Source organism: Grus americana, chromosome 9 (assembly GCF_028858705.1).
Source record: "Grus americana isolate bGruAme1 chromosome 9, bGruAme1.mat, whole genome shotgun sequence".
Taxonomy (NCBI): domain Eukaryota; kingdom Metazoa; phylum Chordata; class Aves; order Gruiformes; family Gruidae; genus Grus; species Grus americana.
Window position 1 is genome coordinate 24,628,589 of NC_072860.1, and position 72,089 is coordinate 24,700,677.

A 72,089-nucleotide genomic window follows, 5' to 3' on the forward strand; every position below is an offset into this window, starting at 1 on the left:
ATTCATGCACACTGTGACTTGATATCTAATTCTTTCTTCTGTCAGCTTGCTGGAATTGGAAGAAAATGTCTGATCTTATTCCTCTGCTGGAAATTTTTACATGAATTTTCTACCACTGAGATCTTCACTTGTATTTACTTGCAGGACTAATGTTTTAGTCCGTAACTCTTGCATGTCAGCAGAGATGATTAATTTCTATTGCTTTTTGGTACAAAAAAGTACTCCAGTGAAGCTCTTCTACAGTAAAGCTTCCCCCCCCCCCTTTTATCTTCTTTTTTCTTAATGCAACAGCTGTTCTGTGCTTGCTTGTATATTTGCTGATTTTTTTTAGACACAACTTGAATCTTTTTTTCTTTATTTGTGGTATTGTCAGCAATTTCCTGACAGATATTCCGTCTTGTCTTTTCTCAGTAATGATCCAATAACTAGACTACAAAATTTACACTGTAAAGACATCTTTGTTTATAGCCAAATATCTAACGTATGCTAATTGCTTCGTCTAAAATTCTGGTGAAGAAGCCACGACCAAGGTTGTAATTTTAACACAGATGTAGTTAGCAGCCACCCCCTGATGTAGTTATGAGGTAGTAAGTACTTGTTTGTGGGCTCTGCTAGGCTTTTACTTGGGGAAAGGGCTCATTGGTAGGGTACCAGCGTTTACAATGATTATATTCAACGATGACATTTTGTAAACAGTTTTCTGTGAAAAGCACAGCAAGAAATCCATCTAGTAAGGACCTCTGGCATCTCTAGCAGTATTCAGGCAGAACTGAGATACCTAAATCCAAAATAATAATGTAAAAATGTGGAAAATAGATCACAGATATCGATACTAAAGCTCCCTAACCATCACAGTTCAATTTCTGATCAGAGCTATCCCAGTTTGATTAGCTTGCTGTTCACAATCGCCTAAGTGGGATCCAAACCCCATCTCTTTTTGAACTTCATAGGCTTAATCTCTTATTCATTATCAAAGCAGGCACAATTAGGAAAAAAAAAAATAAAATGAAGGTGGTCACTTGAAAAGAGGCCAATGATGACAGTTCAGAAGGTGGCACAGAAACAGAGCCTGAAGGAGACGGAAAAACCCACTCGCTAATAGGAGAGCAAGGATGTCTCTATCCAAATCGCTGATGATGGAAAGGAGGGTTTGCTGGGAGGTGACAAGTGTTCATTGGTGACCTCTCTGGTTGAGATGATAAGGGATGAGGTCTTCCCCTTCCTTGGAGGGATATGGAGCAGATTATTTTGGAGGTGGGTATGTTTACAATTGTAGTTCCTAAAATGAGAACAAGAAAGAAATTCTCGCATAGAATGAAGGAATTTGGACAATCGTTGCTGTAGATCAGCTTCCTGAGATGCCTTCCTCTCCGTTGTGCACTGCATTTGGATAGCTTATCCAGAGGTAGAGATACGACGCTGGGAGCTATGTGCTTAGAGGGAGCTGAGCATTTCTCTTATTGAATTGTTGGAGGGGAGAAATCTTTTCCAAGTTTACACCTTGCAAACTTTGTACAGAACTGGTAAAAGTCATTTCTCTACACTTTCTGAATTTTGAAGGCCTGCTGCAAACAACTCAAGAATTAATTACAGAACTGGAAAAGTTGCAAAGATCTTTTATAATGGAAATTTTCCCAGCAACTTAAACACAGGAATCAGGCGAGTTCTTTTTTTAACATAACAAAGACTTTGACAATGCACAAATCAGTTTTGCTCCATCACCTTTTTCTGACCCACCTAGCACCGATTTCAGTGTCAATGACTCCAGTAACATTTGTCTGTTGATCACAGTACCTTCTGTACAGCTTGTTAAAAGTTATTCAGAAGTTAGAAATTATAGCAATGCATCATGTGCTTCCAAGAGGTGATATCTCTAGAAGTCCAGAAAAACAGGATCTGAGCTTGTGATTTTTCCTTATTTCAATATGCCATTGCAGTGGTTTAGCAACAGAAGGATTTTAATACAAACCAAACCGTCCTTATCACATTTTGCACATAGGAGCTGGAACAAATGAATGGTAAAAGTCTAGCAAAAGTTGGCAAGACTGCAGTCTTGCAAAGCAAGAAAAAGCAAAACGGCAAACTTTGTCTAGATGGAATATTAAAAATCTTCTTCCTAGAGAAGCATCTCTAACTTTCCCCTACAGACCTGCTAAAGAAGCCATAATTCCTCATATTTGTAAGCAATTCCAGTGAAATTTCTTTAAAGGTGCTATGTCGGTGTTCTGGCTGTAAAATTTGACTGTGATCTGCATTCCTTTTTGTGTCTTATTCTTTCATTTCTTTCATCTATGTGAAATAGTTGAACTATTTCTACTAGGGCTTTGGGAAATTATTTGGTATTGCTGTTAAAGCTAATCATTCTTCATGTATAAACTGCCCATTTACAGTTCTTCATATCCAGTATTTGAAGAAAATATTCATGATGACATAGAAATATCTTGGCAAGGCTTTGAAGAAGCTCTACGAAGCTACTACAGAAATAAATTGCAAAACTGAGGTGCGCTGTCTAACCATGTCAAGTGAATGTCAATATATAAAGTTCAGTTGAGAATTCCTTAGTTCCAGTCTTTCTAGAAGTTCATGTATGTTACTGTAAACAAAAAGAATCTTAGACACACTATCTCCTGATTCCTGTTTTTTCTCATTCCAGAAAGGAGAGAAACTGAGACACTGCCGTTGTGGAATGTGAAGAAGAAGGTTATTCCCCACTTCAAACATCCGAATTGTTCAGTTCTGTACAGGTAAATCCTGCCCTAAACCAGCAAAGACCTATACGAGACCTGTATTAACAGCACGACATGGAAAGGCAGCAACAGCCTTACAAATGGGTGAATGAAAAGCAGCATTGAGAGACTTGAGATGCCAGGTGAGAAAAGTAGTGCTGTGAGTCTGAGGAAGCGAGGAATGGAGGCAAGGCGAGTTTAGGCTGACATCTGTATAACCTTGGGCATTTCAAGGTGAGTTTAGGCTGACATCTGTATAACCTTGGGCATTTCAAAATGTGTTATCATAGATCAGTAACTGGGGAGGAGAAGGGGCAAACCAAATTCAGCCCATCCTTCCGTAAAAACCCAACTGCCAGTTCCCTGACTACGCAGAAAGAATTCACTGTCCATCTGTTGGCGTACGGAACTGACGTGGTAACCTTCAGGCTTCATGGCTCCATCTCATGTGCATACGCCTGGGAAAAGCCGTTGTTGGTACTAAATATGATAGCAAACCCCTGTCAACAGCGGGGATTGCTGTGCTTATCTTGCCATCCTGCTCTTCATACCAATTCTCTACTGAAATCCTTCAAGAAAAGGCCTTTCATGTCCAAACTCCTTGCAGTTTGGGGTGTAAGAGACCATTTTCACTTATGATGGTGAAACTTTTGAGCAAAAGGGAAGGATGACCCTGGGCAGAGGTGGAAATTTCAGCGGGCTAAAACCTGGCTTCACCCGGTGATCGGCGAGTAACTCTTTTGCATCTTCCACTGTAATAGCTGCATGCAAACAAGAAGTTATGTTTTCTCTTTCCTACAGTTTGGGAAAAAGTGCCATTTCTCTTTTTAATGCTTGAATACTCCTGAATGCTTTAACACTCTTTTATATGAAAAAGTGAAGACTGTCTAACCACCCAGACAAACAAATGATTAGACAAAGGAAAATGGTTGTGTTGTCTTTGGCTATGAAACAGCAACTGAACAGTTAAGTCGTTATAATTTCTTAAGCCATTCTAGTACATCTATAACTTAATTTGCCTTGTACAGACACTAGCAAAGGCTCCTGTTTTCCTTCTGATCTTTTATTTTCTTTTATTTTCTTAGGGCTTTGCCATGAAAGCTACTTTGATCTTTGTAGATAAATCTTCAGGTTTTCAATTTTTTTTTTTCCTCTTAAGACTTCAGCTGTCTTAAGTCTTTCCATTTCATCATGTTAAAATATTTTAGACAATTTGAAGCTCTATTTATAAATGGATATGATTAAGATTAGGCTCTAATAAGTGCTAATCTTTCCCTCCAACCAGGGAGATAAAAACTGTCTTAAGCCTGAATGGCTTAAGACAAGTTCATTTTTTTTTATCCTTACAAAGTGAACAAATAAAACACTATCCAGCAGCTGTACTCACTGGAAGCACTGAAGATAATCCCTTCCATTTATTACTGCAAAGTGCTTTTCTTTGTAGGTATCAGCCTGCTTTACCTTCAGATGCGTAGGCTGCAGATTCTAGAGCTGCCTGAAACTTGGTAATGAAACCTGAAACTCACGTGGTCTCACAACAAACCCAAAACTTGGCTCCGTTTTTTCATACTTTTGATTGAATTGTGGGTGAAGCAGGGCCAATAAAGGCACTGGTGTTTTTTCTTCAAGGCATCTGTAATCACAAATTAATTACCTAGTCTTCGCACAGCTCCTCAAGGTGAAAAGTATCTCTTTTTGTCAGGTAAACTCAGACGCTTTGATGTGCGTTCCTCTGTGCAGTTTTGAGTTCGTTTCTGCGTGTGCTTAGCTGAGCCCAAGGTTGAGGCCAAGGTTCACAATCAAACAAGGAGCTCTGGCTGAGCAACGCAATCCCTTTTTATGAAGAACGCTAAAAAATTATTGAACATGGCCATGTAGCCCTGGAGTTCTGGGAAGTGTGAAGGACAGTTTTGACAGTAAACCAAAGATGTCATAGACACTTTGATCTCTGGGTTTTTACGGAGTGACAGGCTGAAAAGCTGGAGTATTTTATGACACGGAGCGTGAGCTTCAGCTCATTGACCACAAGGGTCAAGTAAGCTCCTCAGATAACTGGCGTGTTTCCACCACCGCCTTGCTTGACCGTGCGCTCTGCTTGCGTTTGTCTTCCCGGCAGACTTAATTCTCCTATCAAGCAAAGGGGATTATGTTGTCCAGGGTTTGGCCTGCATTTAAATAGCTTTAATACTCCAGACCATCTTAAATGGGATCTGATGTGACTAGAAGTATAACTTGTTTCACAGCTGATTGACTGGTAGCTTTCATTCCATCTATGTATCTGCAGCCAGAAATGGTGGAGGAAGAGGGAGAACAAGGTTCTTGCTGTATGACGAAATGGAGCAGATAAGTCACGACAATAGCTAACATGGTCTCCTCTTGAAGACTAAAAATAATCTGCTTTTATCGAAAGTGTATTAATAGTGCATGGGCAGGTAAGTAAAATGATGTTATTTCCATTTCTTGCCTGGCCATAAGAACAAGCTGTTCCACAGCAAATATGAAGTTCATTTCATGCAAATACTCGTTTATGAGATTTTAAAGCTCGCTTTTGGCAAATGTTCATGAAAGTGGAATTTGAACGACATGAATGTTTGTGGAAAGTGAACGAAGCGAGCTTGAGAAAAACCAAAATCATATTTTCTATTCCTTCTTCCTTTTCAGTCCTAACCTAATTCAAAGCTTGAAATTCTGGGCTGGGATGTCACGTCCAGAGGCGGCGGTGTGTCCTTATCAGTTTATCGGTCTCTGCTGTAGGCAGATTGTGCTCCAGCCCAGATGCAGGAAGGATGGGGAGAGTAACTTCCTCTCCTCCTTTGGCAGCTTTCCCTAAAGCCAGCCCCTCCGCACTGGCACGCAGCTGCACTCCACAACTCACCTCCTCTGGAATGGCAGGAGGCTGGATGGAAGTAAAATTGGTCAAATCAAGCCTGAGGGGAAAACCACGGTAACATTTGTCCGTCTCAAGATATGGCCAGGGAGTGCCACGGAGGGAGTTGACTAGGAAGGCCCTGTGTTGGGTTTGCGTGGCAAGGTTTTGGTAGCCCAAGTGACCGATCTTCATCAGTCTGTAAACTGCCCAGTACTGAACTCAACAGAGCCCCTTCTTTTCCTGTGCGTCTTTCAGCTCTGCAATGAGGGGGCTAAGTCCTACGTACGTTACCTAAAGTTACAGAGGGAATCCATTTAAAAACTTTGTAGAGTTTCAGAGTTCCTTGGTCCTGATCCAGTAAAAGCTGCTTCCAATTATTCCACAACAGGAATAAACAGCCTTTTATTTTGTTTGAAACTGAAGCTTGGAACAAATTTAAGGGACTGCAAATCAAAATAGGAATGTGGCTCGGTACAAAACCCTGACAGTCAGTCTTGGTATGGTTCTTGCCTCTGTGTTCAGGTGTTCTTTCTAACTGTAGCTTTCAAAAACAGTTTTAAAATATGTTAACATGGACTGAATAGACAAAACTCACAAAGTTAACAAATCTGTTTTCCCTTGTTGTTGAGAACAGTATGAGAACAAAGGTAGACAATGGCAACAGGAATAGCCTTAAGAAACACAGAAGGTTTATAACTTATAGCACAACTCCACCAGATGGATTTTAGTTGAATTTCAGTTGCTTTTTTCCTTATAAACTTTACATTTACTTTCAAGAAAAGTGACTCCGTGAGAAATTAGGCATGTACTCCTTTATTTTGTGTGATCTACGTTTGTGAAAGTTGATTGCAAAATACAAAATGATGTTTGGTTATGAAAATCAGATTTAAGTAAATGAAATGAAAAATAGAACTGAATGCCAGAGAAGACACATAAAATGGCTGAAACTTAAATAATCTAATTATAAATATGGTGATGTATAAAATGCCAGCATCAAATTCTGCATTACTTCATCTCCCATGTATGTAAATCTAATAGTCCAAACCTCATACAAAACAGGCTATTGATACTCTTCCAGCTAAAGTACTTGATCCAAAGCTCACAAAGTCAGTATGAATCATTTAAGTTTTGGAAGCCGAATGCCAATTTTTCTGCAGAAAATTACCTTACCTAAAAACTAAAAGGAAAGCCTTGCATTTTTCCTACCGGACACTTTGTAATTAGAAGTAGTCTTGAGTATTGTAACAATGATTGGGACATAATTTATCTAGAATAATGTATTATTTTTAAATTCTGTAGAGATAGTACATATCTCATGTCTGATGCCTTTCAGTAAGACATTATTATAGAACATGTGATATGAAGAACTGTATTTATGTGGCTACTGACATGGTTTCCCTACAGGAAAGAACATGTTTATATGGTACAAAACAATGCTCCAAATAAGGTCCTGAATACACATCAGCAATTGCTGATGGCAGAGTTACACTGTGGATGCCGCTCTGCTCCATCACAAGAAAGACAGGACAGGAGGTTGCAGACACAGTGGTTTAGGATGGTATAGCCTCCCCTGTATTCAGCTACATGTTGCTTTTAAAGGTGAGGTTTGTGTAAACATCTCCTAAAAAGAATATTTTTTTTTTCCTGATGCTGATGTCACTTTTTATTCTGAAGTGCTCGATTACTGCCAGGTAAGAGAGCCTAAGCCGGCTCCAGTTCTCATGGTCTTTGGAATTATTGCGTTAAAACAGATAGTAATTTATTTCTGCTTCTTCACCAAAACATTTTTTGGTCAAACAGAAAAGAACTCCAAATTTATTTCAAAAAAGAGACTATCAGGACATATTTTTAGATTGATACACATTATGCAAACTACGGTTCCTTCTCAAGATCAAAAAACCCATATGTGTTTTCACAGGCTCTCAACACAAATTGCCTGTCAGGGTAAAACCTTGAAAACTGTACTGTAACCAGGATGATGAAGGAAAATTACTGCCAGACAGATTATACAGTCAAGAAAAACCGTGCAAGTTATTTTGTGCCTCCTAGCTTGAATACATATGGGACAAATGCAAATTTTCCAAATGAAATACAGCTTACGAGTGCATAAATTTCAAACTGATAATAGTTTGCACTTATTAAAGCTTGTCTTGGATCATAAACAGAGTGCTTTTTCCTGAAATGCCAGTCTTCTGTAAAGAGTGTTTTTTCTCCCCTAAAGGAGCATCAATTATAAATAATGGTCTAGCCACCAAAATTGGAAGGACTAGATAGACTCGAAGCAAATAAACTGAAAAAACATGATTGATTAAAAAATTATTATCTTGCCATGCACTCTAGGCATCCGTTGAGGGAACGGCACGGGAGTTATTGCTTACTGGCAGATACATAAATACCTGGTCTGGAACAGCCAAGAAGTGGTGCACAGATCTACAATTGCACATATACACAGGGTGGGCATAGATACAGCTTTTCTGAAAAATTAACTGTCACAGGGAAGCCCTATAGCTCTCTGCATCCCGAGCGCTAATTAAAGGTTAGTGTTAGCAGTGGATAATGGGGTAACTTGTATGAAAAGTGATTTGAAGCCTCCTCGCACTCAGCTAGGTTGATTTAGATTTAGCTGCTTAAAGCACGGCACTAAATCAGCAGGAAGAGTATATTGGTTCTTCCAGAGATGAAGTTCTAAATAAATGATGAGTTACAGTGAAAACACAGAAGAGCTCAAATACAAAGATAAACAGAGGCATGTTCTGCAGTGGTTTTGGGAATAAAGGTTGAAATGTGACGGGAAGACTTGCAGTGGCCGCAGTAAGGGCGCTGGGGAGAGGACGTGGCTTCCTTTCGCAGCACTGCCGTGTACCCGCTGGGTTTACCCCCTGCAAGGGGATCCAAGGCCGCTCTAACTCAGCTGCTATGACAGCACAGTCAGCACAGTCAGGGCATTCCCCGCCACTGCTGCCGGGAGCAGCGCGGCTCACACGAGCCTTAGCCTTACCCCACGCAGTACCGTGAAAACACCAGCCACGTCTTTTTGGTTCAGCCGTAGAAAAGCCTTCGCACTCTCAGTGGGGAAAAAAGCGTGAAGAAATACATCCTGAAAACTTACAGGCCAGGGGGTGGAAGTGCTGTGAATGTGTTATTGTATGTCAAGGATTTTGGAGGGCCTCGCTCCTGCCTTGTGGGCCCGGTGCCTGTCGATGGTGCGTGTGGTGGCAGCAGCACCAGGTCTACGTGACGCAAAGGGACGTTGAGGGTCAGGTTTAAAGCCAGTGAGTACGAAGCGGAGAGGCTGGGCCAGGCGGAGGCGGCCGGGAGGGACGAGGGCCTGGCTCTGCGGCTCTCAGCCACGGCTGCAGCGCGGCGCTGCCGGGGCCCTCACGGCAATGTCTGCCCGCCCGGCCCCCTGACGGGGACGTAGCGCGCCGCCGCTGCCATGGCAACGACGCGCGGCTGTAGCTGATGCGCGCGGGGCGGGGCGGGTAGCGGCGGCAGCAGCGCTGACAGGAACCGGGGCAGGGGCGATGCCCCGCGGGGGTGAGCCGGAGAGCGAGCCCGCGGCGGCGGCCGAGGGGACGTTGGGTCCGGCGGGAGCCGGGAGCTGAGGCCCAAGCCTGTGTCGGGGCGGGGATTCCCCTCAGGGACGAAGGCTCCCACCCGAGCAAGCGCGTCCCGCCCCGGGAGCTGCCGCCCGCCACAAGGCCGGTGCCGAAGGGCCGAGAGAATATTTGGGGGCAGGTGCAGGTGCCCCCTGGTTCTGCCTGGGAATACCCTCCTCACCTGCCCTTCCATTTGGAATTTGTATTCTTCCTCCACACTTTTCTCCTTATTCCCCCCTTACGGCTTTCGGGTTTTAGATTACAGTTCTAGGCAGTTTCCTTCCTCCTGCCCTTCCTACCTTTCATCAGTCTTCTTGAAAAACAGAGCCACCGGTAACAAACGAAAAAAAGCCCACTGCTCTGACAGCGGGGGTTTTCTTGTACTGTTTTTTGTCTGCCCTTGTGCATTGTTCTGTGTTTTTCTAGAGCTGTCGTCCGGACTGATTGAAATCTGTGAGCCTTGCCTAGCAGAGACTAGAGTTTGATAGAAGCATTAAAGGCAAGTACTGGATTTGCTCCATTTATTCACTTATCCCCACCTGTTTCTTCATTTACTCAGTTTACTTCTGGGTAATGCTTCTGCAGGAGCTCCCAGAGCAATGTTACTGTAGCCACGTAGCTGGATGAGAAGGCATTTATCTCATGAAACGTACTTAATAATGTGTAGGGTTTGTTTTGGTTGGTTGGGTTTTGTTTGTTTGCTTTTGTAGACCGCAAGGAGAGACAGAGACCATTTTGCTAGGGTCTTTCATGTTTGAGTTACTTAAAATATAGTTAAAAATCATAGTTCTTGGTTAAACAGTGAAGATGCACAACCGGTAGGAATAGGTTTTGACTTGTCAGAGTCATTGAGACAATGCATCTTTCCAATGTGATAAAATTACTAAGTATAGGAAAATAATTTAGGGAAAGTATCATTTAGTTGTTTTAACTGGTTTTCATGATCTTACTTTGTGCATGTTGTACAGCATTAAACATAGAAATGGATAATTTGTTTAAAAATAGAAAGTGAAGTTTGAAATGGATGATATCACAGATGTTTGGGCATGGAGAATATAAACTTATCCCAAGAGACTGAGATGACATCAGCATACCTGACTGCTGGATTTAAACTAACTGTTAGAAGAAGATTTACAAGGCAATCAAAGTCTGTGTGATTTTTTTTTTTTTTTTACTTTTTTAATGTAACTTTTTTCCTTCCCCCCCCAATTAGTGAAACATTAAACAGCATTGTTTGGCAGGACCAGAAGTCTCAGTTGATATAATTAACAGCAAATGGGTGGAAATACTAGACAAATTCTTCCTTACACTAAGAGTTCTTCAAAGGAAATAGTTTGGTTTGAATTATTGGGAAGTGGATAGGACTCAGTCTAGTATGAAATCCATCTTCATGGTTATGATAATTGGATGTGAGCTATTACATATACAGTAGTATCCCTTTGGATTTTATGGGTTTATTAATGTGAGAAAGCTGTTGGAATTTAGTCTGCTCTAGTTAAACTCCTGTAGTTTGAAGTAAACTGCAGCCATCTTCAGCTGTCTTTACGCTATAAAGCTGTCTTTAAATTGATTAGGAAGAACTTTGAGCTAAGCTGAGATATAGGGTATATGGGATTTGTGTTCATTTAGCTATGCAGACTTTAAAATTAAATTAACTTAAATTTTATTTATTTTTTGCTTTGTTCAGTTGCACTGTATATCCATTAGCAGCACAGAGGAATCTGCTAGAATGATGAAATCTGAGTACTAGTGTGTGTAGAAGAGCAGGCAGAAAGGATGTGGATAATTAATGCTTGATTTATTTATGTATGTTGATGAGTTGCTTTACTCTGCCTCACTGAAAATTTGTCTTACATATTAGAAAGAAAAAAGGATTCACAGGTAAATGGAAAGCACACAGAAAAAGGGAACTCTAGCCTATATTTAAATTACAAGTCTGTTTCAAAGTATGGAGTTTGTTTCTGAGGAGTTTGGGTTTGCTGTGTTAGTACTTGCCTTTGGTGGACTTCCCTGGCAGTCCTGACAGCCCATCCATCGGTACTTAAGGATGTCGTACAATCTAAGGGTGCATATTTCCCCAAATGGTGTATGTTTAACTTTGAATGTTACAGTCTTACAGTTTAACAGCTGTTCTTATAAAAATAGAATTATGCTCTCACAGCTATTAAATGAATTCATGTATTTTTGCAGAATAATTCAGGTTTTTGATTATCTATCTATCTATCTATCTATCTATCTATCTATCTATCTATCTCCTCTGTTATCTACAGCTTGATGCTTTTTTTTCCACCCAGTATTATTGCATTCCTGAAACTTTATAGATGGTTTTACCTGTGATACTATTGTAACTTCTAAGTTACCTCTTTAAATATTTGCTTCCAGTGGAATCTGTTAAAGTTTATTAAAAAAACATCATTTATATGTGTTAACTACTTTCCCTCCTTGAGCTTGGCAAGCTGGCTTTAGTCATTTACCTCCATTTTTACTACTAGGTAGCCTTTGGGCTACATCAAAATTGGTGTGTTATCCCTGCCTAGATGCGCTAATCCCGTTAGTGCACATTCGCCAATAGAAGAGCCTTCTTCTAGTCAAAGTTAATAGAATCTTGTTTTATCTTAGAATGTGATACAAGAATCATTGTTTTGAAATGATAAGAAAGAATGGAGTGCTTGGTTTTTCCAGTGCAGTAAGAAATGTGTTTTGTGTGCACATCTGACATTTCTGTCGGCACTAAAATGGCATTGCTTTTAGGTTCTGTGGCACCAGATATTTTAACTGTTTTTAAAGTGCCATTGACACGTGTTTCTCCTCATGGACAGAGACATTATTTGGACACTGTATTAATGGTTATTTACAGGTTTAAGTGTGAACAGGCAGCTGAGGTTTTGCTCTTGAGCTCAGTTATACACTTGATATATTTCAAGTACCAAGCTTCTCCACATCATTTCAGTTAGGTCCTGCTTTCAGCTGGAGTCTGATAGCCAACAATGAAGAACAGTTTCCAAATGTCCTCTCAGCTGTAAGTCTCTGGAGTATAAAGTTTTGTTTCCTTTTCCGCATGCATCCCAGCAGCACAAGTAAATGTTCAGCTTTGGCACTGTGCTTGAGATCGAGTGTTGGCACGTTTCTTCCAGTAGCCTGCTTAGTCTGTACTAGTTATACTGCAAACATTCTAGTGCAGGGAGGGTATGGCTGTTAAGCTTCAGTTTGAACTCTGTGCTGTATGAACTTGCTTGTTGGAAGAGTATTTTACAACCTGGGGAAAAAAAAAAGTCATTAAAATACTGCTGTCTTGAAGTTTTGAGAGTAGAGAATAACTCTGCTCTGCAAGTTACCATATTATTTTGTATCAATTTGTGTATGACAGAAGACATTTGTCTTCCAAATCAGTTGAGATGGTTTAACTTCATAGCTGCTGATACAATTTTCTCCTTCTCTGTGTTTTGTATGGGTCTGGTTCAAGAAAGCTGTGTTTTATTTTATATTAAACTGCTTTCATTGAACTTTAGGGAATTGCCCAAATGAAACAGACAAGTAAATCTTTTCCCTGGTATCATAAATGTAATAAAAAGTTTTTGTTTCAGTTAAGTGTAATTTAGAGTTGCTCTAGGATTTTATTGGCACTTCATATAAACAAGTTCTGCGCTCCATTTCTTTCCTTCTATACACTAATATTTTTGGATTCGTAACAAGTTTTCACTGTTTTAATTTTAATTTCAATCAAATTCCCATTTCAACAGGTTGCTAACTGTAGATCATTGAAATTCTTTTTTTTTTTTTTTTTTTTTTTAGAAGAGATTAACTGGGAATCATGAACACTAATGGTTTTGTAATACTCCCAGGCTCAAAAACTGGAACCTCGGTGAGATTAAAAGCAAAGTAAGTGCATTTTATCTGATTGTGGTAGAGATGGTTTTTTCATCATTTTTAATAAGTTTTAATGCAACATTAAGTGGAAAAGCTTATTTGTGTAAGGGCAAGAAGAATCATGATGTGTTCCTTTTCTAGTATTTTCTCTACGCTTTTATCCTTAAGCCTTTCTTTTGCTAGGCTTTAATCTATTTTCTGAGTAAGTTATGCATCTTATAATGCTGTATATCTAACATATATACTTTGTAAACAAACAATACTAAAGGATTCACTGGGATAGCCTATTTTAATATAATTAAGCAACAAACCTTTTTGAATACGGACACAACTGTATCAGTTTTATGTTGGCCACTCTAAAGCTTATATTGGAGTAGCCGCATCACTGTCAGTATACCCTTCTGTAATGAGATATTCTTGGGTCTGGGGAGTTTGCACTTGACCTGCCCTAAATTTTCCAGAACTGTTTTCAGTCTTGCTGGGAGATAGAAGAGTGACGTGCCTTTAATAACGAATTTTTCAACTTTTTTTTCTTGCTGCTTTAAACTTATTCAGGTACATTACTGGCTTTCACGTAATTTCTAATGAATATTTCACTACTTTAACTTCTCCAGAACTGTCAGAGAATTGCAATTGGAGAAAGTGCAGTTAGAAACAGAAAACAAAGAGATGGAGAAGAAGTTACGACAACTACAGTCAAACATGAGCAGAGAAAAAGAAGAGAGAAAGTAGGTTCAATTTTTACTGGAAAAAAAAAAAGGAATCCAGTGCGATTCTTCCTCCACACCTTCCCGTGTGGGATCTCTTGCAAAGTTTGGAATTCACAGTAGTGTTCAGTCTCCTCTCTCCAGTCTTTCTTCCCAATTATAAACTTGCTACACTATGACTTTCTTATTTTTAAACTCCCATGTGAAATTTAGATTTTTTTTTTTTTAATTTTTTTTTTAAGAAGTAAACTTACAAATCCTTCCTGGCAGGGATATTCCTTCAGTGGCAGAGATCCCTTTTCCTCATTTATTCCCTCTTCTCCCTTTTAGCTTTGTCCAACTGGATTTGTCACCTTGGTTTTAAAGCAGGAGACAGAAAGTAGTTTCTCTTGCACTATTTCAGACTCATTTCTGACGTTTCTATAGAGGATGCTGTTCTTATTATTGCTTTGATCCTGTTTTGCATGCACCTGTGTAGCTTCTCAAAAAGACATTTTCTATATGATGGAAAGAAACATGGCTTGGAAAGTAAGTATAATGTAATGAAGCAAGTGCTAGGGTGGAAGTTTCAATCTCAGCTCCGTTACTGCCTCACTCTGCAACATCTGCTTCCATTTCTTTGTATTTCTGCCTGACGTATTTTGTCACCGGCGTTACAAGTGCCTTGGACACCTTAGCGCCTTAGTCTTGGTAATGCTAAGGGCCTGCTCTTTGCAGCTCTGTAAACTTTTGCTTGAGCTGTTGAGGCACTGTTTTCCAGATAGCACGTGGCACTTTTTTCCCCCCATATTGTGCTCATGCAGTTGTTCTTGTATTGTTCGCACGGCCTCGTACCTGCAAACCATGATAGTGTTGTTATGGTGAGTTCAAATGACAGGAATAATGCATCACTGGTGGGAAGATCATCCTTCTTCCCTCCTACATGTTTTTCTTACCCGTTGATTTGTATGCTTTAGTTTGTTTTGCTCCATGTTTGGCTTTCTGTAAAACAAAGTAGATCAGTCATTTCAATACTTGATAAATATTATGTAATAGTGTATTATGTGGTGGGCTAAAGCTGAAAATCACTGTTTAATCTCCCTAAGTCTTAAATTCTTCCCCACTATCTACTCTGTTCATCATAATAGTCAATATCTAAACTGATAATCACTGAAATCTTAATTGTATGTGTTCATGACTTATTAAAAGATGCTACATTTTAGCTGTGCTGGATGAATACCCTGGAGTAAATTGGGAAAATGAAGATTTATCTAAAGTGTACTTCTGTTTTTATTCTTCTACAACCAGCCATAGAGAATTAATGGGATTTTCTTGTGTTTAGACCAATTTGATGGTCTAAAAGTAAGTACTTTCTTATACATTTGATGCTTTTACTACTATTAAAGTAGATGTGAAACAGGTTTCAGTGGATGGGAGTTGTTTCTGTTTTGGGGAATTAATGATCCTATAGACAAGTATTTTATTTTTGTGATGCTCTGTTCTTATTTAAAAACCAGAAGGAAAACCTTTATGCAGCTCTTGCTTATAGAAGACATAATTTGTGAGTTCTTTCTTGCTCTTGGTTCATAGGAAATCAAGTGCTTATCATTGGAAATCTGGAAAGGCAGGACCAATGACCATCCAAGCCCGAGTTTTGTCAAAAAGCAAAGAAAACAATAATAAGGTAGTAAACTATCAGTATATTTGTAGGTAAAGCTATTTAAAACAAAACAATATTTAGAACATTTATGCTACAGAACATGGGGATTTAAAATACTGTAAAAATAAAAGGTTAAGCACTTTCTGATTGAAATTTCTGATTGTTTCTTTTCCCATACCAAGCTTATGTTTCCCTTTGAGCTGGAGGGACATCACATTCTGTTTGGTGATCTGTTGTTTTTTAAATTGCAATAGATAGCAAATTATCATTGCTTCTACAGATTTAATATTGTAGGAGTCTAATTGGTAGTCATCGGGAGCCTGTCTTTCAAATTAATTAGGCCTTGTCTAATGTCCACTATGAAACTGAAATACAAGGCTTCATGTGAAGTTTTGAGTACAAATTCTCTGTCTTCATAGATAAAAGCTATGAGAACGGCATACTGCATTAAAAAACGTTAAAGTTTTTTCTTTAACTCAGTCACTGCATTAATGGCATCTGCATTCACAGTAGAACTCCCATATGACTCTGTGGTTCATTCTCCTTCCCCCCCCCCGCCCCGCTTCTGCATGTCCAATAATCTTTCTCATGATGCTTCTAGATTTCTTTCAGTAAGTACAGAAGGAGACTGAGAACCCAACTTGCCACTTTGTTCACAGTAGCTGGAAAAGTCCTACATTCATCCTCTGAGGACTGATGCTGGTTGGGCAAGTGTGGGTTAAAGCATTCTCTTGGACAAGGACTGGACTCAGTCCATTCTCTTAGACTGTGAATGCTTCTGAGTGTTTTAAAATGTGGATTAGGTTTATCCATTGACTCTTGTTCTTTGACATCCTTGCTCAGACCTAAAGGAGGGATGTAGAGCTTTCCTGCTAAATCATTGAAAAATTTGTTTTCTTTTTAATATGTATGCAGCAGGGTATTTCCTCTCATTTCCTTTTGAAATGACTAGGACAATTTTGCTCAAACTTAAAAAATATTAAGGATAAGGTAAAGGTTTGGGAATGGTAAAAGTTGGTCAAATTTGTAAGTAGCTGAAGACTGGACCTTGTAGGGACTGTTATTGCTTCCAACTGTAATAACCTGGTCTTAGTATTTTATTCTCTAGGGAAGTAAATTAATCATTTTAATGGCTTAGGCTCTTGTCCTTGAGGCTTTATACATCATGGAAACGAGCATTAGGTGTATCCGTCATCAAATAATATTCGAGTGCTGTTGAAGTACCAGTTGCAATAACAGAGCTTATGTTCTTGCTCTATGAATTAGTATGAAAAATCTGTAGGGGATACCCAAATCCAAACTAATTCAACTTAGAGGTACTTTCTTTTTCCTTTATTAGACATTGATGTGTCTGGAGAGACGTGCAAATTGGACTGAGTGGGACATAAAAAGAGAGTTTTCTCTTACGATTTTTTTTTTTTCCTGGAAGCCATACTACGTATACTGTGTTGAAATGAGAGGTGTTAATTAAGAGAGATGATTTGTAACTGGCTGAAACAGAGCTTATATAAGTCTGAAGAGAAAAACAAACAATGACAACTTCAGACTAAGCCCGCAGTTGCTATTTGAAGTCTTTTGAAGCAGAACCAGTTTGGTGTGAAGGTCTTCTCAGCCAACACGCTCAATTTCAATAAAATTGCCTGTGCGTAGAAGAGAGGATAAGAGTGAAAAGGTTTTCTTTAACCCACCTCTTTCCCCTTCTCTGGATAAGTAACTCAGAGCTGTTACTACTTCAAAGATTTCAGATTTCAGTGGTAGTGGCTAAGGATTAGATACATGGGGCAGAATTTTCAAAAGGGCAAAATTAAAATGCCTGCAGATGCGTAAGAGTTGGGGAGAAAAGTGAGAGTGAAGTGTCTACTCTGTTTGCAGGGAAAAACTGAGGAGCAAAAATGTTGAAAATGATCAGTTACTGGAGTGGTAGATCATGGAAGGGTAATGAAGAGAAGTGGAAGGAAAACAAACTAACACCTCCCCCCCCAGCAAACTATAGGTAGATATATGTGCAGGTTATATGTGCAGTAGGCTTCCTGGTTGACATTTGAGCTTACATCATTGTGGTTATGAAAGTTCTGCAGGTCTATGCTTGTGGAAAACCCTTGCTGCGTACCTGGCTGGGCAAACAATGACAATGTCACTTCATGAATGGGAAGGGAAACTGGTCACAAACTTAACGGCTGTCATGAGCAATACAGAGAGTTTTCTTTTTAAATGCTTGCTGAGCTAATATCCTAGAAAAAGTAATGTTTTAATTCTGTAAAAGTTAGGCTTTTATTTAATTTCATTATCACCATGTATATATATGTGTCTCTGTAAATATTCTTCCATATAGGTTTCTTCAGGAAAAGTGAAGCTGCAAATACTCAAAGAACAGATTCAAGGTAAAGACATCTTTGTTAACTAAAAAAACCCAACTCACAAACTTCTGCTAGAGTATCTGGTTCTTGGAGGTTGCTGCAGTTAAGCAATAATGAAATCAGAGGCTAGAGTACTGGGTTTGGCTTTTGGTTTGTGGAGTTCTGTTTTTTTGTGTTTTGTTTTTGGTTTTGTTCCCCCCCCCCCAGAGCCAGTGAAAGAACCATTTAAGCATGAAATGGTAAATGCTGTCGCTCATGAAAAATCTGAAGTGAAGGGGATAGCATGTGGACTATGTGAAATCAAGAGTGCACTGCTGGTAAGCGAATGGTTTAAAAATTACTCTGTAGCAACAGAATATGTGTCTATATATAGTAACTTTGTAGCAGTATCTAGACACACTCACTCTCTCACACTCTCTATACTATGTTGTAAAATCAGTTACCTTGGCTTTGTCCAGGTAAGCTGTGTGTGGTCTGCACAGACAAGCTGTCTGACCTGGAATTCACTTCCAGGGTCCTTCATGTAGAGACCTATATATGGAAATACATATGTGCATGCCCAAAATGCAGATGCAGGTCTAGATATTACGTTAGCTTTCTGTATGTTAGCTCTTCTGTACGATGGAGATATAGTATGGTAGTCTATGGATGTCGTTGTACTAGCTGCCTCCGCGTCTTCCGTAAAAAAGGAATAATTTTGATGGTATTATTGCTAATTTGAAATGATAAAGTCAAGGACCTCATTCGAACTTTTAGCCTTAGCTTTTCTGGTGAATTGAAGATTTTTTTTTTTTAATACCTTATTTTTTGCAGTTTTTTCTGCTTGGAAAAATAAGACTTCTCTAAGATGGTCAGCTTGAGGTGCCATAGCAACTATTAGATGTGCAGCAACTTAAAAAGAGGAAAAAATTACTTACATATTTGAGATTAATTCATTCCTACTTTATTTAAATATCTTATCTTGCTGGAATTGAAATGAAAGTAATACGGGGGTTTTTTTTGCCTGTTTCCCAAAATATATTGGTGATATGCACTTTAATTCTAGGATTTCTCTCTGTGATAACTACTTAGTGGACATAAGTTAAAGGGAGGTTTTATATGCTGATCTCCCTGAATGGCAAGAAAACAGATAAATGATTCTGTTATCAGAGCTGTTATCAGTTCTTTAGCAGGGAGTTTCTTTAAGCTGTATTTTTTTTTTTAATTTGCCCAGCATGTGAATGTGTCTGAAGAAGACCAACCTCTTGCTTAACTAAAGAACACTACCGTATGATTGTAATAAGATGTGTGGTTGCAGGCAAATATGTCAAAATTGAGTGGTCCATGAATATTTTGTAATTTTAAGTATTTTGATAAGCACCAGGGCACATTCTTAATTCTGACTGCTTTGTGAGCTGGCACTTGCTCGCTATGTTAGAGTGGAAATTAGTGTTATCAAGCATGAGGTGATCTATATTTAATAGAGAGATTTTTGCCCTTTTTACTCCTTTAACGTAGCAAGTGTAAATAGGAAACCTAGCGTCCAAAATATGACATAGCCCCATACTACTTGATTTTTGAAGTAACTTGTGCACATAGAGTAGTTCCATTGTTGAATAAGAAAGTAACGTTTTTCTTCTAAAAAAGTGGCACCTCGCTTAGAAAGATTTCCCCCCCACACCCTGTAATACGTTCCATGATATATTAGTATTGTTTTTATGGTAAAATAAAGCAGTCAGAGCTGCTACTACTCCAAAGCAAAGGAACAGATACTTGCGTGGGTCTTTTTAATGGTTTTACTTAGGAAAAAGTATTTGGGGGCTTTACATTTCTGTTAAGATTGCCTGGCATCAAAGCCACCAGGATTTTGCTTCTGTTGAGTCCTTGTTATATTTTTTTTTAAATTTTTTTCCTCGTCCCCTGTGCGAGGTGGCGGGCGGGCTTTTCCCGGAACGGGACCCCCGCGGGACCGGCCCTTCCCGCGTGTGCCGGGAGCGAGTGCGGGAGCGCCGGGCGGTGCGTGGCCGCCAGGCGGCGCTGTGCCCCCGCAGGACGCTGCCGGCCCGGCCCCGCCGCGCACGGCTCCTGCCCGCCTCGCACCCACCCGTGGCCGCTTCTCCCTGGTCCTGGCGCGGCTGCGCTTTCACCTCTCGCATCTTCTGCTCCAAGTGACGGCCGGGCTAGAAATCGTTACTGGGATGATGATTTGAACCACGATTTACTCTTTTCCTAAATGCGCGCCCCCCCCCCCCCCCCCCCCCCCGCCTTAATTTAAGTGGAGCTACGCTTCTGAGTACTTCATTCTCTATCCCAGAACCTCATCTATCGTGAGTAGCACTTGTAAAATTATACGATGCTGGCGGATAGCAAGGCGTTGTTTTAACACCACTTACGTTACAAACGGATTGTTTTCACGCTATCACATGTGACTGTCATACTCAGCAGAAAGTTTTTCAGTTAAAAATGAGAGTTTTCATAGAAGCAAATAGCATAGCTGTTCTATTGCATTACTTAAAAGAAAATCATTCTGTCTTTTCTTGTGCCTTGATGGATTTTATAGTCATGCACGCCTCATGGAGAACTGAGTTAAATTGAACCAATGGTAGTGTGACGTGGAAATATGTGACAAATTGCTGGGTCTTTTGTAAGGGCAAATTCTTACACAGGCTCTTTGAAATACTATTATTGGTATATTTGAGACTTTTTCCAAATTGTTGGATGTCAAAGAGTTTAGAAAAAAAAAAAAAGATTGAAAGTACTAAAAATGGTCAAAGGTGTTTGTTCAGTAGTCAAAGACTATTATATACCCTTGTGAGTATATTTAACAATCTGTGTGACTTATAATTTAAATATTGTTATAAGGAAGCTTAGAACTCTGAATTCCTGCTTATAATTATGTCTGTTCTGTCAGATGGCACTTTCAGCCTTCCTGATTCTTTCATACTTGGATTCCACTCACAAAGGAATAAAGTATGATGAAAGTAAAATGTTATACAGTACAGTGGAAACTTAAGTTGTGTGCAATTTTATTATTCAGCACAGTAATAATCAGCTTCTAACATACAACTTTGTTGCGTATCTGTTATGGAACAATAAAAATTTTATAATTTTATAATTGGAGTAGTAAAGTTTTCTCCTAGAATTATTGTCTAATGCTTAATTGTAACAAACTTAAATTTCTCATGCATAATATTTGATTGCATTTCATAAATGGGTTGTAACAACTCTTTTTTTTTTGGACCAAATTATACATGGATTTTGGATTTTATCTTTTGAACAAACCCACTATTCTTATTCTCCTAAGGTTATTCCAAATTTGATTTTGAAAAATGCCATGATTTACTTTTTTAATACCTTTTCAAATATGTATTATTATGCTTGTTTTCATTTTCTTTCATTCCTTAATGATGACTGTTTTATAGCTGGACTTAATGAATCAAAGAGAAGCCATGTCAGGAACCTTTTATGAAAAAAATATTTGGATTGATATTTCATTGTTATGATTACAAAGAATCACAGTTACTTTATTAAAGTAGAAGGCTTGCATTATCTTCTAATATTCTAACATAAACATAGAAAATTTGTATAGGGTCTTGACTGAGTGTAAGTTAGCTGTTTCAGTTCTACTGTATGAGATTTTCATGAAGGCAAATTATACTTTTCAATAATGGCACTGGATATGTCATTCTGTTATCCTGCTAAAATTTATTTGATGATCTCATTCTTTCTTCCCAGAAATATAATCCTTTTAATAATGCAGTAAATTGTTAAAGTTATTGGTCTGATAAATACATCCTTGTAAAAATCTTCCTTGCTTATAGTATGTTAGTAGAAAGATTACATCATTTGATGAAAAAACTTCAGGTGAGAATTTAAGGCAGTTCCAGTAGGATACACCATCCCGTGAGTAATGAAAAGCCAGTGATAAATAATATGTTGGGATGACGTGCTATCCTGAGTTACGCAGTGGATATAAAATTTTTTTCCATGAGCTCTTTTGCCTGGATATAAAAATATTTCACCAAACACATCTAAATGCAGACTGTTTAGGATTTTTTTTTAATAGACTGTAGCGGATCTTGTAACCCTAGAACTGAAAACTGGGTGGTAGCAGTAGTAAGATAACAATGATAAATCTTGACATTTGTAACACATTCTCTTGTAAACTTTTTTTTTAAAGGGATACGCAACTTATCTCATTTTTGGTGGTAAACCAACTGTGTTGAGATGTTGGAAGTTGATTTGTGCGGATTAAAGGTCATACAGTGCTTCAGTGGAAGAATACAAGCATTTAAAAAGAGAATCATGGAATTCTGTGATCACTCCATCTGTGTCAGGAGAATTCTACCACAGTAGCTGTGATTCTCTCCACCCTCTGCTTTGTCTTCCTCCTTTTCTCCAATCCTACTCTGAAGCTAATTAGAAACTGCAGCTATTAATAAAAGGAGCTAACAAAAGGGTGCAGGAAGTGAAGAGATGCAAAAGCAGTCTTTTGCATTTGAAATAGAAAACAGTAGCTGTAACTCCATTTTTTCTGAAGGGGAAAAGGATATTACAGTCCAAGTGAGGTTATGTAACTCTTGATCTAGAGTTTTAGCTGTCTGAGTCAGGAGGAAAGGTTGTTTTTAGATTAATTATGCAATGGAAAGTTTCAAGGCAATCATTCTAGTTGTGAGAATCCAAGGAAGTGCTTTCCAACTTTCTTGACGGGTCATGTTGCTTCTGCCTTGGACTCTTTCCTGCTCCTTTCTGACTGCTACTTTGGGAGTAGACATTTTTGATGTCTAACCAACTTAGGCTGGTTAGGCATTGAAGTAGGAGGAAATTAGTGTCTGAGTTCGACTGCTGGGAAGTTTAACGTGAGGCCAGAACAAATAAGCTTTGCAAGTATTCTCTAAAATCAGTTTTGCAATTCTTGCTTAAGTATTTTGAAGCAATTGAGCAAAATCTCAATGAATGTGTTCATATTGTTTCTGCAAATAACACAGCAGGGCGAGCCTTTCAAATATTGATCTGCTATTATATACCGTGTGCCAGAGTACCAAAAAGAACCATGCATAACGCAACTATGCTTGCTCAAAGAGAGCAGATGTATCCAGCTACATCAATAAAATTATCTCCTTCAAAGAAATGTGACTTCTACTGTAATGTTAAGATTACTTTCTTCATGTGGTGAAAAAGAAATCAACACAGTCTTTAGCTATGTACTTTTGAATGCATGTGCCATAGGAAACAGAACAAACCAAGGAGAAGGGCAATTACAGAGAGAAATTCCTCTTTTAAGTATATGCTTCTGTGATCTCCACGTGTGTTAGCAATGTGTTGGCGATGTTGGGGAGAAAAGAATTGCTGTTAATTATGGATGATTATGGGCTATTAGGACTGAAGAAAAAGACAAAGCACACATGTTCATAGAGTTAACTTTGAATCTTATTCATCCTGCGTTGCAGCATACGAATCAGAGGAAGGCTGCAAAAGGGAAAAAGTAACCACTGTTTGAAGCGGTTAGTCTCCCTGCATACTCACTGGCATGTCACTAGTGCCGTTTAATGTGCAACCAGCAACTGCAAAGTCACTGGGTCGGTTATAGTGTAGACTAGGTGGAAAGGAGGAGATGCGAGTACATTCTGGTTTTGCAATGGCTGCTCAATATCTTTGACTCTTTCTGATTACACTTTCTCCCTGTACCTTTACTGCTCTTATCTTTCGTGGTAAGAATATGTGCCTTACTTGAGGATTTTATAGACAAAGGATCTTTCCTTCTGGTCTTTCTATGTGCGTAGGGAGGGGGCATAGGGAAAGGATGAACATAAAATATATTTTGTTTTTGCTTGATAATCATTCAAGAGTTGGTAATCAAAACCTTCATATTACATTTCCACAGTAATTTTCTTTGTTCTAAAGAAGGTTGCAAATTAGTAAAGTCCCAGTGTGAGTAAATCTGTTATTCTCCTTCTGTAGCTATTTTCGATCAAACTCATCTAGTTCTCTATAGTATGGACTTCCGTGGACTATTTTTATGTGTGAACTGGTGTTCCAGTTAGTCCCTTAAATGAACATTTTCCTCTTGTTGACCTCTACAGATGTGCTTCTGTCTACTGAAAAACTTCAGTAAGCAGAACCTCATTAATAAAGTACATAGCTCATAAACTTGTTTAAATGATATGTACTGCATAAAATGCCTCACTTAGTCTGTCCTGTGTAGTACCTAATGGAATATTCAGATTATTGAATTTGTGCTCACACATTTGCACACTATTGATCATTGAAATTATTATGTGCTTATGTCACCATCACTCATCAATATGTGGTTACCTACCTGCTTTTAATATGCTCTTTGGAGGAACGTTTGAATACGTTGATAATAAATTAATGCTTGCATAATGTTTCATTAACAGACAGAAGCCAATATACATGTTGGAAAATTGGAAGTCATCGATCACTTCATCAAGGAAGTAAATCTAAATGAATCAAAAATTAATCATGAGCAGAAGAAAGTAAATAGCAAGCATCAGGTCACATCAGACAAGTTTTCATCTCTCCCAGCATCAGTAGGCAGTGCTGAGGTAGTGCACAGTTTGGAAACAAAAAAAAAATTCTTTTTGTTTAGGACATCTTAGGTAGAGTGGCCTTGTGTTTTTCCACAGTGTGCCAAGTGAGGGATCAGGCTATCGGACATGCGCCGCCCATCGACCCCTGTTTGTGTCTGTGGACATAAAGTCCATCCTATACGTAGGATGTGGGCTATCCATGGCTGCTGCTTTCTGCCTACTAAAAGCATTTAAGTTAAATGGGGCTTTTTGTGTGCTTATGTAGACTTTTTTGTTTTTCATATTTTGCTCTTGATAGAACATTGCAATTTAGTTGTGAGCAAGACAGCATAAAAATGGAGTGATCTTGATTACCAGGGTAGCTAGACTAAGCCCAGAAAACAGGGTTCTGCATTTCCATAGCTGGTACTAAAAATATTGCCGTTTGTAACGGGGGAGAGAATTATCATCGGAAGCACTGTATTAATTATGTTGTGGAACTGATTTAGGAAGTCTCCCCAGAATCAACCTGTACAGGCCTTGAAAATCAGGACAAAGGATTATTACTAAATGGTGTATTTAATGAGGAGGAATCTGCAAAGTCTTTTCAGGAAGCTTTGACTCAATGGAGAAAAGGTAATTGTGATCACAGAGAAGAACTGTGTGCCAGCGAGGTCCTACCAGGTATGAATTTTTCCGTTTTAATTGTATTTTAAAAACATTAGGAGTCATTTTGGTGAGTTAGTAGATTTTTGATTAGTGAAAGTAGATGTTGTATTAGAATAGTAAATGTCTCTTCCTAAGTTTTCTTTCTGTGTCCCTTTATATGTTAACAACAACCTCTGAAGTTTTTTTTAATAACCTGCAGATTAGTGTTTTATCCCAATTCTTGTAACGAAGTGTGGTCTTGGCCAGATTGTTTAGCTTGTATCCCTGTACTGTTCTATGGCATTGTTTCTCATGAGACTTTAGTATGAATAGTAATGCCAAGGCATAAAGTCACAGCTTTTAACTGAGACTAGGAATGTGCATGGCTCAGGATTTCACGTGTTGTATCAAAGTACATTTTCTGCTTTCCTTCCACAGGCTCTTAATATTTCTTTGTCTCAGGGAAAAGATACAATCAGTTGAAGTATGCAGAGAAAAATATGAAAAAAAACTTTTGTGTGATTGGTTTTGTGCACACTCTTTCCTCTGGTCCATGGATGGAGTTCATTCTTTGTGTATTTTTGTATGAAAAATATTATATAGATTTCTTCCCCCCTGCCACCACCCCCCCCCATTTTCTTTCCTGTGAAATGGTGGGATTTGTATCTGCGGTGCCGTGGATTATCCCCCACTTCTCCCCCCTCAGTGTAGTAGTCTTCCTGTATGTGAGAAGCTGTAATAAATGAGATTTTACTGGCTGCCTCCATGGCTGACTGTGTTATGTAAATATAATACTGCTGGCCATTTAAATTTTAGAATTATGCAAAGACTTAGCTAGGCATAGACTACTAATGTGACATTCATTCAAAAATAATGTAGTTAAATAGAAAGTTTATAAATCTGAATAGCTGTATATTTTTTTTTTTTTTAAATAATTCTAATAGAATCTGTGGGAATTTGTGAGGTACAGACCGATCTTACTGTTTTGAAGGAACCTATCCAAATAGAATTCAAGAAAGATGGCCTGACCTACATGGAGAAACTCTTGCTTAAGAAATACAGAAGGTATTGTTGAAGTTGCTGGTACTAAGGAAAGAAGTGAGAAATACTTAACACCATTAACAAAAATTCCACTGAAATTTTTAAAATATTAGATATATTATCAAGAATTAAGGTGACTATATACAGTGTGCTTTATTTCAATAAAATAACCATTATAACCACATTTGATGAGTTAATATTGTAGAATTACTACAGAAATAGTATTTGGATGGATTCTCTGTTCTCTCAGTTTATTGTAGGATTTGAAGACTGGTAATGACATTTGGTTGCTTGATTTTTGGGGCATTTGCTGCAGGAATTTTGTAGAGAAAAGGAAGTACAATCTTCAGGATACAAAACAACTCTGTAATGTTTATAACAGTTAGTCCCTGAGATGCAAGGTCATCTCAATGAAATTAGGAAGAGTTGGTGCTTTTCAGCAGCAGCTAATACTGCTGCAGTAAATAATGTGGTGGGGTTTTTTTTGTTTTGCTTTCATTTTGCTTTTGGTTTTTTTAACAATTGTGATATTATGTATTAAAAAAATGATCACTTTTTAAGATTTATTTCTTTTCCTGTTTTAGAACTCCTGTTGATCAAATTTCTGGTAGTTGCATTAAAGATTTAAGGGCTATGCAAACACTGAGTGTACATCAGGCTGTGATTGAAGGAGGGGGAGAAGGAGATGATGGTGATGTCGATGACTTAACAGGTGTACTAAACTTCCGTTTATTGAATCTAACTATTAAATAATTTTTCTTGGGATTTTTTTTCGCTATGATTGCTAAACAGTTACATTCTTAAGCAGTTTCTGCTTAAAAAAAGTAACAATAACGAAAGGAGAAATTTATGGTACTTCATAATAAATAAAAAGTTTGCATTTTTATAAGTGTATCTTGAACAGGAAAAAAAAAAAGAAATGCATCAAATTAATTATATTTCATAGTTGAAGAGGTGAAGAGATATTGGACATCTGTTTTTAGAGAGGAAGTACCCAACACTATTTCTGAAAGTGCAGAGTCCTCTTTGAAAATTGAGTTCCTTGATGATGTAAGTATGTAATAAAGGACTTCATGAATCTTCACAGTGATCTAAAGTGATTTGTTTAAATGTTGATCTGTTAAATATTTAAAGTAACAGCAGTTAAATAATTTCTAATAAAAATTTATTGGCGCATTATCTTTTCTGCTTTAAATCACTTGAGTTAATGTTTTTTTGAATTTTAATCTATTTCTGAATATTGGTGATTTTTTTTTTTTTTTTGTTCTTTTTTAATTAGTCTTATGGCAAGGACTTGGAAGAATCATCTAACCTTTTGGAGATGGGAGCTGGGGCTATGGGAGTGAATAAGCAAGGAAAAACTGAACCATTCCAGCAGTGTAGAAGGTATCAGAAATGCAGAGATTATTTGGAAGAGAAAAGGGAATAATCCTGTGTTCTGGTTTAGTTATATTCCTAAGAAATAGGCGCTTTTATTTGCAGACAGTCATGCTTTGTATCAAAGGGGAGAATTCTTGATTGTAAATTGTTTTAAGGCATGGTTAAGACACACATCTTATCACCCTTGGTGCAAGACATGGTCCGTGCCAGTGGCATGACACTTCTTTCCTTTCTTTTATGTTTCTTCCAGGATTCTGTCTGTGATTGCTGGTTTTAGTCCTTGAAAGTTTCCATTTGAATGACTTAATGATCTGATGACTAGTTTGTAAGGCAGTCTATGACCAGTTTGGCAGTTAACAGGCATATGACACGTTTACCATTAAAGTTAGTGAATAGTAAGTTTGTGTCTTTGACTTTGTCATATACACCAAGGTATATTAATTGCCCGTAACTAGAGAGGTATCACTTTGAAACTTCTTTATTTTGTTTCCTTGATCACTCCAGTGTTAAACCAGGTAAGATATATTTCTTTATGCGTGTATGTCCTGAATTTCAGGTAGAATTTCTCTTTTATATGCTCTTATCTCAGCAGGAGCAGCGACTAGCATACAGACAAGTCTGTAATTGGTCAGTGTTGTGTACTTTTAAGATACTCTCACTTGGGTAATTCTGTAATTCCAGGCAAAACTAAGAGTCCTAATAATTAATGATACATGTGCAATTCTTGTGATCTCCCAAAATTTATTTATGATTAGGTGTGATCTCTTTTGTTATGTTTTATTATTCTGGTCTTTCCTCCCTCCTCTGTTTCAAAGTGGTTCAGCAGTTGCAGATCAGAATGACATAGTGCAAGACTTTTTGCAAAGAGAAACTGTAGGCATAGTGAGTAAGTCATCTTGTCATTTAACGTCCACAGCTGACACTCAATATTTTTTACCTCTTCCTCTTGACAGAAATCCTGTTTCTTCTAAAGAAGTTTCTCAAGGTAAATTTAAAAAATTATTTGTTCAGTATACATAAGTGTATACAGTATTATCATTCTCATATAGGATGCGGTAGTGAACTATGGTGGTTGTCTGAAAGAAATAATTAAAGATCATTAAATTATGTACCATTCCCTGAACTATGCAGGTCTCTTGATCACAATTTGATGGCCTGTGCAAGCTATTTTGAATTGATAGGCATCTGCTGTGACAGTAATCTCACAGTTGTGAGCTCATATTTGAGGGAGAGACTGCCCCAGTATGAGTTGTATACTGAAAACAGACCCATTATAAAGTAGATTTTACAAATCTCTTAGTTTATCTGTACTGTATTAGGTTTAATGTATGACATATGTCCTTTTTATGTAGAAAAATGCTTTTATATTGATGGATTGAGACACTGTGTAAATGATTACCTGTTCTGCATGAAAAATCATTGTTTGTGTATAAAGATTCCAGTGTCTGTTGCATGTCTCTGAAATTACCATGAAAGTTTGGCAGCTTTATTTTGTGACACTCTTGAGGGGTCCCAAAGATCTTACTCTGTGTCCTAAAGCTATGTAAAATATAGTCACTTTTTCAATATTAAGAAATAAGTTAGAATCTAAGGGTAATTAATTTCTTTTTTTTTTTTTTTTTTAAGTATCAAACAATTGCTCCAGCACTTCAGGACCTAGCACTTGTTCTCTTTGTGCTTAGTTCAAGAAACTGCTTATTTAAGTCTTCAAATGTGAAAAAGCAAACAAGAGCTGACTAATGAGATGTGATTTATGTGCTTCTTTGGGCACAGGATAAAAAATAAAATGGCTATGTCTTGTATAAACAAAGAAAAACAGCTTGCAGAATCATTCACAGCCTGATAGTATGTATTTCAAACCATTTGCTAGTTTTAAAGACATTTTATGGAATTGCTATTAATGCAGTTCTTATGCTGGCTCTGGTTAGATTATAGCATTCTAAATTATAGCATGAAGTGGTAGTTGGAAAGGTTTTAAGATTATTATCAAGATCTATTGTTTTCATACAGTGATGTACAGGAACATATACATTAGATACGGAACTGGTATTACTACCTGGTAAGTCTAGTCCATGTGTGTTGGCATCTCTGGATATCAGGCAGGAAGCTAATGAAAGTTAACTGGTTTTATTTGTAATTTTGTGGCTTAAGGGTAATTTCAATGGAGGCTTGGTATTTTAAGTTCATGAAGAAAATATAGTAGATTTATAGGGTATAATTCATATTCATTTCCACAAAAAAAAAATCCTATTTTCATGATTTTGTTGTACTCCCATAGAAAAAATGGTGGTCTGCAGTCATCTTGAAACAAATGCAGTGCAAAAGGAGAGTATTAAATTAAAGACTACAAGAAGATCACTTAGCTCGTATAAACTACCTGAGAAGATCGCTAACCCTACTGAACTAATGAGCAACAAATATCTCCTTGAGACACAACTGCAGGAAAACAACGAAGATTCACAAGAACTGCACAGTGTCTGCGCTAGTCAGAGTGTCGTTTTGCCTGTAATTACAAAGTCTTCAGTGGTAAAATATTGTATCTTTGATTGCTAAATAGATGAACTATTTTGCTTAATCTACTTTCTCAGTTTAGCATGAGGGCACATACCATGTTCCTGAATCAGTTGAGAAATTATGATAGTTGTACGGTTGCTGTGAAATACTCTACCACTTTTCCCCATTCTCCTCTAAAACCCCAGCCCGATGCAATCAGGAGTACAGTTTTAATCAGAGGATTGTCACTGCGTGCCATATTTCATATGTAGGGGATGAAGGCCTCTGCTTTCCACTTGGTATTGTCAGTCTTCTGTTGACATTCAAAAAAAATGAAAGAAAAAACAAACTAGTCTCAGATTAAAAAAAAAAAAAGTGTGTTGGGCAGAAGGCAGCTCTTCTGATGTTCAATGAAATTGAAAGCAAAAAATCATGGAGGAGGTTGGGCCATTAGATTTGGAGTCATTGTTAAACAGTGGTACTTTAGTTGATGTACGCAAAGATAAGCGAAAACAAGCGAAAAATGGTTTTTATGTCCACAGTGGAAAGATAGACTCAAATTCTCACAACATTAACAATTGACATTTATAGCAATTTAAAGCATATATCATGCAAAACCATCATCCTCATGAATATCTATTACACCAGGCTACCAGAATAATTTTGAGTTTTATGAAACGAGCATTTTATTAATATAAACTTGCAAAGGCAACTGATGAAGTTTCCTGTTTCTTTTCCTGTTTCTAATATCTTTGTGTTTTATTCAAGTTACAGGATGTAGCCAAAAGACAGAAATCTGTCTCTACACAGTACTGGGGACTTGAAGGTTTCTTTGTTGTAGGTGCAAACCCTAAACAAGTAATGCTCGAAGCGCATGCTTCACTGTGTGCTGACTGTCACCCTATGGACAGTAGTATCCCATTTCCAGGTAATGGCATAGGAATGAAGTCCTCAAACAATACACATATTTATCACTGTGGCTGTAAGACATCCTTATCTTCATGTAGCTTGCATCTAGCTTACTTTTAGAAGTGACTTTGTTGTAATAGTCATGCCGACACACAAAACTGGTGCTGTGGAAGGATAAAATAAATTTACTACCTTGAGTTAAATTACAACAATATAGTACCATAAATTTATATGCTTCTTTATGTCCCCTGAGAATTTGGTTCCAGTGGGAATTTCTACTTTTCTTTGTGCATAATATACATCACAAAAAATATGCTTTTAATGGTGTATATGAAACAACATGTGAAATGATTGGTAAACATGAATATTAATTTGATCAGGTATATCACTTGAATTTAAGCTTGTTAGTATGTTATCTATGATTTTTTTTTTTTGCTTATGCATAAAAAATTTGTTGCATTACTTATTTAAATCACGCACATTAAATGCAACAAATAGAGTAACAGTAAATGCATATTAAAACAAAACCTGCAACTAATTTCCTCTAATAATTTTTAATTTCAGGAGATGCAAAGTGGGTTCCTGAAAGGAGCTTAAGTGAATACGCTGATGACTTTCTAGTTCAAGGTGTCTTAGAAAGTCAGTTGAATAGACCTTCAAGTGGTTTAGAGACTCCACATGGAATTTTTCCCCTGATGGTAGCATGGAGGCCATACCCAGGTAAGGATAGCAACAGCTTTGAGTTCCTACTTTAACAGGTTATTTTTTCTTATGTAAAAAGTAAAAGCACTGTCTGTGATGATTCTGTTGAATTTGGATCATTTTCATATCTTCATCTATGTATTTTTATTTTAGGCATAATAGCTCATATACATGGCATTGTTTTCATAAGAATGGGCTTTGGAGTTAAAAAAAAAATCTTTCCAGCTGTCACTAATAGTTCTTTTTATTTTGCTTAGTTTCTACTCCTGCCTCTACCCCATTACTCCCCTTTTAGCTTGAATATTTAGATATTAAACTGTCTAGAACAAGATTATGTATTACTGTGTGTTTTGCATCATCTAGTACAATATGGTTTTGATCTAATAAAAGATTTCTTCATGCTACTGAAATAAGTCTTATTACATGAGCTATAAGAAACAAGGAAACAAGTAATGCATAACTGCATCTGCACTTTTTAGTTACTTTTCTCAATTTCAACTGTCTCCATCTCAAGGAATGTAGCTTACATCCTAAGCAACCAGTTTGGCATTTTAATTTTAAAAACGCTATGTGTGGAAATTGAAACTGTCAATTTTGAATCCCAGAAAAATATTTGAAAGTGTCTATATTTATGTTGCCTTAAACTAAAACTTTGGTTCTGTCATTTTTTTAAGCTTTTACATAGTCTCTCCCCTCCTCCAAAATTTGTGCCACTGTACAAAATATTTAAATCAAATATGTTTTTTTCTGAAAGATACCCCTGAATTATGAGGTGCTACTTCCCAATATAATTGTGAACTCTTTATTAACATTTATTAATTCATAGTCTTAAGCAAAATTAATAATCTGTTCACATAAATTCATAATTTTAACTACAATTAATGTCATTAATGAGCTGAGATAAAATTCTCTTTATGTGTAAAATCTTGAATTATTAGAAGTTGTGACCTTTTGTGTTATTTCAGAGAATGATTCTAGAAGACCTTGGTCAACAAATACGCTATGCTGTAAACTGACTGGAAATTGTCCAACAAACACACAGCCAAGACCAAAGAGTTCACCCCTGCAGGTGTTTAGAGTTGATACTGAAATATCAAAACACAAGTGCCTTGATGTAACGAAACAAGATGAGTATCTTTGGGAATATATTGCTGCCCAAGAAGCCCTGCTTACTCTGGGAGAAGAATTACAAAGTTATACAAGTAAGTGCTTTTCCCACCCACCCCACCCTCCATGCTAACAAGTAACATAATGAAAACAAGTAGTTATTTCATTTGCCTTCTCAGATCTAACTGATTTTGATGCAAAAATGTACTAAATCATTTGATGATGCAAGTCATAAATTTTTTAAATAGGTATCCTTTCCTTGGATATTTAATAATGAACACCCCAGGTGTTGTTAGAAGCTAGGTGTAATTTGATGCAAGGGTAGCAAGAAGGGAAAGAGATGGACAGGAAATTTTTTGTTGCTGAAATGACCTAAAATATTTCAGGTCCTGAAAAACATTACAGCTTAACTTCTGGAGATGTAACCTCCTCCAGCAGCCACTCAGAGAAGATACGTAGAAATACTACAAATTTCCATAAAAATCCGGAGCTAAAAGACCACAACAGAGTTGATACTCTCGGGTAAGTTAAACTTGCTAAATATGTTTTTATGGTATTGTAAAATGCTCAATATACCAAACATCTTGCCAGAATTGAAATAAAAGCAGTCTTGACTTTCTGATTGTACTTTACATCCTGATTATAAATGTCAGTATGACCTATTTTGTATCTTGATGTTCTAAGCCAGTACTCTCAGACAGCTCAGATTAAGTGATGTATTTTGTTGTTGAGACTCCAAACTATAAATTATGAGATTATGTTTTCTTAATGCATTAGCTTTTGTTAATATACAGCACTGAGATTTATAAAGTATGTGTATTACAAATCATCTAAGTTCTTTGGTTGTTAGGTACGTTTAAAAAGAGCAGTTGTGAGCAGGTGAGTCAATAACATTTAACTGTCTGCAGGCTATGATATATCTGTTATATTGCCTTGGAGACTAAGGAGATGACTGGAAACAGGGAAGTTCCCTGAAGTTCTGTCTGTCATTGGTTTCTTTCTATGATCTCGTAACTAGTAGGAGTCAGTGAGACACCGTGAGGTTAACTGCCGTATGAATATGGCTGATTCAGAGATTTGTGGTTGGTTGGTTGGTTTTTTGGTGGTTTTTTTTTTGATGTTCATAACATTGAAATTACAGGTCAGTTGAAAACCAAACAATATTTGCAAATAGTGCAGATAGTATCAATGAGACCCACTTTCCTAGCTTACCTGTTCTAGGATGTAGGATTTCTCTACTAAGGCACGATAGTGACAATGTTGTTTACTTCCTACTTGTTTAAGAGGTGAAAATGTATGTGACAAATGGAGGGGAAAAAAGAATATAGTAGCTTGTAATGTATGTATACTTGCAAAATATAGAGCAAAAACTATTTTCATGCCATATAGTTCTACATATGCCACTAAGGCTTAAAGCAGAGTAGCTTGAGGAATTTGAGCTGCTGAAAAATCACTGTGGTATGTTTCTTTTAAGGGGCTGGGATGAAAGCCAAATGGATGATGAGGAAGAAATTCTGGAGGATAAGCAACAGGTTCTTGCATTACAGTGAACATGCAAAGAACTTAATGCTATTTCTCTCTTTGCATATCATACAAATCCAAGAAGCAGACGAAGAGGTGTCTTGAGTGCTGCTCAAGATATTATTTATTAAGGATTATTTTGTAAAACTGTCAATAAAAATTCATAAAAAATCCCTTGGTTTTGGCTTTTTTATTAGTATGAAGAAGTAACAGAATAAAAGAAAACTGATCTTGTGCTATTATTTTTTTAGGATTTTTTTTATTCTTTAATTTTTATTCAATATAAGGTTCCTTGCCTGCAGCATGAATTTTATGTCTCCAAATGAAGTTTTACATTGCCACGCTGAGAGGTAATGTGCCAGAGGGTATTAATGTGGTGTTCTTAAATTGGGGGTCTCAATATGGCCAAGTTTATGGTGAGGTGCATAGTAGAAAGTGTAATAGGCAAAGTATACTTTACTCCTTATCACATATTTTACCACTAATGGACTTTCACCTTGCAGAATAGAAATTAACAGTTTTACATAGTATATTTAACTTCTGCTACACTCCTTTCTTCTTAATTTCAGCAGGTAGCATACAGTAGCAGTAAACTTGGCTCCCTCTGCTCAGCATTGATGGGAAGTCGGTTCTCTTTCTGCACTGTACTACTTTCACTGTCCTAATGTGTCAGTTTGGAGTGATCGGTATACCCAGTTCTGCTGGACTGCAGGTTGCTATCTCACAGACCTTTTCAGATTAAGAGAACAAAGGGGAAATGCAGCTAAAAGATGATCTTGGGTGGTTTTGATTTCACCAAACCCTTTTAATTTCTCTATCTGGTCATGACAAGGCCTCAACTGTAATTTTGAACTTGCTGCATCTGTGTTGTATAAAAAGGTTTCTTCCTACTCCTGCCCTTCCCAGTTAATGTAAGGTTAAATGCAATTAATATAACTTCAGTAAAAGGTTGCTTGGCACATAAAGTACATGCTGGCATGGTACTTTAAACAGGGTTTGGTGTCTTTCTGCTGTCTTTTTGAGGAGATGCTTAATTGTACTCAGTAGTTGAGTAGTTTTCTGTGGAGGTGGCAGGAAGTTATGGTTTTGAAAAGATCTAATTGGTGTCTTTTGGTAACATCTTTAGGATTCTCAGACACAGCAGCATGCTTCAACTGCCTTTAAAGTGTTTTGTTTCCTTCATCATGTTCTATTTGAATGAACTTTTTTTTTCCCCTTCTTTTACTAGTTTCCCCCACTGTGGTTTTTAAGATGCTTTTCAAAGCATCTTAAAAGCTTTCCCCCCGCCCTTGAGTTTTGATCAAAAAAGTGTATCAAATTGCAGTCACAAAGATTTCTGTCTCGTTGTGTTGGGAAACTTGGCAAGCGAGTGCTGTGGTTTAACCCCAGCTGGTAATGGAGCACCAGGCAGCTGCTTGCTCACCCCTTTTCCTGGCTGTGCTCTCTCAGCTTCGTGTGCACCGGGCAGGGTGCGGGGACCTGAAAAGTCCTTGACTTGGTGTAGACACTACAACTACCCAGCAACAGCTAAAAACATCGGTGTGTTATTAACGTTATTCTCATACTAAATCCAAAACACAGCACCGTACCAGCACTATACCGGCTACTAGAAAAAAAAATTAACTCTGTCCTGGTTTCAACTGGGATAGTGGGATTAATTAAAAGCTTTTGTCTGATAACTATTCTTATCCATTTATGGGTAAATCACCTGGCAGGACTCTAATGGTAATTGTTGTTCACAGAAGCTTTCATATAGAAAGAGAAGCTTTATATCCTATTCTACAGTTCTCTCATAACTGCTTTAAATGAGGATTTTACAGAAGATGAAATTCAGAGAGCAACACTGTATGTACTTTTGACCACGTTGTTATCCATTTTGTATTTAATGAAAGGATTATGCATCTACTTCAATTGTTTTTCACCACAGCAACAGTGGTCAGTAAGTTACAAAACTTCATGTTAGATGCTTTTTATTAAAGGTCATGATTTCCATCACTAAATTGGTTAATTAGGAAATGTAGATAGTTTTAAGAAATTAATTTTGTTTATAGCCTCAAATATTTAAAGATGTATTTGAGTGCTTGTCTTGAAAACCTTGTGATTCTGTGTGCAGAGGTGGCAAGTGACCTTCACATCGGTGGAAACATTCCAATGTATTATTTAGGTTCTGACAATTAAACACATACTTGTTCGTGTTCTCCTCGTGCAATAGAACTCTAATGTAGTATGCATTTGTTGTCTGACACCCCCCCCCCCCCAACAGTTAGGCACTACTGTTAAACAACATATACAGTAATCTTTTCAACAATTTCTTTTATAGGAAAAAATACTTCAGTAACCCTAATTCATAAAAACTAGAGCCGTCGGGCTGAACAGACCATTGATTTGATTTCCTGCCTCATTTCTTGTCTTTAAGGTGAGGGCATATTTTCCACTTCAGTTTTCTTTATAGAGTTTACTATATATTGATGTTTTATTACAACAGTTCTTTGCCAGAAATTCTAAGAATAAAATCAGAAAGCGGGTGTTCTACTTTGTAGATTAAGGCCAGTGCTTTTCTCTCATGAATGTAACCTTTTATTTCTTTTTGAGTTACTTTTCCAAATATTGCTATTACACTCATTTCCTTTGCACAGACAGGCTGACTGCTTCCACGCTGTTCCCAGCCCTTTTTAACTAGAAAACCGACGAAGCAGGTGGTACTGTAGTGTGTGCCTGGAGCCCTCAACAGTCAGGTTAATCCTTTGTGTTTGTGCTTGTCGGAGATAACTAGGAAGTCACTGTCTGTTTTCAACATCTGATTTTAACAGTTTTCCCTCCCCATCCCTTTGTCCTGAAAGAAAAAAATGCTTCTGATAATACCTCTAACAAACTTTGGACTAAAAAGAAGCTTACTTCAGTGTCTTAGTAATCTCTTTGGTTAGTCAGTGATGACTTAAATGCATTTCAGTTTTGTATTCCTAGGTTTAATGCACTTAATGTCCTTTTTTGTGTGGAATTTCTTTATTCTTTCTTCAAGACATAGAGGTGGAACTGATACCCTAACTAGAAGACCAAAAAGAGCATCTGAACTGATACAGTTCTGTGACATTTCTTGCTTGTTTTTCTGTTGCAAATAGAAGAAATCAAGTGTTGAAAGCTTGCTGCTTATGATTATGGATGTGGTTTAATGTACTTTTCTGCATTTCTACCTTGATACAAAGACAATGTGCAAATGGTTATGTTTTTTGTTTTTTTTTTTTTTTTTCTCTTTTATTTCCCCCTGTGCCTGTTTTAGGGATGGCTAGAGCTAAACCAGTGTCAAGGGATTTGCAAAGAAAAATGATCTTTTCTGTCCAATTAGAGAAAGAGAAAAGGGGGGGTTGGGGGGAGAGAAGTGAAAGACCAGTTTATTTTTTTGAGCTTCTAGGGTGATTCTACATGTTTTTTTGTGTACATCAACTTTTGGTAACTTGATTTTACAAAACATAAATCCTATGAATTAACTTGGCAATCAATTTGGATTTTGAAAGAGTATATCACATTCTTTATATATAAAAGTATTCTAGGATTCATGTGGACACACCAACTTTTCAGTAGTCTGGCAGACTCTGCAGGTCTTTTTTTTTTTTTTTTTTCCTTTTTGAATCTAGCCATTTTCTGCTTTCCAGCAACTCTCAGTATAATACACATCAATGTAAAAGACTGCTGAGTGGGCAGGTGGGCTTACTATTTTTGGTGGTTATACAGTACCAGAATGGGTGAACCTGGCAAGGATTGAATTGGACTGCTGGAGAGATTTGAGGGCTCCTTTGTTAGCTTGTGAGCAAATGTTTCCTTTCTGTCCTTTCAACTAAGAAAAAAACCCATATATGAGGCATGATTTTTGTGTGTGTTGTTTGAATATTAGTATTCTGACACTCTCAGCTCTTTTCCCCATGATTTTTTTTTCTGAAGAGCTTGGTGCGAGACCCTGTAAAAATTTGACTCCACCACTCTTTTGCTTAGAGATTTATTACAAACATAGTTAGTGCCAGAGAATGGAATAATTTGAGAAGGATGAAACCTAGGAAGTGTTTTCTGTCCATTGTCAAGCTTTATGTCCTGTAGCAAGAGCAGTTTACATATCAGTGCTGCTGATCTAAGCTGGATTAGCATACGGCAATAATCAGATGTTTCTAGATGCTCGGAGGAACTCTTGTGCTTCACAGAGATCATCTGCCTGTCTCTGATGGGGAAACTCTACCCACATATTAACATTTTGAAGTTTACTAGCCTCAGTTCATTATAGAATTCTTTCCTACCAGCCGGTATTTCTTTTTTCTTATACCCCAAACTAATGGTGCATCAAGTGAAGCTACTATCAGAAAAGAGTCCATCAGGACTCCTGCCTCACGCTGTTGTGTTGAAATTACCTTTCCCAGCAGACCTTCCAGATTTCCTGGCACCAGTGGATGACTTTTACAGGTAAATCTAGCTGGTAGCAAGTTGCCAAATATTTTGCAGTCAGTTTCTGTATTTTGGTGTTTTAAATACCAATTCATCTTCCAGCTTGCCAGAAGAGAATTATGCGGCATAGTGATAAAGGAATCATGTGAAATTTGTGCTAGTCCCAAGCGCTATAGTTCCAAGGCTTCTAGTTCCCTTGTGTTCCACTAGGTATCTCAGTTATTTCAGGGAAGGTCACAGAATCACTGGGAAAGTATCATCAGACTGGCACTATCCCTCCAGAGTGCTGCACTGTTATGCCAGATTCTGACGTGCATCTATGTAGTTGCTTAATATGAAACAGCCATGTTTCCATGACTGTTAATGAGCAAAATTAGATTTTGAAATGACTGTACCTCATTCTCAAAATACAGACAAACTTAACAGCTGTTAACTTCAGGTGAATGCTTATTTCTAAAGCACTTACCTGGGAGTCCCTGAAATATTTTAATTGGCTGCCATTTGGCTGGTTGCCTGATAATGTCTTTTTTTTTTTTTTAATATAGAAGGGGCTGTCATCCAAGGAGTCAAGTTACAGAAACCATGTGAAGTGCTGTCTACTTCTGCTAATGTAGTTGGCTGTACACACCAGAATATGTTAAAATTAAGATTGGAAAGTAAGAATTGAGATTTTCTTGTTCATGTTTCATTTCAATCAGTTCTGGCAATGAAGGAATTACATTGAAAACACTGTTTGTGCCTCTACTTGTGCTGGTACTGTAGAGGTCTCTGGTACGTACTCTAGGACTCTTCCTCTAACAGAGCAGAGCTCTGATTTACTGTTTGATTCTAACCTTTAATAGACTTTAAGATGCTGTCATTTTCTGCATCTTATTTATAAAAAATAAATGTTGTTCTTTCCTTCATCGCAATATGGCTTACGTGCATCGCATTCAATTATCAGAAACACATAAAACCAATTAGTTTTAATTTATCTGGGCCCTTTTGATCCGGGAAAAATACATCTGTCTTTTTCATTTGAAAAATGAATTCTGCAAATTGCAAGTCATCAACACAAGGGCATTTCTAAATTACTTTGGCCGAGAGAAGTGTTCCGTGACTTTCTATTTAATTAGGATTAATTAGGTTGTTGAATATGCTTATGCTTTTTGTAAGGGAGGGAAACATGATCATTTACTTTATATTAATATTACAGATCAGTTAACAAGCACAAGAAATGGAAGCCTCAAAAAAACAAAACTAATTTTCTATATATTGAGGTATGCAGTTCAAAAAAAAAAAAGCTATCTTTGATTTCTGTAAAACAGAGGGATTTGAAATACTGATTTCCACCAGAAGTAGAACAGAGATGGTAAGGAACAGATATTCAGCAGGATATCTGTTCCTGTGGTTTTGTTTTACTTCAGTCAAAAGTGGTATTTGCACAGGCTTTTTGAGAAGCAGAGGTTGTTTTTTGGAGTCTGTATCAACAGATCATTTCAGGTTCAATTCTGAGTAGTAACTAATAAGGTAGGCAAAGTTTGTGGGGTGGCAAGTGTGAAACCTTGGTAGGTTAGAATTAGATTCAATATACTTCTTTAAATAAAAAATCTGGCCCCCCACCCCAAACAAAAACCCCTCAGCAAATCCTCCATGAATATCCACTCCCAGTGGTACTTCAGGGTTTGGCCCAATGTGTACATAAAACATTTCTCTGAACCTAATACAACAGAAATTATCTAGTTAATATATTGAAGAATACAAACTTTTTTTTTTACAGTATTTCAGTTATGGTATGTCTAACTTTTTAAAAATTATTTTGGAAGAAGATATAGTAAAGCTCCACAAACTGCTGTTTTCCTTTGACTGGTTTGAATCTTCCATATGTTACATTTACTATAGATTCACCTACACAAGATTGAAAATTCCTGGCTGAAGGAACTCCTTATTCCCTTTGGAGAGACCTTCCGTGATTTTCTGCTCTGTTAAGTTTTTCTGTACCATAAAAGAATGGCAGCGGATGCGGGAACTTTTAAATAAGCAGTTGCATAAAGATGTAAAGGGAATCCTTGTAAATTGGGAATTATTCTTGGATCTACCGAAGATTCTGTTTATAACCATAAATGACTGTAAATTGGGCAATCTGTTCTGTAGGAGGAACTTGATGCGATAAAGAAATGACTGAGACAGAGGAACAAAAAAATTATGCGTGTTCCTCTACTGAACCATGGAACACATGCCAGTATGGCTTTCCACTTCGCAGATTTTCTTCCTAGAAAACTGTGTTGAGGGGAGAAAGAAGAGGGCAAAGCATTTTTCCAGTTTTGTTGCTGGGGCAGCTTAAGTTTCCCAACTGACTAGAAGACTGACTGTATTTTAAAGGAGGGTCCCTGTCTAGGTTGGAAACCCTAATGAATGAGAAATAGGAGCTGGAAAAAGCATAGGACAACCTTTGCTAAAGGAGTTGAACAAAATCAGTCTGAGTTTCAGTTGAGGGAAAAGTATTTGTAGTCCTTAAATGGTTCTTTGTGTCTAAACCTCTTTGCCGTGTTGGATTTCGCTGCAGAAACCATGTTTCCTTGCTTTGTGTCTGTGCTCTCTGTAGCGCTGTGCCCACACTTCCCACAGCAACGTGAAATTATAGGGGAACTTGTCTGAGCAGATGTGTCTCAGAAGCATGAGAGACTCCTTCCATGGTGAAGGAGGCCAAGACCAGAGGGTCTGGAGGGAAATAGTCTGTGTCTGCCTGGGTCAATGTGACCTGGAGATGCTCCAGATTCACTGTTCAGGCTCAGAGACCTCATCTGTGATAGTCCCTAATTTTTTATAAATATATTTATAAATATAGTGGCCCATGATGTGGCGCGCACAAATTATTTCTACCAATGCTTTTTCTGCACCATAGCCCTGACAAAGCATTTTATTTTTTATTGTAAGTTTGAATCATTTCTACAGGGAAACCTGAAGACAAGTTAATTGAATGTAGCTCTGTTTGAAAAATGTGAACACTGTTCTTAACGTACTCTGAATATATAGTCCTGAAAAAGTAATGCTCAGTTGCATCGTTTTTGTCTGGCTATTGTAGCTTGCCAAATACATACATACTTTCTCCACTACTGTATTTCATTTTCCTATTTACTATATTACATTAGAATTACTATTAAATTATCAATTAGAGCCATCACATGTTGCTTAAAACACAGCTACTGTTCTTGGCATTATTCACATCTAGCTGTTAAAGGGCTGTAAAAAATAGCTTTTATGATCACAATTAGAACACCAGCTACATAATGGAAAGAGCAAAGTGCTTTTTTAAAACTCCCAGAAACTTTGGAGGCAAAGATGTACCATATCATCTGTTTTCTTTAATTCCAATCATTAAATTTTCACAGATTATTTCTCTCTTGGCTAAGCTGTTCTTACACTGGTTTGTGTTTGTGGGTTTTTTTTTCCTTTCCCCCCCGATTGCTAGTATATCTGAGAACAGTACTAAAACATGCTAATCAAGGTTAAAACCTCATTTTGCTACACAACGTTCTTTGTAGGTGAGATGACCTGTGGTTCAGAAAAGTTGGACCTCAGAAGCAGGCCCAAAAGTAATGAGGAAACAGAATTATGACAAGAGTTTTTAGAATAGAAAGAGCTACAGTTATAGATACAACCTTTCCACCCCTGCCCACCACCTCATTTTTTCTTAACTTCTAAGGTCACCTTCTAAGGTGACTTTGAGAGCTGGTGCCCATTTAAAAGATGACAAATGGTTTTGTTGTGTATTTTTTTGAGAAGGTTGAAACAGGAGCAGAGATAAGGACTCATTACTTTTTACTACCATCGGTAAAAAGAAGAAAATATCCTGGCCTCTCTTTCAGCACAGATTATGCAAATGGATTAATGTTGAATGATGAAATCTTAAGAACATCCAGCGACAGCCTCTCTGTTCTTAATAAAGTCTGTGGGAGTCTTGCCAGTGAAAAAGCACATAATGTTCTTAGTCACATTTTTGCTTTCACTGTTTAAATGACTTTGGAATCCATTTTATAGAACGTACTACATAATGCAGTATCTTTCTCCATCACTGTAATGGACTCCCCTGCCTGCGTTAGCTACTTAATACTGGACTTCATCTGCTTTCACCTGAGTCAGTCAACCCAAAGTACATGACTGCTTGGAAAGAGGGACTCGGGGTGTCAGGAGCACTACCCCCATGGACTGTTTGTTAAGAGAAGAGCTCCTGGAAATAATTTCCAAAGTCTTCAACTGCTATGAACTTTCTCAAGTGTAGGAGAAAGGGTTCAGGCTAATAAACCGCCTGAGAAATATAGACCTAAGGAAATAATTTTCCAAAAAATGTTCTAGTACAGTGAACATATTCTGTGCCCAGTGTGATCTGGTGACTGGCTTGACTTCTGCTGTAAGCTAACCACTAAAACTTTTTTAGATTACCCAATTTTTACAACCCCCTGTCCATCTTTTTTTTTTTTTTTAAAGCTATGATATGACTTGTAAAATAATTCCCCAGACATGCAAGATTTCACCACTGGTAGGTATTGTCATAGTAGGTGCTAAGATAGTCAAAAAAAGTTCTCACATTCTGCTGTATAAATGTCTTGTGCTTACTTGCAGTGCTTGCAAGATTAATGTGGAAGGAAATAAAATCCCTGCCTTGGTTGTAGGTAGACTAACATTTCTCATGCAAGAAGCTGCAGTATTTATAAGAGCTTGGTTATAAATTTCCTCCTTGTGATGAGTGGGAAAACTAGAACTGGACACGAGCAAATCTAAATGATGTTCATGTGGCTCGATTTCCCTTTTCAAGCTGCTTGCTGTAGAATGCCTTGAAATTTCGTGCCTTGGATGGGTTTGAGATGGGAATGGGGGAAAAAAAAATAATTTCCATTTTGATGGAGTACAGCACTAAACTTCAATTTTGATGTAGATATTAAGCCAGCTAATTAGACTTTTCAGTTTTCAAGCTGGAAAGCTTCATAGCCAATACGGAAAGACATTCCTAAATTAAATAGATTAGAATTTGCTCTGTAGTAAATGCCATATGACTAGAGACAGTAACCTGCTTTGTATGGAATATTTTTGCTGATTTACTGAAGCAACAGCAAGTGTATTCTGCTGTCTAAGAACTAGTTAGATCATGAAATTCTTAAGTAGGCTGAAGATTTAAGAACTGGTTTGACCATGACATTATTAGCCAGGCCAAAGTTAAGGCAGAGTAACTAACAAGAATGGTAAATAACAGTCATAGTTACAAATATTATTATTGTTGCTCAGTCAGTTTTAATTTTACTAGGATCTTTTTAGGCCTTTTTAGGCAAGAACTTATTTTAACGGAAAATTTTTGAAATTAACAATATAATTTGTATTTAAAGGGTACTGGAAATCACCCTGGTATTTTACAATCTGCTTAAAAGAATAAGGAGATTACTGTTCTGAGGAGTTTACAGTTTAAAATGCTGTTCGTTTCATCAAAAACCAATACAGAAATGTCATGATTACCCTTTATTTTTTTCTATATTGCACTGGGAACATGAAGTATCTTTTCATAATTCAACAGACATTTATAACTTACAACACTTCAAAAGGCAGTGTTTTATAGTAATATGCAATTCCATTCTGCAGTACAAATTAAAACTTGCTGAACTTAGATAAGCGTCACCAAGTAACATTTCTTATGCTGCATGAGATGACTGTTCTGAAAGTCAAAATAGCTTTCTAGAGAATATTTCGCATGTTAATTTTTCTACCTGAATATATTGGGCAATGTAATTCTGGGAAAGTTTATGAGTTTGCTTATATAACTTATGTGTATAACCCTTGAAAATACCAATAATTTTAAAGTAAACCATTTTCCTTCCACTTCCCTGCAGTATTTTATACTGCAACTTTAAAAGTTGGGATGTTCAAAGTTAATCCCTCTTGTATGTAGATTATTCCTATAGTGTAAAGGTGCAGAAATGATAATTGTGTAGCAATACTAGGCATAGTGTGTAGGGAGTATCGTGTATGCTTAGAAAATCACACTACATAAACTATTTCACGACAGTGGGGTTTGCTTTTCACTTACAGGCCTTCGGTCTGTCTGCGGGGTGTTTCCCGTTACTACTTTGTATGGCATCTGCATTTAACAAGGCAGCTGAAGAGTGATGAGGTTTCTTTCCTGACAATGTTTTAAACAAAACAGAATGCTTTCTGCTCAACGCAAGCTTTTTTCATTTAGTCAAATATCAGAAAAAAAGAAATAACTGTAGAGTTTTATTAGTTGCAGATAACTTGCCCAGACAGCTGTACTCTCAGCATGTTGTCAAAATAAAACTTGTCTCAGAAGCCAAAGCAGCCTAGGAAGCTAATAAATTTAAAACACATAGCAAAAGTTATGGGCCACTCCAAGGTATTAACAGTGTTAACTGGTCTGCCAAGGGGTAGGAAAATCCCTGTCAGTATTTTTCCTGCGTGGTGTTAAGACTCTGTTACTGCTTTCTGCTGTGCGTTCTGGAAAGCAAGAAAACAAAGTAAGCGCAATAATGTTTAATAACAGGTCATCTAGTGAAGGGAGATGAATAAGGCCAGATGTCCTGTCCAGGAAAAATCTGCTGGGAAGGGAAGAACTTCACTGGAAAACCTGTGCAGCCCTAATGGCAACTCCTTTGCGTTCTTTCTCCAAAAAATCTATCTTAACAGTCTTTGAAAAGCCAGAAGAGACAAACAGGTGTGTTGCTCTTCTCTTGGGAGCCCCCAGTTCCATCACCACCATCGTTGCCCATCCTAGTTGGATGTGTGAGCGTGTCCTGAAAGTCTCTCAGTTTCCACAAAGGTCAATAAGCCGTAGGTTAACAATGCCTTTTAAAAAATGTTTTATAATCTCTTAAATTGTTCCTGTATGAATGTAAACAAGGAAAGGCGCTAAGCCTTGTGAGGCTAGGCATGAGCTTTGTTTCATGTGAAAAAGTTTGATTTGTCAATTTTGAGGGACTTTCAAAGGCACAGTGAGATTTTGATATTATTGGACAACAGGATTTGAGTCAAAATGAGAAGTTAAATACAAATATAGATACAAACTTAAGAAATCAAATGGAATGAAGTGAAACACTTTTAGAAAATTTTCTGAAAGAAATAGCGTAACAGAGTAGCATGCATGTTACTGGTGGCATTTGTTTTCTGTACGGTGGGGCTAAATTGCACATGAGTAAATCCTCTACTGACAGAGCTTTCATGTTTTCGTGCTCTCTACAGGCTCTCGCTGCAGCATTGTAGCTCATGCTGCAGAGCAGGAGCTGTGTGGTCAGTGCCCAGTTCACCCACGGACGGCTACGTGGCAGTGACTGCGTCCAGAAATTCAACAGGTGCTTGAAGAAAAGCATGCAGAAAAGTGCTAAATATCCTGATGGGTGCTATTGCTATTTCTTCTTAATTAAAAAAAAAAAAAAAAAAAGAGCTTAATGTGCCCTTTTTTCTTGTCTCTATATAATAGATATATAGAATATATCTATTCTGTATTTGACTGCATTTTGATTCAAATTCTGTTGTCTTATAACGTGAAAATCTCTCTGTGCTTTTAAAAGTCACACATAATTTACTAATCAGTTAAACATTTTTTTCATGTATGACAACCAAGGATTTGTGCCTGCAAGTATCACTGCATGAAATGGGCTATTTAAAGCAAAATCTGTTTGCTTCAGAGAGAAGAAAAATGCTCTGAATTTGAATGATGTGTCAAAATGTCAACCAAATTGTCAGCCAAATGTGGCAGCTGTTCCATTCTTAGGTTCATGTTATATAAAAGATAACTGAGGAATGTTGTAGCTGTTTTTATTTGTTTTGTTCACTGAAAGTATTTTTTTATTAGAAATGACTTTTTCAGTAATCCTTTTTGACAGTAAATAGCCAAACTTTTATCGAGGTTTCCAAATAAACTGCCTGTTTCTAAAATCTATGCAAAGGGCTGTGGGTGTTGAACACTGTTAGAGATCTAGCCCAGTTTCCTCCCACGTTCTTCCATGGTTTCTTTTCATGTTCTCCAACCACCCTTGCCCCCTTGCATTCCAGTAGTACTAATCAAGATTCCATATATTGGAAGGTAAAGCAAATAAACAGTTCTTGCATAAACATTAGCAATTCCTTCTCCCCTTCCTTTATGTCCTATTGTAAGAGTCATCTACTGCTTGTTCCTCAAACTTTGTTTCCTGTCCTTAATCTCTTCTTTTCCTTCCTATTGTAGCTGGTAGTGAACAAATGGAGAGAAGAAGAGACAAGAAAAAGATGTGGCTGATTGCACAGCAGAGTTGGTCTTTAATGGTAAGTTTTCTGTTTCGGGCATTTGCTACAGAAATTTCTGGTCTCCAGGCCTCTTCCCTCCACCCCAACCTTGCTGCAGTCAAGGGAAGGTTCTCTGATTTTTTTTTTTTTTTTTTTTTTTCTTGATTCCCTACTGCTAGGCAATGCCTTGACCTCTGTTCCTCAGCAGGCTTTCTGGCTCCAGCCTTTGTTTTGTTCATCAGTGTTCCTCTTTGGTAGGCAGGTCTCAGCAGGGAGGTTGCTAGTACCTTCTAAGCACTGCGTATAGATCTCAGGTCAGGAAACTAAAATAATCAATTGCTATTCTTTTGTGTGTATGACAGTCAAGAACTAAAAGCTCTCACAAGATGCACACGACACGATTCTTCTGTACCAATTCTAACTTTGGAAGAGGTGTATGTTTCCGTCGAATAAGAGTGATTTACTTATTTTGGGTTATTAGAATTGTAGCATCCAGTATACAAAACCTCATTAAAATCAGTTTGGGTTCCAGGTTATTTTTTAGAAGATGAGGGAAGCAGGGAAAGGAACGGTGGAGAGAAAGGCAGAGTAGGTTTAGCTGTATGAATGCATACAGTATGTGTATATGACTATGAAAGTAAGGAATTGTCTCATATTTTGTGATAGGGGAACTAGATTTAAAATGGAAAGCTTATATATTGCAAGAGCAGCAATGTATTTATAGATGTTTAATCTTACAGTCATATGTTTTCAGAGAGCGTGTGTATATAAAAGCAGTGCAAATGGCCTAATACAGGCAAGTGATTTGTAGCAAGATTGTGGAATATATAGCAGCTTTAATGTTATGACTTCAGTCAGATGCCCTTATGATATGTACCTCACTTAACCCAGCCGGAAAGATGGGAAACAAGCTATGTCTTGTAGAAAAACAGGCGCCATGTCTGTAGTTGAGTTTTTCTGGGTAAATGATATTGCAAAATGTGAGTTTTCTGTAGGGTTTGTTGAACTGAATTGACCTTTGTAACACAGCTTTATTCTATTTAGCAATCCTCAGGTTTTGAAACAAATCGATAAATTGAGCCGTAACACTTCACAAAGACCAGATGGTCTTCACCCAATACTTCTAAGGGAATTAAAATGTGAAATTGCCAGACTGCTGCTGTGGTATACCACTTAAATCTGCCTCAGTGCAGAAGGAATAGCAGGGAGTAACTATTACACCAGCCTTCTTAGTGTTTCTGTGTGTAGCTGAATTCAAAGACAAGTAAGTCTGACTTATTAGTAGAGCATAAGAAAAAAAGTAAGGTAGTCAGAGGGATGGATAAACATATGTTGGAGAGTTATCACTGTAACTTTTATGAAGATGAACAGTTCCTGGAAGATTGTAGTTCCTTGGAGAAGTTAACAAGTATGTTGATGTGGGTGACATAATTTACATATTGTGCATAGATTTTTCTAAAAAGCCTCTTAAAAATTACAAAAGGTTTTAGGAAATTGAAGATGCATTGGATTAAAGAGCAGACCTTTCATGTATTTGTATTTTTTTTTTTTTTTTTTTTTTAAAGAGGAATCGAAGGACAAGATTGTATGCTTTCATGTGGAGGACAATTACAAGGCCTGAACTGTGTAACAAATGTGGTCTGGAAAAGGAGGTAAATAGGTGACAATTTGCTGTTGGTACAAAATGACTCAGAATATTCTAATTAAAACTGACTGTGGAAGCTTACAGAAATGATTGGATGACAGAGGAAATTGAATATCGGTAAATGAATTACTGTCTGTGGGCGGGAAGGAACCTCAGTCAAAGTCATGGATGAGTTTTAAATTTGCTGGTTGGGAAATAATCATTGTCTATAGTTCCTTGAAGATGTTAGCTGAATGGCAATCAAGCTGCCACATATGTAATTCTTTATGTAGATGCTAGTTATGCTACATTGTTCAGTATAGAGTGGCACTGTTGATGTAATGTTAGGAGGATTCAAATTCCCTGCCTACTCTAGGAAAAAACTTCTCCGTTAGAGGCCCTAGAAGCAGCAGTCCTGTATCAGCAACTCTAAGCCTTGTTTTGCAGGCAGCATGTAAATTTGTGTGTGTGTGTCTGTGGTTGGTTGGTTTTTGCTGTTGATAACATGTTTGGGAGGTGCTTGTATCATCGTATCTAATGAGAGGCAGCAATTAAAACACAAAAGATGGTACTTTGCTAAACTGATCAAAGATAACTCTCTTTGGTCCTCATAATAGCATATGACTAATTCACCTTTTTATGAATACAGCTGTGTTTGGTATAAAAGATACGCTAGACACATTGTTCAGTAACGTAGCTAAATAGTTTAGAAGAGATTTAATGCAGCCATCCACATGATGAAGCAAATGACTTTTGAGATTCCATGAAGACTGACTCTTTAACGCTCCTAAAATTCCTTATTTGTTGCATAGATGCAAAATCTGGCATTTGGCAGAGCTAGAAGAAAATGTTTGAATGCTTTTGATCAAAGGTGCTTATGGAAAATTATACTGCAAAGCATCAAGTGATAAGAATATATAATGACACAGTTTGAGAAAGAATGAAGCTCTCATCAACAGAAGTTGGTAAATTTTGGGGGAAATTTGCTATATAGTTTCTTAGTTTCCTGTTCCTCCAATAAAGCTTGATGCTTACATATAACATTCAAACAAGATGCTTTAAATAATGGGGTTTTAAGACAGGCACTAAAGCCCAAATTTATCTAAAATTAAGAAAATTAGCTACAGAAGAATGATCTTCTGTAGCATGTGACAAAGAAGTTTGTAAGTCGCTAAGCGGAAGCTAAATAAATTTCTCACTCTCTAGTGTTCAACTTCATGCAAGGATAAAGAATTTCTTTTACCAGTAGTTCAGTAACTGGAAACACTCTGTGTCCAAGATAAAGGAGTGGTTTAGCTTACATTGCTTTTTGAGGGCTGTATTATGTTGCAAATCTAAGGCTATTCAATAGATAATAAAGATCTTGTGTATTTTTCAGGGATATGATTTCTGTAATTTCCTAAGCAAACATAACAATGGAGAGAACCTTCTTCTCCCATTGAATAGAGAACAGTTAATCTTGCATTTGGCAATTCTGTGATCTGATTTATATGCAGTTTACTGCTGGCCACCTGCGAACACTTTTTTTTTTTTTTTTAATCTTCAGAGCACTCATTTGTCTGTGAAGGATGATTCCCTTGGACTGGCTCAGGATCTTGGGCCTGCCACAACAGCTGGCTGCTTAATTCAGGCATTTGGAGTTACTGAATCTTGATTTTTGGTAAGGGTTTCAGTAGGCTTGTAGAATGACTGCTGCCCTCTGTTTTAAAAGGAAAATTGCCTTTCGTGCTGTTGTGTTAGCTACCATCGTCTCCTCTGAAGTTATGTCCCGTTGCATGCAAAATGAAGGGTAAAGTAACCTAACTGGCTGACTAGCCTTCTAGACACTAAAATGAAGTAGTTCTTAGCTCTTGGTAATGGTATTAATATTGTTTTCTCAATTTAGTAATTTAGACAATATGTGTTTACTCGTTCCAATTTTTTTGGGGGAGGTCTGGAGGGGCAAGGAGTTCTTTCCTACAATGTGGTACATTGCCTTCAGCTTCAGCTGGAATATTTACATTCTTCTTTTCCTTTGTTTACTGACTCTTGAAGTCCCTGGAGTAATAATGCCATCAGTATGCCTGAGATGCACTGCTCTGTCTTGCTTTTTCATCAAACTGTTCAACTGCTTTTGCTTGCTCAGTGCTTGGCGAAGGTTGGCTGAAACTGTGTAATGGCGGTGGATTGAGGAGGTTATCTGAGATACTGCAGACATTTCTCCTTTCTCTCTTGGTAGGATGGCTTATTATTCATTTGTATAGCTTGCTTTAGCAGGTTCTTATTGGACTCAGAACTCTTCTGAACTTACCTGTTCCACTGGTGGCCAAAAATATTCTTCATTTGTGTGTACGTTTTTGGACTTCTCCTCCTTTCAGGACCACACACATCTGTCTGTAGATGACTTTTAAGGCTTCTAGTTTGGCCTGTTGAGTTGTATGGGGGGTGTGTGTGTGACATTTGCCTTCTAAAAGCACAGAAGGTCTGTGTCCAATATATAATATTAAATTTATGCAATATGTTCTGTGTGCCAACTTGACTATAGGTCGCAAATTCTCTTTTCAGGGTGTGACTATGTACCTGCTTCCGTGTATTACAGAAACAGTGGATTTCAGAGAGCTTTTAGAGTGAGATTTTCAGAAGTGTTTGAAACAGATACTGCTCAGGGTAGTTTTCTTGGTCGAACACTTGAGAGTGTCTCAATCCACATATACAGATACGATTGCTGAAGTGATAATGAGATGTCTGAGCAAACAGAACTGTTGATAAAATTAAACTTTGAAGGTATTATTATAGCAGAAATCTAAATTCTACACTCTTACCCCATGCACTGTTATCCTGTCTGTGATGTGGTTGATATTGTGTTTATATATGGGTAGCATATAAAGCAGAGGTTAAAAGCTATGCTTGGACTTCCCTGGAATGAAATTACTGTTTAGGAGTGCTTAGTTGAACATAGAGGGAGGATTTGTAGGTGCATTTTCTTTAGATCAGTGCTGCATGTTTTTATAGTGTATTTTGAATATTGAGATGGGACTTGAGACTCTGATTTGTGAAAAGAAAATAAAGGAAGGAACATGAGCTGAATTAAATAAGCCCATTCCTACCTTGAATGATAAAAAGAATCAGAACTGGCTGAAACGCTCCTCTGACACAAAAATTCACCACAGCCAGAAAGTGAACCTGAAAGCCCTGTTACCGAACAAATCCACCAAGATGATTGCTTTGAGGCAAGATGAAACGATGCTGATGTCCAGAGGTGCCAATATTTTGGTTGCTGTTAAGTGTGATGAGGCCTCTCCAGGCATCCACTGTCCAAAGCCTACAAAATGTAAAGCAAAATGAAGCAAATCAAAATAAGCGTAAAGCTCATTTTACAACAAACAGAGGCCTGAGAACGATGCTGTGTAAGTTCTTTCCTGTTGCACAACGTGCTAAACTGCCATAAACAGACCCAGATGTGATCAATTCAAAAGGTGCTACAAGAGAGGTAGGTGAGACATCTGGAACAGACTTTTCCCCCTTTTATTTTATCATTGCTGCAGGATACTGCTTTAAAATACTACACAATCACAAAAGCTGTTTCTCCTGGCTGCAGAAAAGGATTAGGAGAGGAGGAAACCTAATAACTGGCTCTTCACCAGCATGAGATGCATGGAACAAAATTAAAGCAGTCAGAAAAGACAACAGAAGCCAAACCAGCAATGGTTTTATGAGACCTGAGCCACAAAGTGGAGGCCTCAAGGCAGCCCTGCTATTTGGTCCAAAATCAGTCGCAGCTCTTCAGATACTGAAGTAAATAAAAAATCCACTGACAGAGACAACACTGGCTGATGGGCGATGGACACCTACTGCCATTGGTGCTTCAGAATCCTGAACACATCCACACCCGTGCCTTCATACCAGCATCCACGTGGACACTGACCGCATTTAACTACAGCGATACAGCTGTTCATGAATATCGTGATACAACTGCACTGAGACATATGACCAGACGGATGGCATAGGGCTTTCAAATATGGGGGGGAATAATGGGCAGCACCGGCAGCTAGCCCTTGCACGAGGGCAAATGCCTGCCACGTCACATCACCGACTCCAAAAGCTGCCTTTGCTTCCGTAGGAAAAGCAGAGATAATCAGAACTGGGCTCTAGATGAAAGCTATCACTTTGGGTGAGCTCTGGATTGGGATTCCACAAAAAAACAACTTTGCCTGACCTGATATTTTTTATTTAATTTTTTTTTTTGCTTTCCATGTCCGAGAGAATTGTTAAAATGAATTGTGTCATACAACAAACTTGGGGATGCCTAGGGCAACATTCAGATTTTTAATATTTTAGCTGCAGTGTGTCTGTAATATGTAAAAGGACTTGTTCCTTTCTAAACTGCAAACGTTTTATACACTTGCTGATATCAGAAATACCTCTGCTTCTGCTGCGCTACCTCCACTGATACTGATGTTATTTGGTTTTCACTCACCCTAGCTCCAGTCAGTTATTATTGCTTAAGGGCTTGAAAGAGATGATTACTTAAGTCAGGGAGCAATTTAACATAGGTGCAATGTGAGGAGCTTTCTAAGGGAACAGATAATGGAGTTGGTTTTAAGTCTTGCTGTATACAGCAAAAAATTCTTGCCTGTCCTTCACAGATGGTGTCTGTCTCTGTCAAAAATGCTTGTGCTTCTTGGTTATGTATTCCAACTTCTCCATTTTACTTTGAGTAGGGAGTGAGATAGGAAGTAATGCTTCTCTCTCACGGTGGTAATCACATAATTTCTTCCTTATTGTTTCTTTTCATTTATCATTTGATTTTAGAAAGGACCATCTGTGAGTTTGAATAAACATTTAAGTGCAGGGAGTAATAAAACAATGTTTTATGGATGAAAACTTTTTTTGTGACTACTTATATTTATTCAGAGACTCGCAGGGAACTCTACAGAGACCTTCTACTGCCAGCCTGGAATGATCGCAGTCCAAAGACTGGTGTCAAGCACTGCTTAGACTCCTTATGGTCTGCTCAGATTAATGAGGGTGGCTGCTCTGTGCAAATAAATGTCATCTGTACAATTTAACAAATACGTATGTCTAGGACAAACACAACTTGAGGTCAAATCAATTGAGAAAACTCAAAAAACCCCCTCTCATTTTATCCTAAAAGAATAAGAATAGTAAGGTTAAATGAATAGGAGTGAATAATCTGCAAGAGGTGTTTCTTGTGTTATATTTAGGTCCAAATCCAGGTATTTAGGTCTTTGCTTCTGATTATATCCAGATGTTGAACAAGGGGGAGAAGAAAACTTTAGGCAGTCTTTCCCCTCTGGTTGTGGAACTGTTATCAACTAAAAAGCAAAGTATCCTTCTTCCACCCAGGACGCCTCTATTAACCGAGGATGCTGGAAAAATTAATGAAACAGAGTCCTTGATCTGTCATACTTCCAGAGTGTGGCCATTCATGGTAATCCCGTGTCACGAGAATCTCTGTGCCCATGCAAGATTTCTGTCGTGAGGTTGGGTACCACTAACGTCGTCTTATTTCTGCGTAGCAGAATCTGTTTCTCTGACGGATATGCCAGAATGGTATATTTAACACAATGTATCTCTTTCTTATAATCTCACCCACTTAGGGAAGTGTGTCTTGTAGCTCTTAAAAAGCAGGAATATTGTGGATGTTGCATTTTTATCACAGAAAGTTTAGTACTACCCTCTGTACTGAATTTCCTTTCCATGAAAAAGATACTAATTTTAAAATATACGAAGTCTTATTTTGTATTGGGAAATATAATCAGGGCTTTTAAAAATTGATTCAAGATTTCCTATCCAATCCTTTGAAGAAGCAAGCCTCTTTGTGGAAGCCTTTGATGTCATGCTGCTATTTAACTGTTTGTTGACTGTCATACCTTAAAAGTGTTAAGGCCCACTGGGAAGAGAACGGAAAGAAGAGGAGGTTGTACTGCCAGATTTTTGTTGAAAAGGAAAATGAAAATAGTGTTTAAAGTGTCAGGTTTTGAGTGTTCAAGAATATGATATTTAATGAATTAGAGTACTGGAAATGGCTTCTGATGCTGAAGACAACGTCAACCTCAAAAGATGTGGCATAACTTCCTAGAGTATTTCATTTTCAGTTATTAAAGGAAAGGAGGCCTAAAAAAGGAATATTCCTTCCTTCTGCAAAAGCAGAAGCAAAGTCTCGAGCACATTTTCAAGAGAAAACACATTGCACAACATCAGTGCAACAATACAAAATCAATAGGAGAGTCTGAAGATGCTCCTTTCTGTAAATTCAGCAGCAGCACAGGGAAAAAAGTGCTGATCCTTTGGAAACTGTAAAAATTACCGCCTCTGAAGAAGTGTTAGCAAAATATATTCAGCAATTATAATAACCAACTTTGCTTGGAAACTTGCTATTAGCATGATTTTCTGACATGACTACCACAAAAACATTTATAAATTGGGTCCTGAGAGATTGGCATATGTTATTCAAAAGCTTCCTTGTTGGAGTTTAACCCATGCACATTGCATACATGCACAAGTGTGGTTAGGCAGCACTTAAAAATTATATCTAATCCAATTCCTTCCCAGGTTCCCCATTTTAAATATTTTTTTTCTGTAGGTGTCACTATAGCATAGCAGATAGAAAACACTTCCCTTAATGAAAATGTAGAATACACACAGATCAGAAGCAAGCTGTAATCTGGTTTACTGTGCCATGGTTGTCATATCAACAATGAGGTTTCCCAGCAACTAACAGAATAAGCTATTTTATAGATTTATTTACTTATCCTTTCTAATAATGAATGTGATGCAAGAGATTTTTTTTCCCCTTTATAATTATTTGGCAATTAAGGCTCCCCAAATCATTTACATTTTGTCATCATGTTAATACTGACAGTGAAAATGAATCTTGTTAATAAAACTGAAGCTGATAGAATTAATGAAGATTTCCCACTTGCACTAAAATGTAGCCATTTTATGTTGCAAAAAATTTCTGTATTTCTACTTAACTGATTGCTGAGTGAGGAATAAAGTATTCGTATATATGGATTTGATGGTGTTGCTTTTCATAGCTATTCGAGATATAAACTTTGCTTGGCTCCCCTTTGTGTGCATTACTTGCTCTCTCTGCTTTTAGAATGCACTCACATTATTACTTAAAGAAGTGTTGAACAGGGCTTGCTGTTTCCAAGTGTGGTTGAAGGAGGTGCCTTGAACCTGCCTCTTACAGCCAGTAGTAACACATTCTTCAGCCTAAGTGTAAATTCACGTCTCCAAAGGAACGGATTGCTGGATAGTCTGGTGGTAAAGGCACAGCTGTTGGAAGCTATAGTTTTAGTCCTAGCTTTCAAAAAGAGTTATATCTGTAAATTATTTCCTCCTTGACTCAATGTTTGTGCAGCATAAAATGTATAAAACGGTAATGAGAGCAGACCTAGGGTCACCACCTCGCCTTCTGGCAGGGTATCATAATCGCAAGGCTTGCAGCATCATTGTGAACTTTACACTCTTTCCTTGTGGCACGTTAATTTGGCATGATTTTGCAGGAAGATTTGCCTTCCTTTTCATTCTTCTACATAGCCTGCTCTACAGGCTGCTCACTTGGGTACCGTCATCAACAGTGAACGATGTGGTCTTCAATCCTCTCTGGAGGAAGATTGCGTTGACTTGTTTTTCACTTCCCTGGAGGGCAGTTCTAATTATTAAGCTATTATCTAATAACATAGAAGTGATACTCTGGCAATCATTTAAAGCCAATAAAGATTGCTCTTGCCTATTAGCTGTGGTTGGAATGTGCTTAATAGTTTGGAGTCTCAAGGGTGCTAAGAGGCCTTCTGCTTATTTAGAGACTTGGGATTTCTGTATCTGCCTCCTAAGGGTCAGATCCTTCAGGTACAACTTTAAAAACTTTCAGGCAAAAGGGGAGATTTTGTGAGATTCTCACCTAGGCAACAAGTAAGAATGTGGGGGTTTTGGATGCTAATTTTTTATCTGAGCTCTAAAAATATGTACAAAGCCTTTGGGAGCTTGCCTTTGTGTGCATACCTAATGGGTCAAATTGCTAGAGATGCTGAGGTATCACACTGCCGTGTGGTCTTAAATAAGATCTGGAAACCTGGTTCTGGCCTTTAGCCTCCCAAGCAGTAAGTGCACTAAAGAAGGATTTCTTGCACAGAAACTGTCTTGGATTTCCACTCTGTTCAAATTACTATGTAATTTATACCACACCTCCTAATAAACTCTCCCTCTCCTTCCTTGGAGAATACAGCACTTGAAGTTAATTAAATAGAGAAGCTATGTGGAACTCAGAAGAAACTAGAACAGCTCTGGTTGTCTGACTGTAGGAGATCATCTCAAGTAGGCATTTGGGCGCTTATTAGCAAACTGGGAAATTACATGTTAAGAACCAGGAATGATATATACTGTGCAAAATCTACAGAAACATCTTTGTCCACTTCTGGGGAGGAAAAAAAGTTTTTGGTGAACAGAGAGGAAAAAAAAATGTTTGATGAACAATCAAAAGAAATTTAATCTGTTTAATAGAAATAGATTTACTAGCTCAGTTTGGGCATAAAAGTGGAGCTTTTATTTGCATAAGACAAGGTCTTCTAAGTGCGTTGGCTTAGAGTCTACGGGTTTACGTTAGTCTGAAATGGAATATTTTCAGAAGATGTTTTGACATAGCCCCTCCTGGGAACAGAAGTCTCTCTGCTTTCAGAGGAGCTGTCTCCCAGCCTTTCGGTAGCTGTAATGATCTACTGTTTGGGAAGGAAATGGAATTAGAATAATACTTCTAGAACCATTTGGCTAAGATGCACAAAGGCAGACTTGTAAACCCACGGATAACTTCTCTGCAGTTTCGTGTGTTCCTGTGTGGCAAGCTGAGTATGACATATGTTTTAACTACTCGAAGTTGCTGCAGGTAGTAATACTGTGATAAATCTGAACTTTTTATTTTAAGGGAACTTGCATGGTGACTTGCTCCAGATGACTGGTACTCTGTGGGTGCTGTATCTATGGTAGCCTGACACTAAACGACACTACCCCTCATAGGATGTTGGTTCAATCTGAAGTTTGCTATTGTTATGTTCTGGTGGGGTTTTTGTTTGTCTTTTTTTACTCTTTGTACAAGTTTCACCACTCCATTGCCCTGTATGTGTCTAATATACAGCGTGTACTCTCTTTGGAGCTTCAGCTGCTTGTTTCCTTCCCATGCAGCATCCTTGAGCCTCAAGCACTGTCATAATAAATTGATTTACAAGATTTGACACTTTTATTATCTCTTTTCCTCACTTCTGGAACCTGTACAAGATTTATTTTTCTCCCCCCCCCCCCCCCTTTTTTTTTTATCCTGACCTTTTGGCATTTGTGGATCTTGGCTGTTATGTAGTTTACTAGTGAAATTCTAAGACCATTCTCAGTGTGTAGCCTCTACTCATTGTTCCTTCATGCTGGGGTTGTTTCTCTTAAGAGACGAGCCCTAGAATATAAATGAGTATAAACCCCAGAAAGAAGAGGACACAATAATCTTCGTAGTGGGAGAGAAGATGTTGAAGTCTAAGTACTAATTATTAGCTTTAGGCACCTTTTGATAATTTCAGGGAACCAAGATAAGTTTCAGAGTAATTCAGCTCAGCATCTCCTTCTGGGAGTTGTGTGATCGCTGTCCTGTAAAGTATAACCTTTACAATCTATATTTGATAGATGTGAATGTTTTTGAAGGACTAATAAGTAGCATTAATATTTACTGAAATTGTTCAGCTGCTTATTTTGTGTTAAAGCTTTACTATCTGTGATTGTCTTTAAAATAAATAGTATATGAAGGAAACATGCTTTTGAGCCAAAAGCAATGGAGTCATTTATTGTTGGCTAAGACTACTTCATCTCTGTTTGTCCCAATAAGACTCTAAATCACTGGTGGGGTAAATTCATTTATCATGAATATAAGAATAGAGTCTGCTGTTTCTCTAGCTGGGATAAAATTACCAGACTATTAGTTCTCATGCTTCAGGATATAAATAGATCATTAGATAGGTTCAGTGATTTTTCTTCCTATACTAGCCAGATCCTTTATGGTTTTTTTGACAGTATTAGATATTTTACTTGAAGCATGTGATATTAGCCAGTGCTGCAGACACGTTAAAGCTACGAGGTGTTTCTTGAACCTTCACACTCCCAGGGCTACTTCATCAATCTCAGATTCCTCCCTCCCTCATTCTTTTTAGTCTATCCTCCCACCAGATAAAAAGAAAGAAATTAAAAGGGAGGACAGATGAAAAAGGATGAAATTGTATACAATGCATTGAAATTGCAGGCAGGATTCTGTACAGCACTTAATTTATTATACTTTTTTGGTGGAAAAGTCAAATGTGATAATTTTGAAGTAAGGATTTTGTTATAGAGGATATAGAATATTAATATAATATAGCAAGAAAAGAAGAAACTAAGAAATAGGAGAGGAAAGAGATGAATAATTTATAAGAAAACACTTTCTTCAACTCATTAAAATGGCCTGAGAGTCAGGGAAACTTAATGTTTTTCTTGTTCAAGAAGAAAGTGGAACACATGCAAATGAACTTTTAAAAAACTAATCAAATGAAACTTTTTCCCCTCTTTAAGTCTTTAGAAAGGGAAAAATGTTAGAAAGACAGTTCAGATCAAAATTTTTACTACAATGATATTTACAATGATGTATAAATTTCCATGAGCAGATCACTATGAGTAACTAAAACTGATATTGAAAAAAGTGACTTCACTCCTGCCATTTCCTGTGACGGATAAGTGAGTGATGGCAAAGTAATGACAGATTTTTTTTTTTTTTTTCCCCTTCTCCTTAAAAGAGATTTGAACATATGATCTGGGAAGGGTAGGGGAAGAAACATGGGAAGGGTAGGGGAAGAAACATGGTTTTGCTGTATGCTGCTCCTTTTTAGGAGATCTTTCTGTAGATGGTATGAAGGCCTAAGAGGAAGTATTGGGGTAGTTGTTGTCTACAGCAGTGTTTTTTTTGAGGCCAAGAGTCTGAGCTTCCATTGCAGTGGTGCTCTGAGCCTTTGCCCTCTTTTGTTTCTCCTCTCTAGAGTGTAGTTCTGATGGCAGCAGTAGGTTTCTCCCAGTGTATCTCATACAAGAGCCATGTTGCCACAGAGATGGAAGAAATGGTGGGGAGATGTGGCAGCTTGGCATAGGTGGTTCTTATCTCAGAAAATTGGGGATTTTCATGAGACGTTCTTTATTTATAGAAAAAGTTTCCTTTTTTTTTTTCCTGAAAAATTTTCAGGTCTTCATCATAAAAATAAAAACTTGCAACAAAACTTTTTAAACCTCTTTTTTTTTTTTTTCCTTCAAATTTTGGAAAATGTCAGTGGCGATTCTTTTGGTATGGAAAACTTTTAAAGGATGGGGAGATGTAAGAGAAAGAGCGTGTAATTTCCTATCTTGCAATTCTAAGTCAATTACCTAAGGTTACCATCCCCAATTTAGGACAGAGTGAATATAATCAAATTAGCATTAAAAGAAATCGGGGAATGCAGAGTTGTTTGGGTTTTTTCCCTGAAATAAGGCATCTCAACTATTTCAACAGCAGTCAAATGGAATGAAAACTCATTATGACTTTCCTTTCCTCAAAAGAATACATCAGTCTGCACTCAAAAAATGCAGGGCATCACACCACCATCTAGTGTTAGCTAGGTGAACTCCTGTAGATGAGTTCACAGACTATGAAAAGTTCTAGAAAAAGAAAAAAGAATAATGTAGGAGGAACAGTAATAACCACTTCATCTGATCTACTGTCTCAGGTTTTGCAAGCAAAGAAAGCAAGGTGATGTGTTCTATGAAGGACCAAGGCCTGAAGACCTTGAAGGAGCACAATTAAAGCAGGTAAAAACAGCTTTCCATTTTTGCATCTCACAGTTTTCTAATCGGTGAGATTTTTGAAATTTTTTTTTTTAATTCTTGAAATATTCCATGAATGCATTTTTGGTGTTATGACCCATCAATTTTCACTTCCCCTTGGCATATTTTTTTCCACTTGCAATACAAAATACTGTGATGAAACAGATTAATAAGGGCTGCCATCCTGCAGTGATGCCAAACTATTAATCCTTTTGGCTTTGTTGACTGTTATTTCTAATTTTAAAAATAGTGTGGGTATCTTTGCCTGTCTCTGTTGCCATCCAAGTAAATGCACAGGGAAATAAACCGAAAGACGACCTTTCCTGTTCTGAAAAGAAATCTTCCAGCTCTTATTTGATCCATCTTTGATATTGTAGCTTAGGTTTGCATTCAGCTTCTATCCATCTTGAACTGGATTATTTGGGTAAGTGCTGTTTCTGCTTTTGCTCTACCATTAGAAAGTTAGGGGTTTTATTATTCTTTTCTTCTAAATGTTGTTCAAAAATGCCCTGAGGAATCATTCTTGTTGTTCAGAGGGATACTCTGAGGATACTCAGTGTTTGGGTGTTGGCCATAGAGCAATCTAATCCCCAGAGCTGCTCTGCAGTAGCTGTAAGTGACCTGTTCAGCTCTAGAAGTGTTGGATGTGTGTGCTTACGCAGACTGTCTCAGAGCCACAGCAGTTCTGGCTCTTCAAGAAAGCATGAGGCTTACAGTTAATTTGTGTATATACTATCTCCGAAGTGCTGGATTTACTGCACGGTACAGAGCAGCTATGCTCCCTTCTGCGTATATTTGTGCCCAGGAAATCTCAGACCAGAAGTATAACAACCAGTCCTAGAGCTGAAGCTGTTTCATTTACACAATGTCTCTTAGCAAAAAAAAATACTTTAAAACATAAAATAGTTTATAAGTGATTGCCTTAAGTAAATATACTCCTTTCACATAACATTTTTCTAGCTTTGTGGCTTTGTTTTTCACTGGTGTAACTGCATGGAGAGCTAATCTCTTAACCCTACACAACCATTTGCTCTACTAGTTTAGAGAAGAATACATGCAAGGAAGGAATTGCAGTCTGAAATGGAGACAGGTTTTTTCCTTGTGGATTTTTGACCGGCAAGATGATGAATACTGACGATTAAAAGAGCGATTGCAAGTACGTTGATTTAGATTATAGGAAAATCCTGTTTAAGTGTGGAGCAGGTCGTACACAACTGACCTGGAGCTATTCTTTACACATTTAGCTGTGCATGGCCAGCTTGATCCTATTATTTTCAGAGATGTGCAACAGCACTTGCTATTTAGATGGTGCCTTCAAAACAAATAAACCAGCAACAGCAGTTTAATGTGCAGCAATGCATGATGCGTTGCCAGAGCCCTACCATCCAGCCTTGAGACTGGCAGGCAGCGCAGCTTTGCACGAGGTGGGAACGTTAAAACTGTCATCCAAAAACTGGACGATGGCCTTTTCTGGTGGATATTGTGACCGTGATTCAGGCTTAGGGAAACCAGTTGTCTCATTTTGGCTCTGTCGTGTGGCGTGCAATGAAACCGTGGCGTGTTGATTTCACACCTTTCATGCGTTACTAACAAGATACAACGTGATTTGATGTACTTTGTTTTCTTATCGTACATGCCTTTAACTTGGAATAGAAAGACTCCTTAAAGATCAAAGATTTCTTTAGCTTCTTAACAAGCAGATGATAATTACTTGAAACCTATATTCAACTCCACAGTTATTCCAAATAAGATAAAACCAAAGAAACAACAAAAAACCCCAAGGTACTCTATTTGTTTATCCATTAACACGGTCTATTTTTATCTTTAACAATGTTGCCGATGTTCATCTTTTCCCCATTGAAAGTCTTTTGGATAATGCCTTACATCCGACCAAACATCTGAGATATTTTTCTTTTCAATGAAAGCAGTGGGCTGTATTTTTAAATGTGCCGTGCACCGTAATCTCTTGTGGCTGTGTGAGGAATTTATTTCCAAAATATGTGTTTGTAAAATATTTTTAAGGATAACTCCAAACATGCTGTGCTAAATGAAAGGCCCTAGACATCAGATTGATCAGTGTGTGATGTTTTTTATATGCATTTACACATTTTTCAACTAGAAATTTTAAGTCTTCTGTGCTGCTTTTAAAAACTTTCATAGATCTTTTATACAAGAATAGTCAGCCAGATTTTCTTTTGGTTGTTTTTCTAAGCCTCGCTTTAGTTTTTTATTTCTACCAAAGGAAATATCTGTTGTTGTTACCAATATACAGAGGTTCATGAGAAAGATCTGTTCAAATCAAATTCAGAGTTCTTACTCCAGAACCTGACTGGCTTCGGCAGGGCTCTATGACGCTGCAAAAATTTTCTTGAACAAAATGGAAGGAGGAGTCATCGAGCTGGAAAAATTGAGAGTTGAGCCAACATTCATTTCTTATAGGAAAGATGGTGGCACCCTTCACTATTTCACTGCTGGAGGGCACAGAAGAAATCCTGGCTTGCAAATAGTGCAGAACTGAAAATTTTGGAGGTTTTGTGTTCCATTGACAGAAGTGGACCAACTTGTCAAAGAAGGTGATGAAGCCAGTTTAGAGAGGCACTGGTGGTGGTAATTCACATCCTTCCAGGGGTCTCCTGGGGCCAGGCCCTTGGCTGAAGGGGTAGAGTGGTCTCATACTGCTACAGTCTATGACTTAAATGATGCTTTGGCTCCACAGTGATACTGCTTGCAACTTTCTCGTTACTTTATTGGTAATGTGGTCTTACAACTCCAGAACAAAACTTGTCACGTCCAACCTGACATGGCTTTCCTTTATCTTCTGTTACTTGCAACAGCAACAAGTGAGACGTTAATCTCTCTGGCTGTCTGCAGCTGTGAACTGACTCAGCTTTTGCAATTCCTGATGATGTTCTGATAAAAATGGCATAAATCACTCTATTGAGAACTGTGTAAAAATACGTCTTGACAGATGCTGGAGTTCTGGGAAGGCTCAGAACTAGATATCCCGGACCTCCCTAGGGTCCTACAATGATTCTCCAGTGCAAACTATTTATGTAAACTGTGACTGGTTTTACCACTTAGCTATTTTAGCTTCTGCTCTGATTTTTTATGTTTTCGGTGTCTTGAGCATTGGATAATATTATATGTATGTAAAATATTCAAATGCCACAAGTCAGACTTATTCAGGAAGACAGAAACTTATTACTTTTTTCACATGATGTTTTAAGCTCAGCGATGCCTACACTAAGTGACACAGCTAGTGGGATTTTTTTTTTTTTTTTTGTCTGCTTCTCCTCACCTCCTCTCAGATGAAAGGACAGATACCGCTTTTATTCACTGACTGTGTACGTACTCGTATAGCACCTTGGCTAACTTTCCTTTTTCTTGGCTACAGCTCAAGCCCTTGAACTTCTGACACTGTTTTACCTGGATCTGTTTCAAGATTAAACTGCAGAGTATGTCAGCTTTTCAACAGGAACAGGCTTTAAGTTTTACCCAGAGAACATGCTAGGAAGATGATTTACCTTCTGCCCTAATTATTTTCCTCCTCAAAATGTTCGTCATCTCAGAAATGGCAGAAACAACAAACGAGCAGCCACCAAATACAAATAGCTGAAGCTGAACAGTCAAAACAAATAGTGTCAGACTGAACTTCATTGGCCTCAACAGTTTAGCAAATACAAACAATGGTTTAAATGTGAAGATAGTAAATGTGGAACTGTGCCCAGTGTGCAGACACTAAGGTAGGCTTCTGTCCACTGCTGTGTTGTCAGGCAGCATTTTCTGGGTGAAATTCTGTGCTTTTATCTGATTAGAGATACAGCCTGTGAAAGGATGTAAAGCTGAGACAGGAGGTCTGAGGTTAACTCAGTTTTTGTCCTCTGCCTGGGGACTCCCTGTGCTCTGCCCATGAGTGACCTGGGAGGGCTGAGCTCTTCCCCTCGCCTCCCACGAGCACTGGCCGGACACGGGACACTTCTCCCTCAGGAGGAGCCTGGCTCCTGCAGGAGATGCTTGTGAGGGCTGGGAAGGCTCCCTAGATAGCTCAGCCTTGAGGGCCTGCCTTTGTTAACGACTGTCTTTGTTAATATGGCTGCCTTAGTGACCACACACAGAGGTCTCCTACTTTTTACTTCAACTACAGTTTGTGGCAGGCTCTTTGGAAGCCTGTCTGCAGTTCTTGTGCCTCTCTCCTCGGCCAAAGACAGACTTGGACTACGTTTCTTTAATAACAGTCCTTTTATACAGCATAACGAGTTTGGAGTGGGGTGAAATTATGTTTTCTCCAAAAGTGATTTGCCTTACTATAACTACATTTCCAAGTTGTTATGGGTTTTGCAGGTCAGACCTTCTAAGGGCCCAGCTTAGATGAAGCAGTGGTTTAAAAGAAACAGAAACTCAGAGCACTTTGGAGTTCCATTTCTCACATTTTCTTTTAAAGGTAAGTAAGTGGCGCTCTCTACTTTACTCTATGCGGGTCTCAGTGCTGTTCATATGAGTTAAATGTGAGTGTGACTGTGGGCAGAACACACACCTGTTTGTTAGGTGGTCTTTGAACTTGGTCTTTCGACACCCTCCAGAGACCTCTCCAAGAGAATCAGAGTTTAATTTCTCTCTGAACTGGGACAGAGTTTGTGTGGGAACTAGGTGCTTAGGTGTTCGGCTTCTGAACGCGTCGATGAAGCTATACATAGGTGCTAATGGAGAACTCTATTGCAAGAGAACCAGTTGGGTTCCATTGCTTCAAGGCCATCCTTGCTTTGGAGAACAGGTGGTCCTATTTATTTTTAGTGTCTGAGGTATAGGATGTTGGACATTAGGTGGAATACAGGTGGTCCAGATTTCAGTGGGTCCTATGATGCTAGAAGTCAGCAATGATTATTTGTATTCATGTGCCAAGCTAGAAGTAGAGAATTAGGAAAAAAACCTGATAAAAAAATGAACAAAATTGTCTGTGACAACACCTGGGTTGATAGTGCTGAAGAATTTAGGTTAATAAGCTCTGCCTGCTGTGTTACCTAGTTTTAATCCAAATTGTTGTGTGTCGGTGCATACACCGCTGAGTTTCACAGTCCCTTCTTCAGGCACCAAAACAGGTTAAGAAACCCCAAGAACATTCTGCTAAATGCATTAGGCTGTATTCATTGAAGTGCTCTGGCTACTTCGTGCTGCTCCGGTGATGCAAAGCAGCCGTAAACCTGGATTAGTGCAGTGGAGCAGTGGGAGACTTCAGTAAAGAAACAGGATGACTGTAGTTTGCTGTGATATTTGTTCTTCTCTGAGACTCCTATATAACATATATTAATTGACCAGCTTAATAAAATTGTAATTCAATGTAATTCAATTCTCCCAGGAGTCATGAACATAATAAAATTATGATCCTTTTTTTTTTTTTCTGAAGAAGGATGCACTGTATCTAGGGGTACATCTTCATCTGTTTTAATTAGTTATTGCTCATAGTCTTAAAGGACCTGCCATTAGTTGTGAAAGATGAAAATGCCATACTCTGTATCTGCATACTTTTGCCCAAACAGGGAGAAGATGAGAGAACAAGAATGAGCATTTGCTACATATCCATGGAAAGGAAGAGTAAGGGGTTTTTTTATTGTTGTTTAAAAAGTTGTGTTCGTTTAGAGTCAAAGGGTATAAAGAAAGGAGTTAGTGCTCAAAGTTCGAGGTCAACCTAAGGTCTGTGATCACCACCTTTGACTAAATTAGGGAGGTAGTAGGAGTATCTTGTCTTGCAGTATTAGACTGTCACAATGCCTACTATGAAATAGTGAGCAGCTGACATTAAACAGATAATAAAATGGAAAGCTTTATTTCTAAACTCTTAAAATTATATATGAACCCATTCTGAGGAGAAAATGGAGTATGCATTGCAGAAGAAAGATAAGGCTAGTCTTCTCCCCACTACAACACAATGTTTTATGCCATCATTTTCTCCTTATTATATTTTATTTGCACTCTATTTCAGCATAATGAACTAAATCTTGGGGGACATAAAAATTCCAGAAATGGCTAATAACCAAATTCTCTTGTTTGAAACACAGCATAAGTTAAGTAAACTGAGCCAAAGTATTTAATATTTTGTTTTCTTTATATGCATAACTATCAACCCTACTTTTACAGTTATGTGCTTTTTTGGTCCAAAGAACAAACCATCAATAGAAGACAGAATTTCATAACTTCACCGAATAAACACATGACCCCAGTCTCTCTTGCTTCCATTCCACTGATTGCTGTCCAGTACAAAATTGATGGTATCTCAGATTAAACTTCTTGAGCACTAGAATCAAGCCCACAGTGATGAATTTGACAACTTCCACCATATCACACGGGAGAAAATATAGGTAGTCTCATGTATGCACCCTTCCCCTTTTTACAGAGTTTTGGAGAAATACTGGGTCTCTGAATTGGCATAATTTAAAGGCAATCCACAGAGAAATTAAGATTAATTTGTTTGTTTGTTATGCTACATTTATTCTTCTTGACTAACTACCGGGTCAGATTCGATGTTGAGCTCTTCAGAGCTGGGCTTTGAGAAGCTGAGATGTACAATCTAGCAAGTCTGTAGCTTTTTATATTAATTCTTTTTCTCTTTGTATTCAAAGCATCACTTAGGGCTTGTTTATATGCATTACTGTACCTCTTTAAATTAAGGTGTAATTTAAAATCAGTTTCATTGAACTAGTCCAATAGCCACTCTTATTTCAGCATAAACTAAGTTTATTTCAGGTTAGTGTAAATCAGCTAGGAACATTGTTAGCTTAAAATGTAATAATCCATTAAATTAGACTAAAATTGAAGACATCCTCGCAGGAGTTTGTGCTGGTATATTCTCACTTAAATTAACTAGAGCAAGTTTATGTGTACACAAGGAATTAGAAATGAAATCAAGCACATACTGCCATAAATTCCATCACCTGGGATCAGTCAGTATCTCAGAGGAATCAGCGTGCGGGGAAGAGAGGAGAACAGAGCCTGGCCAATGCAAGTGGTCGTGGTGTGTATGAGGACTAAATCTTTGTAGGCTGGTTTTTCTCTCCTCGCTGCTTTAGGCTTGGAGTAGTCGGTAAACGTGCCCAAGCAGGTTTGACGGCAATGACTTATAGCGCTGGGTAGAATTGCACCAGTCCCGTGAAAAGCAGGGCTGTGTTTTACCTGTAGCAGAGCGCTGCTCTCTGGTTAAACTGCCTCCTGCACCTGAGTTTGTTCTTTCAACTCCAACCGGTGTTATCGTTGCATGGCATTGCATTGGGTGGTGTTGAAGTACCTGGAGATGCTCTAGGAGTTTCCAGCTTACCAAAAGTTTCCTCCGGATTTTTCCGCCTGGCGCTTAGGCTGCGGTCCTGCCTGCCCCGTGCCAGGCCAGGGCAGCGGTGTGTCTGCTGGGTTCCTGTGCCGTTCGCTTGAGACCTAGAGCCAGGACGAAAAGATAATTTGCTTTTCTGGTTCAGCTAGTAAATTTTGTGTGTGTGATTTTTCATAGCTCAGTCCATCTCTATTTGCAGATATAATGGGGAGAGTGGATGGAGAAGGGAGTGTAATACTAGGAGTGGGATTTTTGCATGAGGAACGAGCTGTGTTTTGTTGCTCTTCTGCAGGATTTTTAGGAGGGAAATATGCAGGTGCAAAATGGTAAAAATAACCTACGGTCTATATCTGGAAAGTTTATAACACCATCTGTGCTTTGGCACAGCTCTCGTCAGCAGAGAAATACCGGGCTGTTTCCCTACTACTAGTGATTTCTTTTACCGAGTTGCCACTTTAAAAAAAAAAAATTACGTGTTCAGTAATATTTACTGAATTATTTACTTTTTTTTTTTTACATGAAATGAATGTATGAAAGATGCATTTTTAGGGCCTGTATTTTTCTCCCACCTAATTTAGGTTCAAATTATTCTTTTACTTTAGCTGAACTTCTGCAAAGACTAAGAAAGGGGGGCAGAGGAAGGGGCAGAGTCTTCACCCTATAGTTGAGGTTCCAGTAGCTGATTCGATCCTTAGGGAGCTCTACGCAGTGCCTGGCGGTAACGAACGGCTCTGGGAACACAGTGGCAGTGATTCCCCCCTGAGCAGGAGTGCCCTCACCCGTTTTAACTTCATTCTTCCATTGCAAAATTAGAGTGGGGATGGGGAAGAAGGCTGTTCACATCTTCGGCTGGCATCCCTGAAGCTCTGTCCCCTTAAGAGCAGTAACAAAGATGACCAAAGTAGCTGTCATTGTCTCACGCTTACAGCAGGTAATATGCACCAAACCTCAGCGATCATCGTGAGGGCAGCTGCTAGGTGTCATACTGGTATTAAACAAGCAGGAACTAAAGCAAATACTAAATGTTTGGTTCGGGTTTGTTTTCTTTATTGTAAATTTCTCATGGTTTCATGTCAGCATCAGTGAGAACACCCAAACAGCTTTTTCCTAATTCTTTTTTTTTTTTTTTTTGGTGTGCTGTGAAAAACCAGAAAAGGCATTTAGGCTTCAGTCACTCCCACTGCTTATGCGCTGAGTGTGATTTGCATCAGAATAAGTATTTTTCCTTTTTATCTATAAATTCATTTAAATAATATTCATCAGTATGCAAGTTGCGGCCTGACTTGTATTAGTGAAAGGATTGCTGATACGTGAAGAGATACCTCAGGTTTTGGTTTATTGTTCAGGCAACAATTATGTGAAGGTACAGCTTGCTAATTATATAGCATACACCTTGTCAGTTCCAAAATCTTTATCATAATGAAGGGCTTTATTAAATTTGTACCTTGAAGAAGTATTATTTGGTCATCAGCAACACTGAAGTATTGGAATAAGAGACTTTTTTAAAAAAAAAAAAATGCAAAAAGAAGGTAGCATCAATTTCAAGATGCAATTGAATCAAGGTTCTCGACGCACAAACTTGCAAACTTTGGAATACATGAATGTAAGCCCCATCTAGGTCTTATATCTCCCAGCTGTCTTAGAAAAATAAGCATCAAAAAAAAAAAGGTAAAACATTTCCTGTATAGATAATGGCAGGTTCTAGAAAAGGGAACCCTTGATTCCAGCAGCTTCTGAATTCACATCGGGTTTGTCCGAGGTGAGTTAAAGCACTTTGTGAGCAAGCGAGGAGATCCGCATGGATCCGCTGGCTTGGTCAGAAAGCAAAAATGATGAAGGTGGGATCCCAAATGACTCAGTTTGACCTGAGGGGCTTGCTATGAGCAAAATGTTTCCTCAGAATGGTTTGGTGGGTTTAATATTCCTACGTCATTAAAGGAAAGGCAAGTTGCTGTCACGCTTAAGTTGCCTGAAGAAAAATGGTGTCTCAGGTTGAGTTTTGAACTTTTGTGAACCTTGAATATGTTGTAGCTGGAAATCCAGATAGTGGGGGGTTTTTTTTTGTTTTTTTGTTGTTTTTTTTTTTTTTAAAGAAATGGGAAATTACTGCCAGCTTGGTTGTCGGCCTTCTGTTTAATCGACTTCTTTTGCTTTCATTTTTAAAATGTAAATAGCTCTTAAATACTCTTTTAAGGAGGCCTTGTTGAGCCAAACTGTCTTTTTACTGATCAGATGAGCGTAGCTTTTGAATCTTTATTTATTCTTTTTGTGGCCCCTTCAAATGTGTTTTGAGCTGACAGACAGAGAAGACGATATCTTTGTGTGCTCTCCCGTGTAGGCACCAATTCTGAAAATGTCTAAGTGTTCTCTTAACACAGCTGGCTGTTGTCTTAAAACAATAGCTTGTCTGTGAGTGAGTAAGCACTACCTTGTGTAAAAGCTACTAAGGACATACCTTAAAGTAGAGAAAATATAAAATCATGTATATATACTTGATACGGAGAGCTCTTGATTTTTACATTTCACTTAATTGAAGTTTGAAGTTGCTGTAGGTTGTACATATGCATATGTTTTGCTACAAAGATTGTTAGCCGTACAAGAAAAACCCCATATACTGTGTTCAGTATTGTGATCGCTAGCTGACTATGACCTGTGAGTCACAGTTAACATGGTTTATATTTATATGTAAAAAAAAGAATATAAGAATGTGGAGTGGAAGCTGCTGAATGCTGTGAAAGCGAGATTGGCTCTCTTTCTACTGTAATCCATGCTCTCAAGTTTGAGCCTTTAAGTGATGCACTCAGTGCTTTTGTACGTACGCTCATCTGTGTCTGAGAGAGGAAGGGCAAACTCGGACTTTACAACCGCTGTGGACTGATTGCTGCTCTTTACCTGAGCTAATCCTGGGAACTCCGCAAACAAGTGCAACCAGGATTGTGGTTCGTACTCCAAGAGATAAAAAAATAAAATGTGTATGGGGTTTTTTGTTTGTTTTTGTTTGTTTGTTTGTTCTTTTTTTTTTTTCTTCCTGCTGAAGACAATAGGGAAACATGTGACAGGACAGATTATCCAGAACAGTTTGTTCTTTCTACTTCTTTATTTCATTTTTCTACAACGTGCTGTAAAAAGCACAAAGTACCATTCCTGCCTCGGAATGCAGAAGGCTGTGAAACTAATGTCGTGAGGAAGCAATGAAACCGGAGGCTGTGGTTCTCCCGGGGATTACAAAGTGAGACCTGAACTTGAAATCCTCACATAAACGAGATGTGCTTTCATGGCACATTTAAACTTCAGGTAGTTTAACCCCCTCCCTACCATGACAGAAGAAATTCCTTGGCTACGCAGTAGAACAGCAAGTAATACAGGATGGTCTTGGCACCAGTCAAATGCTTTGACTTGATACTGATTTTTTTCCTCATCTTATTTAGATGTTGGGACATTGAATTTAAAGAACAATTTCTTTTTAAAAACAACAATATATGCTCACCATTGTTTTGCTGCTAAAGGATTAAATGCTGTATCTGTAACTAACTCTTGCTTTACTTTGCAACAGTCTGATGTAATTTTTGGATGTGTCCCTGGATAACCAGCTGGGAAACAACACCGGTGTTGTAGGATAGAAGCAGTTTCAAATGAGTCAAAAGGCAATCTTTTTTTTTTTCTTCTTTTTTTTTCTTTCTTGCTTTACATGTTTTTTCAGAGGATGAATTTCCCTAAATGATTCATTTTTGACCTTAATGAAGAACCACCCAAATTCCTAGTATCACCATTTCTAGAGACTTTACTCATAAAGGATTGTTGTTCTCATCTCGGATTTGCATGTCCTGGTACAAATTCATTTTTACATTTGCACTGCAAGACGATGTGGGGAAGCAGCTCTGCTGTAATTTGAAGGCATTGCCAGAAAATGGTAGGCTTTTACTGTAGGTCTCACACTTTTAATTTCTGGGTATTTGGAGAGTGACTGGAAGCCAATTTCACAGTCATCTCGCCTCCACTGAACACCTCAATCGCTCCAGAAAATGGAACTAATTAAGGAAAGGTTCAGAATTAGAATGCCATTATTATTAGTAGTATTATGGACCTGCATCTCCATTGTGATTAGCTGTGTCTTCCCTTGAGCGTATGGAGTCGTTTGCTTTGTTTCTGTGCTTCCTCTGGAATGAATGCAGGTGCTTTCTGGTTCAGGGTATGGTATGTGTGACCACATCACGTCGGAACTTTCGCATGATAAAGGTGTGAGCCTCTCTCATCTTTGTCACTGAATTACTTTCAATCAGAAGTTTCTTTTCCTTAGAGACGTTATGCCCCTGTGGCTATTATGAATGCTTGATAGAAATCATAGTTATTTAAAGATATTGTCAACCAGACCATTCCCATTTACCATGCAAGCCTCAGGATAAAATAATTAAGCTTATTTTGAAGCTGTTTTTCATTTAAAGTCATGATTAATTACATAATTCATAACTAAGGTAGTTTGTTGTTTGCTTTGTAGAGTTCAACAGCTATGTTAAGATCTTTCTTGTCCTGCTGTGTTTTTGG

The 72,089-nt window shown here is 37.9% G+C and overlaps 1 protein-coding gene across 2 annotated transcripts; it reads left to right on the top strand.

Moving 5' to 3' along the window:
* The first annotated feature begins 9,071 nt into the window (after positions 1-9,071).
* Positions 9,072-34,214, top strand: ZBBX (zinc finger B-box domain containing). Of its 2 annotated transcripts, XM_054836117.1 has the most exons (20): positions 9,072-9,132; positions 9,621-9,693; positions 12,987-13,073; positions 13,676-13,789; positions 15,338-15,431; positions 17,740-17,788; positions 17,972-18,081; positions 24,142-24,309; positions 24,783-24,957; positions 25,866-25,986; positions 26,547-26,674; positions 26,909-27,012; positions 27,242-27,348; positions 28,296-28,327; positions 29,621-29,868; positions 30,604-30,763; positions 31,309-31,464; positions 32,412-32,648; positions 32,940-33,075; positions 34,028-34,214. In XM_054836117.1, exons 3-20 carry the CDS (start codon positions 13,006-13,008, stop codon positions 34,101-34,103), a joined length of 2,283 nt encoding a protein of 760 aa, XP_054692092.1. In that variant the 5' UTR covers positions 9,072-9,132; positions 9,621-9,693; positions 12,987-13,005; the 3' UTR covers positions 34,104-34,214. The 2 variants fall into 2 exon arrangements, with proteins under 2 accessions (XP_054692092.1, XP_054692093.1); XM_054836118.1 differs by lacking the exon at positions 24,142-24,309.
* Positions 34,215-72,089: the final 37,875 nt, after the last annotated feature.

Excerpts from the sequence above, each read along its gene's own strand:
- ZBBX (XM_054836117.1), top strand. The coding sequence starts at position 13,006 with ATGAACACTAATGGTTTTGTAATACTCCCAGGCTCAAAAACTGGAACC. Across the intron at positions 29,869-30,603 it reads TAATTACAAAGTCTTCAGTG|TTACAGGATGTAGCCAAAAG; the intron begins GTAAAATATTGT and ends GTTTTATTCAAG. Across the intron at positions 30,764-31,308 it reads CAGTAGTATCCCATTTCCAG|GAGATGCAAAGTGGGTTCCT; the intron begins GTAATGGCATAG and ends TTTTAATTTCAG.